At 45.7% G+C, this 60,948-nt stretch overlaps 1 protein-coding gene and 1 non-coding gene across 2 annotated transcripts; both read left to right on the top strand.

Moving 5' to 3' along the window:
* The first annotated feature begins 21,060 nt into the window (after window positions 1-21,060).
* TOMM20 (translocase of outer mitochondrial membrane 20) lies at window positions 21,061-53,810 on the top strand. The gene is made up of 5 exons (XM_066235435.1): window positions 21,061-21,366; window positions 29,702-29,748; window positions 32,480-32,561; window positions 48,928-49,070; window positions 50,719-53,810. The coding sequence occupies exons 1-5, from the start codon at window positions 21,246-21,248 to the stop codon at window positions 50,761-50,763; spliced, it is 438 nt and encodes a 145-aa protein (XP_066091532.1). The 5' UTR covers window positions 21,061-21,245; the 3' UTR covers window positions 50,764-53,810.
* Window positions 22,111-22,240, top strand: LOC136321193 (small nucleolar RNA SNORA14). Its single transcript, XR_010728476.1, has one exon. It is a non-coding gene; the product is annotated as a small nucleolar RNA SNORA14 (small nucleolar RNA).
* Window positions 53,811-60,948: the final 7,138 nt, after the last annotated feature.

Below are 60,948 nucleotides of genomic sequence, written 5' to 3'. Positions count from 1 at the left end.
GACTTTGTATTAGAGACTTCCCTATTTTGTATATTGGAATAAAGGTTTTGAATTCTGCACTATAAAGTGGAGCAGACCGGGAGCTTGCTCTCTCGGTTCCTGGGAATAGCACTAGAGAGGAGAGCAGAGAAAGACCATGTGGAGGACACCAGAAGAAGCAGCCAAGATGGCAGAGTACTAAGTGAGAAGCCAGTTTGTGCAGAGTTTGTGCAGGGAGAAGGAAGGAGATGGGGAACAGAGATGAATAAGTCTGGTGAGCTAGAAACCTTTGATTCTAGGAAGCTCAGATAAGTCAGTAGCTTTGTGAGCACTGAATGAGTAGGTTTTGGAGCCCAGTGTGTGTTTTACATGCCCAGCAGGTGTAAGCTAGGATTAAAGATGATGGCCACCAGTTTTTGGCTCCATTGTTTCTTCACCGACTGTATGAATCCAATGTGAACCTGTATGGGCCAGGCAGCTGTGATGGTGGCCTTGGATACTGGTTTGTTTGTTTTTTTAATTTTTTTATTTATTCATTTTAGAGAGGAGAGAGAGAGACAGAGGGGGGGGGGGAGGAGCTGGAAGCATCAATTCCCATATGTGCCTTGACCAGGCAAGCCCAGGGTTTCGAACCGGCGACCTCAGCATTTCCAGGTTGACGTTTTATCCACTGCGCCACCACAGGTCAGGCGGATACTGGTTTTACAGTCGTCCCAATAAGTGGGGAGAGTAAAGGTTTGATAGTTAGGGTGAATAATTAAACAGTCTTTGAAAAACTGTTTTCTGATTATTCAAATTCTTTTTTCTTGGTACAAACCTCCTACAACCTGCACAAACCTTCTACAACTTACATCTTATCCAGTCTATTATCAAAACCATACAATTCTTTTCTAGTCAGAACTCTTGATTTAAAAATCTTTAATCTTCAGTGGTAGAGCGTCGGCCTGGCATGCAGGAGTCCTGGGTTCGATTCCTGGCCAGGGCACACAGGAGAAGTGCCCATCTGCTTCTCTACCCCTCCCCCTTTCCTTCCTCTCTGTCTTTCTCTTCCCTTCCTGCAGCCAAGGCTCCATTGGAGCAAAGTTGGCTCTGGCGCTGGGGATGGCTCTAATACCTCTGCCTCAGGCGCTAGAATAGCCCTGGTTGCAACAGAGCAACGCCCCAGATGGGCAGAGCATCGCCCCCTGGTAGGCATGCCAGGTGGATCCCGGTCGGGCGCATGCGGGAGTCTTTCTGACTGCCTCCCCGTTTTGAACTTCAGAAAAAAAAAAAAAAAAAGTTCTAAAAAAAAATCTTTAACCTTTAGTGACAGTTAAGTTGACTTTTTTTTCCCTAGTTTCCCTTTTTTTTTTTAATGATTTTTCTGAATCCCTTTTCTTTCTTTTTTTAACATTTTTTTTAATTTATTCATTTTTAGAGAGGAGAGAGAGGAGAGAGAGTCAGAGAGAGAGAAGGGGAGAGGAGCTGGAAGCATCAACTCCCATATGTGCCTTGACCAGGCAAGCCCAAGGTTTTGAACCAGTGACCTCAGCATTTCCAGGTCGATGCTTTATGCACTGCGCCACCACAGGTCAAGCTCCCTTTTTTTGTTTGAAATTTCTTTTGAGAGCCAAAAATTTTTTTTTTTTGTATTTTTCTGAAGCTGGAAACGGGGAGAGACAGTCAGACAGACTCCCACATGTGCCCGACCGAGATCCACCCGGCACGCCCACCAGGGGGCGATGCTCTGCCCTCTGGGGCATCGCTCTGTTGCGACCAGAGCCACTCTAATGCCTGGGGCAGAGGCCGAGGAGCCATCCCCAGCGCCCAGGCCATCTTTGCTCCAGTGGAGCCTCGGCTGCGGGAGGGGAAGAGAGAGACAGAGAAAAAAGAGAGGGGGAGGGGTGGAAAAACAGATGGGCGCTTCTCCTGTGTGCCCTGGCCGGGAATCTAACCTGGGACTTCTGCACACCAGGCCGACGCTCTACCACTGAGCCAACCGGCCAGGGCCACCTACTTTCCCTTTTTCCAAGGACTGATTAAAAGATTCCTTAACCTGACCTGTAGTGGCGCAGTGGATAAAGTGTCGACCTGGAATGCTGAGGTCACCAGTTCAAAACCCTGGGCTTGCCTGGTCAAGGCACATATGGGATTTGATACTTTCTGCTCCTTCCCTCTTCTCTCTCTCCTCTCTCTCTAAAATTGAATAAGTTAAAAAATTAAAAAAGAAAAAGAGTCCTTAGTTTTTCATATATTCACCATATGTAGACCAACCAGCTTCTGGTTTGTGGTTGGAGTAAGGCATGCCGTTTTTCTACTTTAGCAGCAATGGGAGTTGTCAGGATCATGGTGTGTGTGGATCTGTCCACGAGAAAGTCAGTCCTTCAGTGATCTAATGCTGGAAGCGCCTCTTGGACAGTATTTGAATGGTTTGCTGAGTAACCTGTAAATCCTGCAAGCACTTAGGGAAAAGGTGATTACATTTCTACACTTTGCAGTTAGAGGGGTTTTTTTGTTTTTTTTCCAGATTTTTTTTATTTTATTTTATTTATTCATTTTAGAGAGGAGAGAGAGAGACAGAGAGAGAGAGAGGAGAGAGAGAGAAGGGGGGGAGGAGCTGGAAGCATCAACTCCCATATGTGCCTTGACCAGGCAAGCCCAGGGTTTCGAACTGGCGACCTCAGCATTTCCAGGTCGATGCTTTATCCACTGTGCCACCACAGGTCAGGCTGCAGTTAGAGTTTAAGTCCTAATGACCATTGCTTCTTGCTGGAATTAGCAGCAGGTTCCAGCCTACAATAGGCATGGGGCATTGAGACAAGAGGAATAAAGGAGATACTAGACATTAAATAAAGTAACAAAGTCAGATTGTCAACACCCACAGTAGAGATTTTTGAGAAATAAATAAAACTCAAGTATTCAAGCGAGGCATAGTAGATGGCCCTTGTTTTTACAAGAAATGAGATTAGCTTATCTGCTACTTGGAAGAAATACCTTAGGCTCGTGAACAATGTCCTTGGGCCTTCAGTGGCAGTTCCCAGCATGCTGGGCAAGGTCAGGTCACAGGTAGCTGGAGCAGGGCTAAAAGAGACTGAACCCATCCTCCCTCCATGGAGCAAGGGGGAAGCTTACTTTCTCGTGTCCCTCATTCCACAGCAATGACATGTCCCTTGATGGGGCCAGGAAGCTTGGCAGGCTTCAGTTCAGTAACCTTTCTTTCCACTCTGGAGCAGGGCCCTGATGGAATCCTATGAAGCCCTTTAGGGCATCGGACCCTTTAAGAGGTTATTCCAAAATCTGGTATTTCCTGACTTCTTTTGGGCCTTATTTGCCTTTTCTGTTACTTCCTTGGCCATTATAGACCTTAAAAACCATGCTCAGAAGATCTAACTGAGGGGCTTGACTAAGAGAGTAAAATTGGAAATTCAGTATCTAAAGAAGTCTATTAGATTGAGGAAAGAAAGGATTTGATTTGCGGTGGTATGTGGTTGGAGACTGCGGAGGGTCTGAGTTTGATTCAGGGTGAGACCTCAGGTGGTGGGGGTTAAGGTGATGCCCAGATAGGGAGTGACTAGAAGTGAAATTGAGCCTTAGCAGAGAAGACATGATATCCCTTCATGGCGAGGAAGTTAAGAAGGGTGGCTGTGTGTCTCCTTGAGGCAGGCAGGGAGGGGCTGCAGAGGAGTAGGTCATCTACATATTGTAAGAGAGTACTAGTTTTGAGATTGCATGCTGCTAAATCCTGAGCTAGTGCCTGCCCAAACAGGTGTGGGCTGTTTTTGATCCCCTGGGGTAAGGCAGTCCATGTAAGTTGCTGGGCTTCATTAGTGTCTGAGTCAGTTTAAATAAAGGTAAACAGAAAGTAAGAGTCAGGGTGTAGAGGAATGGTAAGAAAGGCATTCTTTTCTTTCTTTCTTTCTTTTCTTTTTTTTAATAACAGGGACAGAGAGAGAGTCAGAGAGAGGGATAGATAGGGACAGACAGACAGGAACGAAGAGAGGTGAGAAGCATCAATCATCAGTTTTTCGTTGCGACATCTTAGTTGTTCATTGATTGCTTTCTCATATATGCCTTGACCGTGGGCCCTCAGCAGACCAAGCAACCCCTTGCTCGACCCAGCAACCTTGGGTCCAAGCTGGCGAGCTTTTTGCTCAAAACAGATGAGCTTAAAAAAAAAAAAAAAAAAGATGAGCTTACACTCAAGCTGGCGACCTCGGGTCTCGAACCTGGGTCCTTCCACATCCCAGTTCAATGCTCTATCCACTGCGCCACCACCCGGTCATGCAGGAAGGCATTCTTGAGGTCTAGGACCGTGAAGTGAGGGGTGTTTGAGGGAATGTGTGACAGTAACTTGTAGAGATTAGGGACTACTGAGTGAAGGGGAATTACTGTCTCATTTCTTAGATGTAAGGCTTGTAGGAGGTGATAAGCCCCTGAAGGTTTTTAAACAGGAAAGGTGGGGGTATTGCAGGGAGAATCTGTGGGGATAAGTAAGCCCCCCTTTTTTTTTTCATTTCTCCGAAGATGGAAATGGGGAGGCAGCCAGACAGACTCCCACATGCGCCCGACCGGGATCCACCCGGCATGCCCACCAGGGGGTGATGCTCTGCCCCTCTGGGGCATTGCTCTGTTGCGTCCAGAGCCACTCTAGTGCCTGAGGCAGAGGCCATGGAGCCATCCTCAGCGCCCAGGCCAACTTCACTCCAATGGAGCCTTGGCTGTGGGAGGGGAAGAGAGAGACAGAGAGGAAGGAGAGGGGGAAGGGTGAAGAAGCAGATGGGCGCTTCTCCTGTGTGCCCTGGCCGGGAATTGAACCCGGGACTCCTACATGCCAGGCCAACGCTCTACTGCTGAGCCAACCAGCCAGGGCCAAGTAAGCCTTGATTTAAGAGGTGAGTAATTATTGGTTTAAGGCCTTGGAAACAGACACAGTTACACAGTAAACAAATATTTTATATATAAATTATGATTTAAGGAATTTAAATGACCGCACTTTACTTGTTTCAATTAAAATTATACTAAAGGTATTTTCTTTTTTTTTTTTTTTCTGTATTTTTCTGAAGCTGGAAATGGGGAGAGACAGTCAGACAGACTCCCGCATGCGCCCGACCGGGATCCACCCGGCACACCCACCAGGGGCAACGCTCTGCCCGCCAGGGGGTGATGCTCTGCCCCTCCGGGGCATCGCTCTGCTGCAACCAGAGCCACTCTAGCGCCTGGGGTAGAGGCCAAGGAGCCATCCCCAGCGCCCGGGCCATCTTTGCTCCAATGGATCCTTGGCTGCGGGAGGGGAAGAGAGAGACAGAGAGGAAGGAGGGGGGGTGGAAAAGCCAATGGGCGCTTCTCCTATGTGCCCTGGCCAGGAATCGAACCCAGGTCCTCCGCACACCAGGCCGATGCTCTACCGCTGAGCCAACCGGCCAGGGCCCTAAAGGTATTTTCTGACAAACAAAGAGACAACACAGATTACTTACTCACATAGCTTAATATACAATTCTGCTTTTTTAAGCTTTTTGAGATTGCAGGGAGTTGCCAGCATAAAGGGAAGGAAGAGAGAATGCAGACAGATGGACAGTGTGAACAGCTGGATGGAAAGGAGAGTCAGAATCTGCAGGAGGAGGAGGTTAAAGTGCTAGAACTCTGAAGAGAGGGGAGAGGATGAGGGGGAGAAGAGAATAGCTGTAGTGGAAGCTGGTGGGGAGAGGGAAATGGGTAAAATACAGTCGAAGCCAGTGGGGAGAGGTCGAAGAAGAGAGACAGGCACTGCAGCTGGAGCCACAGCTTTTTTTTTTTTTTTTTTTTTTTTTTTTTTTTTGAGCCACAGCTTCTAAGGAGGGAGGAGGGATTTAAGAACACAGTGGAGAAGGGAGGGGCCCCTGGCCAGCAGGGGAGGAGAAAGAGAGACTGGTATTTGCAAGTGAATAAGAAAGAAGATTCAGCAAAAAGAGGGGAGGGGGTTTTCTGGAAGGAAGGTACTGGAGTGAAAGAGATTTGCAGAGGGACTAAAGAGGGGTCCCGAGAAAGGGGTTCCCCAGGGGTCAGGCAGGAGGGAGAGAGAGTTGGGAGTCTGCGGAGAAGGAAGGATTAGGAGCAGAGGTTTTAGGTGAGGGTTCTCTGGCCAAAAACAGCCTGTGTGTAGAAGAAGCAGTACAGAAATTAAGGACAGGAGCAAAGGGAGAAGAAAAACCTGCATATAAGGAATTTCTGATGCCCTCCCCGTCTGGTGGCCAATGTTGTCAAGATCTCTTAGGATATTGTAATGGTAGTAGAAAGCAACCTAGCTAAGTGCGTAGACTCTCGAGGAAGTCCAAAGAAGCTAGCCGCTCAGAGTAGAAACGTCCCAAACTGTGAACCCCAGAGAGTTGAGTGGAGGAGTCCCAAAGGAGTAGAGGAGTAGTCTCTGAAGCCTTAGACTGGGAGGAGCCCATGTTCCGAGGGGAGCCTGGCTGGACGGTTTGGACTGAGAGGAGCCCACAGTAGAGGAGACTGGTGAGAGAAGGAGCATCCCTGCCTTCAGTCACAGTTCCGAGAGGAGAAAATCTCCGTAGAAAGAGAGTCTCAGACAAGAGGTTGTGACCCCAAGGCTGAGATCCCAGGACGTAGGAGAGTGTCCTGGCGAGGCGCCCCTAGACTTTCGTAGAAGTCCATAAAGGAGTAGAGGCAGACCACCTGTAGATATGGGGTCCGAAGTCAAAACTGTCCAACCAGGAAGGGGTGTTTTTGTAGAGAAATTTGGAGGCCAACCGATGAAGGGGAATGGAGAAACTCCTTACCTTTCTGGTCCAGCAGAGTTCAGGGCAGGGTCGGACTGCCAGTTGCTCAACCATGTTCACACAGCTGAACAGAATCAAGGAGTTAGCCCAGATGAGCTGCCACTGTCCACAGCTTCCCTGGTTGTAAGTTCGGCCGGCAAGGGGATCGTCCAGGCAGCCAGTACCTGGTCCCAGGTTTTGGCACCAGATGTAAGAATGAAACGGCACTCGAACTCCAGGTGTGCAGGCTTTATTAGAGGAGAAAGACCTGCCAGGACACTTCTCCAAAAGAAGGGCCCCCAAAACAGACTGAGGCAAAATTATACAGGGTTTGGAATAACCTTGAGCAAGGGTGTGCTGGTTGTAGCATGCACCGGGTACAATAACAGACGTCAGAGACTTTCAGAAATATAGATGTTTCTTTATTGGCCAGTTTAACCTGCACAGGGGCGAATTCCCAGGTGTCCGGAGACACCTTACTCACAAGGAGCTACAAACGGGAATCGCGCCTGGTGCTTATAGCTAGTTCCTTATATATCTTAAGTAAGCAAGCATAATACAGAAGCAGATGTGGCGGTTACCTATTCGCTAAGGGGGCTGCACATAGCATAGCAACAGGGGCTGGGTCTAGCTCATTGGTGAATTCCAAACATAAATTTCTGATAAGGGTCTTTAACCAATGGAATGCAAATGTTTGTCTTTCTTTATTCTCAGCATCACAGGGTCCCTATCGGCTTCTTGAACTACCTTGGGCATGGCATTCCTAACAGAACAGGAGCAGGATCTGCCTGTAACCCTTAAGGTCCCTGTTCCATCAGTGCCCTGCCTATATCCTATTATTTTAGATATTCTGATCTTCTCTTGGTCCTTACACTGGTATGTTAGGCTTTCTGGAATACTCTTTCTTGGGGCGATTCACCAGCTTCCACGAACCCCTCTGTCCCAGGGGCGATTGTCTGGTAATTAAGGGTGGGGTCAGGCAGCCAAGTGGAACAGAAAAAGGGCAGTTGTAATTCCTGGTCAATTCATGTATCTATATACTGTATAATTTTACTGAATATATTTTATAGTGTACATTATATATGCTAGATAGTACATTTCTATGAATTTACATAAGTTTAGCATCCTTAACATAGTGTTCCTTTTGATTTAAAAAAAGAGAAACTCATGAGCCTGACCTGTGGTGGCTCAGTGGGATAAAGCATCAACCTGGAACGCTGAGGTCGCTGGTTTGAAACCCTGCACTTGCCCAGTCAAGGCACATATGGCAGTTGATGTTTCCTGCTCCTCCCCCTTCTCTCTTTCATTCTCTCTCCTCTCTAAAGTGAATAAATAAATAAATAAAAACTTTAAAAAAAAGATTTAAAAAAATAGCAACTCATGTTTTTTATTTTTTCCGTTCACTCTTTTATCAGCTATATTTTTCTAGCAATTGCTCCATTTACAGTACTTCTCTTCCACTCACAATACCATACTGTAACATTCTTTTTATTTTATTTTATTTTTTTGTATTTTTCTGAAGCTGGAAACGGGGAGAGACAGTCAGACAGACTCCCGCATGCACCCGACCGGGATCCACCCGGCACGCCCACCAGGGGCGACGCTCTGCCCACCAGGGGGCGATGCTCTGCCCATCCTGGGGGTCGCCATGTTGCAACCAGAGCCACTCTAGCGCCTGAGGCAGAGGCCACAGAGCCATCCCCAGCGCCGGGGCCATCTTTGCTCCAATGGAGCCTTGGCTGCGGGAGGGGAAGAGAGAGACAGAGAGGAAGGAGGGGGGGTGGAGAAGCAAATGGGCGCTTCTCCTATGTGCCCTGGCCGGGAATCGAACCCGGGTCCCCCTCACGCCAGGCCGACGCTCTACTGCTGAGCCAACTGGCCAGGGCCTGTAACATTCATTTTTTAAAAACTTTATTACTGCCTGACCAGGCGGTGGCACAGTGGATAGAGCGTTGGACTGGGATGTGGAAGGACCCAGGTTCGAGACCCCGAGGTCACCAGTTTGAGCGCGGGCTCATCTGGTTTGAGCAAAAGCTCACCAGCTTGGACCCAAGGTCGCTGGCTTGAGCAAGGGGTTACTCGGTCTGCTAAAGGCCCGTGGTCAAGGCACATATGAGAAAGCAATCAATGAACAACTAAGGTGCCACAATGAAAAACTGATTATTGATGCTTCTGATCTCTCTCCCTTCCTGTCTGTCTGTCCCTATCTAGCCCTCTCTCTGACTCTCTCTGTCTCTTTAAAAAATAAACAAAAAACTTTATTACTTCTTCTCTTTTTTACTATTTTTTAAAAAAGATTTTAGTCATTGATTTTAGTGAGAGGAGGTGGGGCGAGAGAGAGAGAGAGAGAGAGACAGAGACAGAGACAGAGAGAGACAGAGAGAGAGAGGAGGGGAGGAGCAGGAAGCATCAACTCATAGTTGTCTCTTGTATGTGCCTGGACCTGGCAAACCCAGGGTTTCAAACCTGTGACCTCAACATTCCAGGTCAACACATTTGTTGGGCAAAGTTGTGTATAGTAAGTGTGTTACATTCAATTGCTTGTATTTTGCCTGATTGGTGCTGTGGTTGCTTGCCCTCAGGGCAGCAGATTGCAAATTGTGGATTTCCTGCCTGCTTTGGAGGGTTATTGTTTGCTATTGTTTGCTGGGGAAGGGGTGCCCCTGCCCACTGTTTTTGGCTTGAGATCTGGGAGTCTTTAGAGAGAGGAAAGCAGTTTTTCCTGCCTGCTTGCTCATCTGGCGTTGCAAAACTTTAATAAACAGAATGACCCACCATCCTCTGGCTCCACAATTTCTTTACATTCTGCCCAAATCCAATGGGAACCTGCATGGCCATGGTGGCCACCAGCCTTACACACATTCTTTTCAAATTAAACTGAGACTGGCTATTGTCAATGTAAGAAAGTCCAAAACTGTAAAGACTTTTTTATGAGTTTATTTGAGCCAAACTGTTGAAAATTGCCTAGAAGCAAAATCTCAATGGATTGAGAAAATACTCTGGAGCAGGGCAGTTTCATTGTTTACTGTATACGTTAGAATCAAAAGGGAAGATGTAGGCCCCGGCCAGTTGGCTCAATGGTAGAGTGTCGGCCTGGCGTGCAGGAGTCCTGGGTTCGATTTTCAGCCAGGGCACACAGGAGAAGCGCCCATCTGCTTCTCCAGCCCTCCCCCTCTCCTTCCTCTCTGTCTCTCTCTTCCCCTCCTGCAGCCAAGGCTCCATTGGAACAAAGATGGCCCGGGCGCTGAGGATGGCTCTGTGGCCTCTCCCTCAGGCACTAGAATGGCTCTGGATGCAACAGAGCGACGCCCCAGATGGGCAGAGCATCGCCCCCTGGTGGGCATGCCAGGTGGATCCCAGTCGGGCACATGCGGGAGTCTGTCTGACTGCCTCCCCGTTTCCAGCTTCAGAAAAATACATACATACACACACACACACACAGAACTGCTTTTAGTTAGAAAGTTTTAATTTCAGACCATCCTATGTGGTCTCTGAGTTTGTAAGACCACCATGCAGGTCTCCCCTAAGCTTGTTAGGTTCAGCATGTCATCTACACTAGTAAGCCAGGACAAATGGAATAGGTAGAGATAAATGGCCAAGCAGTTCACAGCCATCTAGTATATCACACAAGCCTATCTTCCATAACCAAGGACACCCAAGAGTAAATGGTTTACACTTCTACCCAGCCAGAGGGTATATCTTCCTACCCAGGGAACTAACATAAATACAAGTACATATTGTGCCAACCACACCCAAGGACAGATGAAGCCAGGGGAATAAACCTCATTTTGGTGTATCATTATAAAGCTGATGAATATTCTATTGAGATCCTTGTACGGTGGTGGGCAATGGGGGATGGTCATGTGGGGAACCTAGGCCCGGGAACTTTAGCTAGGACTGCCCACATCCAGGCACGCCAAAAGAAACTTCCCAGGAGCCCTTTGGAAAAAAAAAGGCGACTTCCCTGGCCTCTCTGTCCCCGGGACCAGGGAACCTCGTTGGGCGGGAAGCACGCTTTACTCAATAAAGCCTTTTATTATTCCACACTTTGTGGCTCTGGACCCTACTTCTTCCTCGGCAGGGAAAAATACCTTACAAAAGTCCCAACCTTTATTTATTTATTTTTGACAGAGACAGAGAGAGTCAGAGGAGAGAGGGATAGATAGGAACAGACAGGAAGGGAGAGAGATGAGAAGCATCAATTCTTCATTGCAGCACCTTAGTTGTTCATTGATTGCTTTTTCATATGTGCCTTGACTGGGGCGGGGTGCAGGGGTTATAGCAGGCTGAGTGACCCCTTGCTCAAGCCAGCAACCTCAGGCTCAAGCTAGTGAGCCTTTGCTCAAACCAGATGAGCCCACACTCAAGCTGACGACCTTGAGGTTTTGAACCTGGGTCCTCCAGGTCCCAGCCCAATGCTCTGTCCACTGGGCCACCACCTAATCAGGCTAAACTCCCAACCTTTAAAACCATCAAGAGGAAGCCCCATTTGGCAATCTCCTCTCACAAGCACACCCACACCCTTCTTCCCTCTTAGTGTGCATCTGCTATACTCTAAAGGTCCTCATTGTAAGGTTGGCCAAAGGAGGACACCCAGGTTCAGGGAAGAAAGTTTATTAGGAGATGTTGGTCAAATAAGTTTGTAAAATATGATTTTCATGTTTGCTCACTTACAGTTTGCATTGTGGGCTGGGCAGTGCCAGGTATATGTGGTCTGTGAAATGCAAATTACCTTCCTGCTTGGGAGGGGGCATTGTTTTGCTAATGTTTGCTGGAGGAGAGGTTTTAGCACCAGAAAGTTTTGAAAAGGAGAGAGGAAGGAGAAGAAAGAAGAAGCCATGTTTGCAGAGTGATAACAGAGAGAATACAGGATGCTGAAGAAGAAACCATGTTGGCAGAGAAGGGAGAAGGTGTACAGATGGGGAGACAGAGGTGAGGGCTTTGCGAGCTCCGCTGAGACTGGTGGGGCCTTTGATTCTAGGAGAAACTGGAGAAGATTCTCCTGGTTGTGGAACCAAAGAATGTGTCAGGAACTTTGGGAACCCTGAGTGAAAGAGAAGTGTTTTCCCTGTGTGTTGCTCATTGGCCGGTGCCAACAAAACTTTAATAAAGGAATGGCCCACCATTCTTTGGCTCCACTGTTTCTTTACTGTCTGCCCGAATCTCGTGAGAACCCACATGTGCATGACCGTGACTGCTGCAACTACTGGTGTTATAAAGTATTGCACCCCAGATTCTGAAAGGCACCATACCTCACTTCATCGAGTCCAGGTAGAGACACCCAGTCCAGATAAATTTTGAAGAGTTTTATTAAGGGAGGAAATTTTAATATGCCAGCCACATATGGCTGACATGGGGCAACTGCAGGCCCAAATCTTGCAGCCCCAAAAATAGTTTTGGGGCTGCTTATATACCCCTGATCACACGCGTGTGGGGGAGAGCATGATATTATGGCACAATTATTAACAAGATTATAACATTTGCCAAGGGCAAGGGTAGTCAACCTTTTTATACCTACTGCCTACTTTTGTATCTCTGTTAGTAATAAAATTGTCTAACCTCCCACCAGTTCCACAGTAATGGTGATTTATAAAGTAGGGAAGTAACTTTATAAAATTTACAAAGCAGCCTGACCAGGTGGTGGTGCAGTGGATAGAGCATCAGACTGGGATGCAGAGGACCCAGATTCAAGACCCCGAGGTCACCAGCTTGAGTGCGGGCTCATCTGGTTTGAGCAAAGCTCACCAGCTTGGACCCAAGTCGCTGGCTCGAGCAAGGGGTCACTCGGCCTGCTGAGGCCCGCGGTCAAGGCACATATGAGAAAGCAATCAATGAACAACTAAGATGTCGTAAGGAAAAACTAGTGATTGATGCTTCTCATCTCTCTCCGTTCCTGTCTGTCTGTCCCTAGCTATCCCTCTCTCTCTCTCTCTCTCTCTGTCTCTGTGAAAAATAAAATAAAATAAAATTTATAAAGAAGAGTTACAGCAGGTTAAAGCATATAATAATAATTACTGCCTGACCAGGCGGTGTCGCAGTAGATAGAGCATCGGATTGGGATGCGGAGGACCCAGGTTTTAGACCCTGAGGTGGCCAGCTTGAGCGCGGGCTCCTCTGGCTTGAGCAAAAAAAAAAAAAAAAAAAAAAAAAAGCTCACCAGCTTGGACCCAAGGTCGCTGGCTGGAGCAAGGGTTTACTCGGTTTCCTGAAGGCCCGCGGTCAAGGCACATGTGAGAGAGCAGTCAATGAACCACTAAGGTGTCGCAACGAAAAACTGATGATTGATGTTTCTCATCTCTCTCTGTTCCTGTCTGTCTGTCCCTATCTATCCCTCTCTCTGACTCTCTCTTTGTCCCTGTAAAAATAAATAAATAAATAAAAATATGGTTTAAAAAATATAATAATAATAATTACTTACCGAGTACTTTATGTTGGATTTTCACTGTTTGGCAGAATAAATCTTTATAAAACAACTTACTATAGTTAAATCTTTTTATTTATACTTTGGTCGCTCCGCTACTGCCTACCACGAAAGCTGGAATGCCACTAGTGTGTGGTAGGGACCAGGTTGACGACTACCAGTGATCTAGGGCAGTGGTCCCTAACCCCCGCGCCTTGGACCGGTACCGGTCCTTGGGCCATTTGGTACCAGTCTGCAGAGAAAGAATAAATAACTTACATTATTTACGTTTTATTTATATTTAAGTTTGAACAGTGTTTTATTTTTAAAAAATGACCAGATTCCCTCTGTTACCTTCGTCTAAGACTCACTCTTGACACTTGTCTTGGTCACGTGATACATTTATCCGTCCCACCCTAAAGGCCGGTCCGTGAAAATATTTTCTGACATTGAACCGGTCCATGGCCCCAAAAAGGTTGGGGACCACTGGTCTAAGGGATATACAGAAACATTAAGACTGTCAAGGTAATACAATCAAAGACATTTACAAATCTTTTAGGGTTCCTCTTCCCTCACTAGCCTAGAGGTATTTTACTCTCAAGGTTCCAGGAAAGGGAGAAACTACAATCAATGCAAGGTGGTATGTAAATTCTGCCTCCTATTGAAAGAGAAGAAGTTTCTCAGTTAACGTTGATCCTTTCAGAGAACTTAAAACCAATGACCCTACTCGTCCTTGTAAGTCAGGAGACTTCTACATTCCTTTTCCTCCATTTTCCAAGGAAAGGACAGGAAAGCCTAGAATATCATATTAATTTGCAGCCTTTTTTTTTTTTTTTTTTTTTTTTGCATTTTTCTGAAGCTGGAAACAGGGAGAGACAGTCAGACAGACTCCCGCATGCGCCCAACCGGGATCCACCGGCACGCCCACCATGGGGCGATGCTCTGCCCATCCTGGGAGTCACCATGTTGCGACCAGAGCCACTCTAGCGCCTGGGGCAGAGGCCACAGAGCCATCCCCAGCGCCCAGGCCATCTTTGCTCCAATGGAGCCTTGGCTGCAGGAGGGGAAGAGAGAGACAGAGAGGAAGGCGCGGCGGAGGGGTGGAGAAGCAAATGGGCGCTTCTCCTGTGTGCCCTGGCCGGGAATCGAACCTGGATCCTCCGCACGCTAGGCCGACGCTCTACCGCTGAGCCAAACGGCCAGGGCCTAATTTGCAGCCTTTTGGTACTTTACAACACTGGCCATACAGAGTGTCAGTGTTGGGCTGACTCCTAAGGCAGAGGTCAGCAACTGGTTCTCTAACAGGTACCGTTAAATAGAGGATTCAAGGGTGGGGGGAAAAAGGATTAACCATGTTGGGCAGATAAAATATATTATGCTCTCTTTGTTTAAGATGGCACTGCCCACATGGAAGCTCGTCGCCCAGGTGATGGTATTGGTTACCCTTCTTCTTTGGGATGGGCATGATTATATTAATGTGTTGGGGATGGGCTGTGGGTGGGCAGGATCCTTGTAGCCTGCTGGGGCTTGGTTTTAGGACTAAGCCTTTCCCACCTTTTTTTTTTTTTTTTTTTTTTTTTACAGAGACAGAGAGAGTCAGAGAGAGGGATAGACAGGAACGGAGAGATGAGAAGCATCAATCATTAGTTTTTCGTTGTGCATTGTGACACCTTAGTTGTTCATTGATTGCTTTCTCATATGTGCCTTGACCGCGGGCCTTCAGCCGACTAAGTAACCCCTTGCTCGAGCCAGTGACCTTGGGTCCACACTGGTGAGCTTTTTGCTCAAGCCCTGCTCAAGCTCGCGACCTCAGGGTCTCGAACCTGGGTTCTCAGCATCCCAGTCCGATGCTCTATCCACTGTGCCACCGCCTGGTCAGGCCTTTCCTACCCTTTTTTTTTTTTTTTTTTTTTTTTTTTTTTTTTTGGCAGAGACAGAGAGAGGGACAGATAGGGCCAGACAGACAGGAAGGGAGAGAGATGAGAAACATCAATTCTTCGTTGCGGTTCTTAGTTGTTCATTGATTGATTTCTCATATGTGCCTTGACGGGGGTGGGAGGGCGACAGCAGACCGAGTGACCCCTTGCTCGAGCCAGCGACCTTGGGCTTAAGCTGGTGAGCTTTTGCTCAAACCAGATGAGCCCACACTCAAGCTGGCGACCTCAGGGTCTCGAACCTGGGCCCTTCCGCATCCTAGTTTGATACTCCATCCACTGTGCCAGAGCCTGGTCAGGCTCCTACCCTTTTTGATGTGAGGTGGTACAATCCCATCATGCCTCAGATAAGTGACTTTGTATTAGAGCAGGGGTCCCCAAACTTTTTACACAGGGGGCCAGTTCACTGTTTCTCAGAACATTGGAGGGCCGGAGTATAAAAAAAACTATGAACAAATCCCTATGCACACTGCACATATCTTATTTTAAAGTAAAAATTCAAAATGAGAACAAATACAACATTTAAAATAAAGAACAAGTAAATTTAAATCAACAAACTGACCAGTATTTCAATGGGAACTATGGGCCTGCTTTTGGCTGAGATGGTGTAAAGCCAGTATCCATGGCCACCATCACAGCCGCCTGGCCCATGGAGGTTCGCATTGGATTCGGACAGTCGGTAAAGAAACAACAGAGCCAAAAACTGATGGGCCATCATCTTTAATCCTAGCTTGCACCCGGCAGGCAAGTAAAAACACACACTGGGTGTTGGGCAGATAAAATAAAATATATTATGCTCACTTTGTTAAACATGGCGCTGCCCACGTGGAAGTTGGCGCCCAGATGATATATATATATATTTTTTGCATTTTTCTGAAGCTGGAAACAGGGAGAGACAGTCAGACAGACTCCCGCATGCGCCCGACCGGGATCCACCTGGCACGCCCACCATGGGGCGATGCTCTGCCCATCCTGGGCGTCGCCATGTTGCGACCAGAGCCACTCTAGCGCCTGAGGCAGAGGCCACAGAGCCATCCCCAGCACCCGGGCCATCTTTGCTCCAATGGAGCCTTGGCTGCGGGAGGGGAAGAGAGAGACAGAGAGGAAGGCGCGGCGGAGGGGTGGAGAAGCAAATGGGCGCTTCTCCTGTGTGCCCTGGCCGGGAATCGAACCCGGGTCCTCTGCATGCTAGGCCGACGCTCTACCGCTGAGCCAACCGGCCAGGGCCGGCGCCCAGATGATATTAATGTGTGTTGGGGGCTGGCTGTGGGCAGGCAGGATCCTTGTAGCCTGGGGCTTGGTTTTAGGACTAAGCCTTTCCCACCCTTTTTGATGTGGGGTGGTACAATCCCATCATGCCCCAGATAACTTTGTATGATATTAGACACTTCCCTATTTTGTATATTGGATTAAAGGTTTGGATTTCTACACTATAAAATGGGGGCAGAGTGGGAGCTTGCACTCTCGGTTCCTGGGATTATTAGCATTAGAGGAGAGAGCAGAGAGGAGAGCAGAGAAAGGCCACATGGAGGAGGCCAGGAGAAGCAGCCAAGATGGCGGAGTGTTAAGTGAGAAGCCAGTTTGTGCAGAGTTTGTGCGGGGAGAAGGAAGGTGTAAAGCCAGCAGCCCGAGCCACCATCACAGCAGCCTGGCCCGTGCAGGTTCGCATTGGATTCACAGTCGGTAAAGAAACAACGGAGCCAAAAACTGGTGGGCCATTACCTTTAATCCTAGCTTGCACCCGGCGGGCAAGTAAAAACACACACTGGGCTCCAAAACCCACTCACATTCAGTGCTCACAAAGCTACTGACTTATCCAAGTTTCCTAGAATCAAAGGTTTCTAGCTCACCAGACTTATTCACCTCTGTTCCCCATCTCCTTCCTTCTCCCTGCACAAACTCTGCACAAACTGGATTCTCACTCAACACTCTGCCATCTTGGCTGCTTCTCCTGGCCTCCTCCACGTGGCCCTTCTATGCTCTGCTCTCTAATGCTAATCTCAGGAACCAACAGAGCAAGCTCCCGTTCTGCCCCCATTTTATAGTGTAGAAATCAAAACCTTTTAATCCAATATACAAAATAGGGAAGTCTCTAATACAAAGTCACTTATCTGATTCATGATGGGATTGTACCACCCCACATCAAAAAGGATGGGAAAGGCTTAGTCCTAAAACCAAGCCCCAGGCTACAAGGATCCTGCCTGCCTACAGCCTGCCCCCAACACACATTAATATCATCTGGGCGCCAACTTCCACGTGGGCAGCGCCATGTTTAACAAAGTGAGCATAATATATATTATCTGCCCAACAGACGGTCAATGTCAGTTCCATATTTGTCACTGCTAGCCGTAACAAGTGATATGACATGCTTCTGGAGCTGTGACACATGCATCCCGCGTCACCAGAAGTAGTACTGTACGTGACTGATGCCGTGCTTTGCGGCACCGCCACATACAGTAGTCCAAGAGCACAGGATGTGGATGCATCTTTTGCTCCTTTCATTGACCACCAATGAAAGAGATGCCCCTTCTGGAAGTGCAGCGGGGGCCGGATAAATGGCCTCAGGGGGCTGCATGCGGCTCGTGGGCTGTAGTTTGGGGACCCCTGTATTAGAGACTTCCCTATTTTGTGTATTGGATTAAAAGTTTTGATTTCTGCACTATAAAGTGGGGCTGGCCAGGAGCTTGCTCTCTTGGTTCCCGAGATTAGCACTAGAGAAGAGAGCAGAGAAGGCCACGTGGAGGAGGCCAGGAGAACCAGCCAAGATGGTGGTGTGCTGAGTGAGAAGCCAGTTTGTGCAGTTTGTGCAGGGAGAAGGAAGAAGATGGGGAACAGAGGTGAATAAGTCTGGTGAGCTAAAACCTTTGATGCTAGGAAACTTGGATAAGTCAGTAGCTTTGTGAGCACTGAATGAGTGGGTTTTGGAACCCAGTGTGTGTTTTACTTGCCTGCGGTGCAAGCTAGGATTAAAGATGATGGGCTACCAGCTTTGGGCTCCATTGTTTCATTACCGTCTGTCCAAGTCTAATGCGAACCTTCATGGGTGAGGTGGCTGTGATGGTGGCCTTGTCCACTGGCTTAACAAACTGTAAGTTAGCTAGGGGACCTTCCATACCTGGTGAATCAATCTGGATGTCTGGGGGGTGATCTGAAATGTCCAATTTTTTTAATGACCCTTAATCTACTTAAGGGTGGAGGGCTTCATGGCCCCAGACTGCAACCCTATCACCCATGAGACTTAGAAGCTGGGGAGCAGTGGCAGTTCATCCCAGGCTAACCCCCTGATCCTGTCTCCAAGTGCCTCTTTTCTCTGACTCTCCAGTGGGCAAAACTGCCTCACCTAGGCTCTCCTGTTGCTTCTGTCCTAAGCCCCTCATTTCACTGTCCAGAGGCTGTGGCTGTGATCATACAGGTTTAGGTTGGATTTGGGCAGATGGTAAAGGAACTGAAGGGCTGGAAAATAGCAGGCCATTCCTTTTATAAAGTCTCATGCAAACAGGCAGGTAAGACCACTTCCCTTTCTCTCTCTGGATTCTCCTGGACTCATAGGCTCTCTACTAGACTCATTGTTGTAAAGTGACCAGCGAATTCCACCAAGATGCTAAGTCCAGATGAATTTTTGAGGAGTTTATTGGCCGGTGACTAGAGGGGGCTAGGGGAAACCCAAATGCTGTAGCTGTGTTGCCTCTAACATAGCTCTGAGGCCCCCCCCTTTTTTTAAACAGAGACAGAGAGTCAGAGAAAGGGATAGACAGGGACAGCCAGACAGGAACGGAGAGATGAGAAGCATCAATCGTTAGTTTTTGGTTGCACATTGCGACACCCTAGTTGTTCATTGATTGCTTTCTCATATGTGCCTTGACTGCAGGCCTTCAGCGGACTGAATAACCCCTTGCTCGAGCTAGAGACCTTGGGTCTAAGCTGGTGAGCTTTTTGCTCAAACCAGATGAGCCTGCACTCAAGCTGGCGACCTCAGGGTCTCGAACCTGTGTCCTTCCGCATCCCAGTCCGACGCTCCATCCACTGCGCCACCACTGCGCCACCGCCTGTTCAGGCCTGAGACTGAGCCCCCCCCCCCCCTTAAAGACCAAATTACATACTGGCTGGGCTTGGTTGGAGGGGGAGTATTATGCAAATCTCCAAACGGATCTATCAAACGGAGAACACTGCTTACACCCTAAAGGCTTATAAGAAAAGCGAAGAGATTCTCACATAAGTTCCATCTTCCTTGTTCTGTAGTTAGACTTAGCTGACCCAGTTGCCCTTGCAAGCCCTTCCTCCTGCATTCTTCTTTCCTTTCTTCACAGAAAGGAGGAGGTAAGAGGCCTGACTTTTCCTCATGGCGTTGCTAATGCTGTTTTATTATTTTATTTTTTTGTATTTTTTCTGAAACTGGAAACGGGGAGGCAGTCAGACAGACTCCCACATGTGCCCGACCGGGATCCACCCGGCATGCCCACCAGGGGGCGGTGCTCTGCCCATCTGGGCCGTTGCTCTGCTGCAACCAGAGCCATTCTAGAGCCTGAGGCAGAGGCCACAGAGCCATCCTCAGTGCCCGGGGAAACTTTGCTCCAATGGAGCCTTGGCTGCTGGAGGGAAAGAGAGAGACAGAGAGGAAGGAGAGGGGGAGGGATGGAGAAGCAGATGGGTGCTTCTCCTGCGTGCCCTGGCTGGGAATCGAACCCGGGACTCTTGCACGCCAGGCTGACGCTCTACCACTGAGCCAAGCGGCCAGGGCGCTAATGCTGTTTTATAGTTTCTTGGCACCTTATTGTAAGGTATTTTTCCCCGCCGAGAAGGAAGGAAGAGGGCCGGAGCCGCAAAGTGTGGAATAAGTAAACGGCTTTATTGAGTACAGAGCGCGCATCCCGCCCGGCAAGGTTCCCTGGCCCTGAGGAAAGAAAGAGAGATGGAGGTAAAAAATGGAGGCTAGGGAAGTTGCATGGATTAAACCGCGTGGGAGATATTTAAAGGGTCCCTCTAGGGAAGTGGAGTTACTATGACGTGGTGAAACTTCACTGGCTGGCAGAGGATCGCTTCTTTCTAAATGGTTCCTGGGAAGCTTCCTTTGGCGGGCTTGATTGTGGGCGGTCCTAGCGAAAGTGGGCGGGTCTGAGTTCCCCACATGACTATCCCTCTATCCACCGACCTTACACTTATCACATCATCACACCCCAAACAGGCCAGGCCAAAATCTCAGGGCTCCCAGCCCCCTCAGTCTTCTCTCTTGCCTCTCTGGACTCACTAGCAAAATGGCTGGTTGAAAAAAGCCCTTTTCCAGCAAATAATGGCCCCTCCCAAGCAGGAAGGTAATTTGTACCTTACAATCTGCTTCCCAGAGTGCAAGCAGCAGCAGCTTTTCACAGACCACACACACATGGCGCTGCCATGTGCCAATGCAAAATACAAGCGAGCAAACATAATTCACTTGTTTCACCCTTGAAACACATTGGTTTGCCGAACACTAAGAAACATACTCTCAAAATCGCATGGACTTCTGTTGTGAAATCTTTTCTGCACTAAGTCAAGGACCCACATGCTGCCCACCCCAGGTTGCTGTCAGATAATAGTCACTAGGCTATTAAACGACAGGCTGCCTGCATTATACAAGAATGAAAGTTTCGCCGGTTCGAAACCCAGGGCTTGCCTGGTCAAGGCACATAAGGGAGTTGATGCTTCCAGCTCCTCCCCTCTTTCTCTCTCTTTGTCTCTCTATCTCCCTCTCTCTCTCCTCTCTAAAATGAATTAAAAAAAAAAAATTAAAAAAAAAAAAAAGAATGAAAGAAAGCATTAGTCATCAGCAACTTCCTGCTTCTGTGCATGGTGCACGGCAGCTATGCCCGCCATTTGCCCCGCGCTGTCTGAGAAAGTTCTTGGCGCAGTACTCGCGAACTCCCCACAAAAGCTTGTACACCACCCACGGAACCTCACAGACTTCGCCTAAGCCCCCTGCGCAGGCGCAGAAACAGCGCGGGCGCTTCCGCTCAGGAGCTGCGGCGGACAACCCGCGGCTCCTGCTCAGGCACTGCCACGGCCGGCCTTGGGGGCCTTGGGTGACGGGCCGGAAATGGCGCTCTTCGTCTTTCCCGGTCTCTCGCGGCGTGCGTCTGTGTGAGCAGTGCTGTCGCTCTTAGGTTTCGACGCCAACGGCTTCTTTCCTGGCCCTTTCGGCCGCCAGCTCGTCTCTGTGGTCGAGAGAAGATGGTGGGCCGGAACAGCGCCATCGCCGCCGGCGTGTGCGGGGCCCTCTTCATCGGGTACTGCATTTACTTCGACCGCAAGAGACGGAGTGACCCCAACTTCAAGAACAGGCTGCGAGAACGTGAGTGGGTCCCCACGCCAGGCGGCTGACTCCCGCCTCTCCGCCGCCACCTCCTCGCGCCGGACCCGGAAAGAGGCGGTCCCCCGCCGCCCTGGCGCGGTCCCTCCATTTTGGAGCGGCGGAGACGATTCTCCCATGTGTCCTCACTTGGGTTGTATAAAATACATTCTTTTTCTATTTTAACTTAGAGTATGTGTGTGTTGGGGGTAGGGGCTTGAGTTTCTTTCTATGTTTGTATTTGCGTTCGCCTTCTAAAACCTACATGCTTATTACCCGGAAAGTCTTATTTTTTCTATTTTACCAATTTTTGCGTGAGATCCAGTCGGCAGGCCCGACCCTGCAGCGTCTTTGCATTCTTTTTTTTTTTTTTTTCTTCTTTTGTATTTTTCTGAAGCTGGAAACGGGGAGGCAGTCAGACAGACTCCCGCATCCGCCCGACCGGGATCCACCCGGCACGCCCACCAGGGGCAACGCTCTGCCCATCCGGGGCGTCGCTCTGTCGCGACCAGAGCCACTCTAGTGCCTGGGGCAGAGGCCTAGAAGCCATCCCCAGCGCCCGGGCCATCCTTTGCTCCAGTGGAGCCTTGGCTGCGAGAGGGGAAGAGAAAGACAGAGAGGAAGGAGAGGGGGAGGGATGGAGAAGCAGATGGGCGCCTCTCTTGTGTGCCCTGGCCGGGAATCCAACCCGGGAGTTCCGCACGCCAGGCCGACGCTCTACCGCTGAGCCAACCGGCCAGGGCGTCTTTGCATTCTTAAACTCTCCTGGCGGCTGCGCCCCGTGCTGCCAGGATATGAACGGATGCTACAGAATTGCAGGGCGTCCAAGGGCTGCGCCTTCCATCTGGCGCGGCCCCATTTCAGACCTGCGACATCACCCCGACTTGCGCGAGAGCGGATCGCGCCCCCAGAGCCACGGCGTTCTGGATTTCCGAGGCAGACTCATTTGCAGCAATAGAAGAGCAAATTTGTTGGATTAGGAAATATTTTGTAATTTACCTACGTTGCTCAGTTTCCGAAGTTAAAATTGAATCGCAATTGAAGCCCAGAAAGAATAAAGAAGTGATGTTCTGTTTCCTATTCTTTAAATTCTATAAGGCATTTTCTGTGCTCAGTACGCACGTGTGGCCAGTGCCTGCCACAGTTGACCGCCCTGGCCTCACAACATCCCAAATAGGACGTGGAATCCTCGCTTATGTTTTAGGAGGGCGAAGATAGAGGTAATTTACTTAATGTTACGTAGACTGACGGAAAGAATACTAATTTGGGTTTGACACTGAGTTTCCACGTCCAGGTTAGTCACAGATTAGCAGCATAATTTTGAGATTTCTGAATCTTATTTTTCTCAGTAAGATCAGGTAACACCACCGGCCACTGGTTGGTTTTTTGAACATTAAGTAAGACGTTTGCAGTGTCCATCACCACTCTTGGCATGAGGAAGGTTCCTCCATTAATGCTGGCCTTAAGTGTAACCACTGGAATTTAGATAAATTTCCTATAGTTTTAAAAGTAGTTGCAAATACATAGCTCTGTTAGGAATGTTTTAACCTTTTCTTCCTTTGGAAACGCTGTAATTCTGTTATAAGACCTTGAGAAAAATAATTTTTAGTTGAATAAATAAAAGCTGTCTTTCTAGATACATTAAGACTTTTTTTCTCGCCTGACCTGTGGTGGCACAGTGGATAAAGCATCGACCTGGAATGCTGAGGTTGCTGGTTCAAAACCCTGGGCCTGCCCGGTCAAGGCACATATGGGAGTTGATGCTTCCTGCTCCTCCCCCCCTTTCTTTCTCTCTCTCTCTCTCCTCTAAAATGAATAAATAAAAATTAAAAAAAAAAAAAGAAAAGATTTTTTTTCTTGAAAATTTCTTTTCATCTTTAATTCGTTAATTTACCTTTCTGGCTTGAGTGTTTGTGTAATGATTTAAGTGGTCTGGTTTGAATTATTAACTGATTAACCTTGGGCAACCTACTTCAAGTTTTAGTTTCACTTTTGTAAAATATATTATACCAGAGTTACTATAGTCTCTGGCACATAGTAATTGATGAATGCCAAGGATTTTTATGAACATAATTTACTTGATATTTTTAGCAATTAGAACTAATTCAGTCATTTTGCACTCTGATTATAGATTGTGTATGATTGGCTGATTTTAACAACTTGAGGAGTCTAGCATTTGTGGAATTAAATTTACTTCAGTTTAGCTAGTGAATTTTTCTAGTCTAATTTCCAATAGAATATTTACATCTGCAGGATTTCTCAATTTAATTGTTTTGGCTTGTTAACTTTTCTAATTTTTTTTAGGCTTAAGTTATTTAAGGTTTGAAGTAGTATCTGAGATTCTGAAGCCTTTTAAAAAGCATAATTTTTGTTAATCATTAATAAGTGAAAATTGACTTCCAAATTATAGTGCTTACTACAGGTGTGTTTTACTTACCCAGTACTATATAAAATGATTCAGCATTTAAAAATATATATATTAAATAATCTTGTTTAAATGGATGCTATATAAATGACTTAAATTTGGAACTTTTTGTAAGCTTGTGTAGAGTTTTAACTTGTTAGGTTTACACAATAGCCCATGGAACCTCTAGCAAATTCTGAGTCAAAGCCTGATTTTGCTGATTGGTTTGCCAGTCTGTTTCCATCTGTCCCTTTATCATAGAGGTACTGTCTGATACTATAGCTGCAAATAAGGTAATGTAACAAGTTGTCTTAGGAAACTAAAGCCAGAATGTTTAAAGTTGGTAACTGTAATCTTTAAAGTTGGTAACTGTATCCAACATTCAGCAGCAGCATACTCCTCTCCACCCTATAAACTAGAAAATTAGATAGTAATGGAAACTTAAGTTTCTCTATACCAGATTTTATTACCATTTTTGTCATTTTACATAAATTCTGGTTTAGCAAATTGTATTTGTTTATTCCACAAACTTGCCGTGTTCATTTCTTTCTTTTTTTCTTTTTTATTTATTTTTTTAAATTTTTTTCTTTATTCATTTTAGAGAGGAGAGGGAGAGATAGAGAGAGAGAAGGGGGGGAGGAGCTGGAAGCATCTACTCCCATATGTGCCTTGACCAGGCAAGCCCAGGGTTTCGAACCGGTGACCTCAGCATTTCCAGGTCGACTCTTTATCCACTGCGCCACCACAGGTCAGGCCTTCTTTTTCTTTTTTAAATTAAGGGAGAGGCAGGAGGCAGAGACAGACTCCTGCAGGCACCCAGACCAAGATCCACCCGCAAGCTCCCTCCTGGGCAAGATGCTCTGCCCATCTGGGCTGCTGCTTGGCAACCAAGCTACTTTAGTGCCTCAGGCCATGTAACCATCCACAGTGCCCAGGGCTAGCTTTGCTCCAACCCTTCCAGCCTTGACTATGGGAGGGGAAGTGAGAGAGAGAGGGAGAGGGGGAGCAATCAGTTGCTTCTCCTGTGTGCCCTGACTGGGAATCTAACCCAGGACTTTCACACACTGAGCCAGGTGGCTGAGGCAACCTGTCAGGGCTACCATGTTTATTTCTGAAATGCCTTTTATTTTGATGGGAATGTCTTCACTTCTACAGCATTTAGAGCAGGAGTCGGGAACCTTTTTGGCTGAGAGAGCCATGAACACCACACATATATATATATTTTTTGTATTTTCCTTAAGTTGGAAACGGGGAGGCAGACAGACTCCCGCATGCTCCCGGCATGCCCACCAGGGGGCGATGCTCTGTTACAACCAGAGCCATTCTAGTGCCTGAGACAGAGGCCATAGAGCCATCCTCAGTTCCCTGGCCAGCTTTGCTCCAGTGGAGTCTTGGCTGCGGAAAGGGAAGAGAGAGACAGAGAGGAAGGAGAGGGGGAGGGGTGGAGAAGCAGATGGACGCTTCTCCTGTGTTCCTTGGCCGGGAATCGAACCCGGGACTCCTGCACACCAGGCTGATGCTCTACCACTGAGCCAACCGGCCAGGGCCCGAACACCACATATTTTAAAATGTAATTCCGTGAGAGCCATACAACGGCCTGTGTACATTATGCATTATCCAATAAAAATTTGGTGTTATCCCGGAGGACAGCTTTGATTGGCTCCAGCTACCCGCAATCATGAACATGAGTGGTAGGAAATGAATGGATTGTAATACATGAGAATGTTTTATTTTTTATTTATTTACTTTTTTTTTTTTTAATTTTTTTTACAGAGACAGAGAGAAAGTCAGAGAGAGGGATAGATAGGGACAGACAGACAGTAACGGAGAGAGATGAGAAGCGTCAATCATCAGTTTTTTGTTGAGACACCTTAGTTGTTCATTGATTGCTTTCTCACACGTGCCTTGACCTTGGGGTTATAGCAGACCGAGTAACCCCTTGCTTGAGCCAGCGACCTTGGGTCCAAGCTGGTGAGCTTTGCTCAAACCAGATGAGCCCACACTCAAGCTGGCAACCTCGGAGTCTCGAACTTGGGTCTTCCGCATCCCAGTCCGACGCTCTATCCACTTCTCTCTCTCTCCCCTCTCTATAATGAATAAATAAAATCTTTAAAAAAATTTGCAGAGTTCTTACCTTTTTTTTTTTTATTTATAAGGTTTTATTTATTCATTTTAGAGAAGGGGGAGAGGGGGGAGGAGCAGGAAGCATCAACTCCCATATGTGCCTTGACTGGGCAAGCCCAGGGATTTGAACTGGTGACCTCAGCATTCCAGGTCGACGCTTTGTCCACTGCGCCACCAAAGGTCAGGCGTGGAGTTCTTACTTAACATCCAAGTGTTCTTTGTCTTCGTGGCAGTTTTTCTCTGTGAAGTCTTCTATTTCTCTTCTAGTCTTAGTATTCCCCTTACTGCACTAGTCTGTGCCATGATATTTAGGAATTAGTTAATGTAAGTTTGGTATTGTTTGTTATTTTCTGCCAAAAGAGGGCCAAACAAAACCCTTAAGAAACTTGAGGATAGAATGTGAAAAAGAAATGTGTTCTTTTTCCCCAAATAGTTGCCCAGTGATGAACACTTAGCAAAGTAGTTTATTAGGAAAACATAGGCAGTCCTCAATTAATATGTAAGATCAACTTTAACCTATATTTTTCTTTTGAAACTGCTAAATTGTATTAAGCTTTAGAATTGTGGCACTTTGTTTAATGGGGCTAAAGTTGGCAAGAGATACTGGTGTGGTTAAAGCCAGTTTGTAAGGTTAGATAAGAAAAGAAGACTCCTTGATCATAGTAAATTAACAGGCAAACAGGTCACTGCCTTTTTATTTTTTATTTATTTATTTTAATGTATTGATTTTAGCAAGAGAGGAAGAGGGAGAGAGACAGGATGTTCTTGTATGTGCCCTGACTGGGAATTGAACCAACAACTTCTGAGCTTTGGGGTGACATTCCAACCAACCTAGCCACCCAGCCAGGGCAGGTCACTGCCTCTTTAGTATTGGGACTTGGATTTGTGGAGGACATTTGTTTCATTCCAGCTTTGTTTCTGACAGTGGTAAAGTTAACCGTGCTTTATCTTTGGAGAGTTGAGATTTGCTGTGAACCAGCGCGGCTAATAACTCCAGCTCCTGAGTGGGAACAGTATGAAATTAAGAAAATAGGCTTAAAGAGAAATAGAATGGGCTTAGAAGGACTCTCTGCAACGCAGAAGATAGCTTGCAAAAAATGAGTCTTCACCACCCTACCTACTTTTATTTTTTTTCTCTCTTTTTTTTTTTATACTACAGAGACAGAGTCATAGAGGGATAGACAGGGACAGACAGGAATGGAGAGATGAGAAGCATCAATCATTAGTTTTTCATTGCGCATTGCGACACCTTAGTTGTTCATTGATTGCTTTCTCATATGTGCCTTGACCATGGGCCTTCAGCAGACCAAGTAACCCTTTGCTCAGGCCAGTGACGTTGGGTCCAAGCTGGTGAGCTTTTGCTCAAACCAGATGAGCCTGCGCTCAAGCTGGCGACCTTGGGGTCTCGAACCTGGGTCCTCGGCATCCCAGTCTGACGCTCTATCCACTGTGCCACTGCCTGATCAGGCTACCCTACCTACTTTTATAGGGCAAAGTGAAGTCATTAGCAAATCAAAGAGATAATTAAAACAAAGTCACATTTCCAAGGTAACCCAAGAATTCTCCCAAATGCAGAAAACCTCCACCGTACATACATCTTAACTTCACAAAACAAAGAATAAAAGGAAATTGCCTTCGGTCTCTCCGAAGGACATGGGGGATAGGACTGGAGGATAGAATGAGTAGAAACAATCCAGCAACACAACTAACATGGAGGTGTGGAGAAAAACAGCCGTTAGCAACTTAACCAAGCAAGTGAGGTGGTGGTTGGGGTGAGTGCAAATACTCAGCTTCATTGCCAATATGGAGGAAATGGGGGGGAGAACTAAGCCTTTTGCTTAAGCCTCGAACTACAAGAGCTTTGCTACTGGTAGTCTCCCACAGAGATTTATTTACCTGAGGTCATCCAAGTAATAAGTATTAGAACCTTGCCTTTCCTAGCTAGCTATGCCATGTGGTTATTCTCCATGTCACTGCTAGATTTTAGTGATTAGGTATTTTATCATAGCACAGCTCCTTAGCTGAAGAGTTGGTATTGAACTATATATATAATAAAAGCGCTTGTATGGCATGTTATAAACTAGCCACAATTTAAAAATACTTCACATACATTAACTCATTTAATCCTCACATCTCTAACGCAGGCACTGTTTTTGGACGAATTTTACATAAGAAGAAAGTGAAGCAAAGGTTACTGTAGCTTGCCCAAGGTGGCACTGTAAGTGGAAGAGCTGGTATATAGACAAAGCCTGTGCCTTCTTTGTGCCAGCACCTTCACATTGGGGTGTACAGTGAATTGCCAATTTAAGTACACATCTCTTGCTCCTGGAGATGTAGTATTGCTGTTTCACAGCAAAAACAAGCCCCCCCCCAATAAAAACCCACATCTTTGACTGTAGGCAGAGGTTTTTTTTTCCCCTTAACCAGCCAGCAGTAGTGAGTTAATTTAACAATGCATTTCTGAGCACTGTTCCCTATCCCTGATTTTTTTATCAAATGCATGAACACTACATTTTAATTTTTTTTAAAATTGATTTTAGCAAAGGAGGGAGAGACAGGAACACCCATCTATTCCTTTATGCCCTGACCAGGGATCGAACCAGCAACCTCTGTGCTTCAGGATGATCCAGCCAACTGAGCCATCAGGCCAGGACTTTTTAGAAAAAAAAATTTAGAGAGAGAGAGAAACACTGATTTGTTTTCTTTATGCATTCATTGGTTGATTGCTATATGTGCTCTGACTGGGGATTGAACCCACAACCTTGGCATATTGGGATAACGCTCTAACCAACTGAGGTAACCAGCCAGGGCCTACATTTATTTATTTACTTACATTCACTGCTCAGTCGTAGCTGTGCTATGATAAAATACCTAATTACATACAAAAATTAGGGGATATTTTATCATTTCATATTCATTTTGAAATATCTCCTAATTTTTGTGAGCAGTATAATTTGAGATTTTAGAGAGAGTGGAAGTGTGAGGGGGAGACATCTTCTTGTTTTCACTTATTTATGCATTCAGTGAATGACTTATATGTGCCCTGACGGGTTTGAACCCACAACCTTGGTATATTGGGACAGTTCTCCAACCAACTGAGCTATGTGGCCAGGGCTATGTTTATTATCATTTTTTTGTTTTTAAAGAAAACTTTCTCTGCCTGACCTGTGTTGTGCAGTGGGTAAAGCATTCAAACTGGAAGGCTGAGGTAACTGGTTCAAAACCCTGGGCTTGCCTGGTCACTGCACATATGGGAAACAACTATATACTACAAGTTGATGCTTATTGCTCCTCCCCACCCCTGTTTCTCTCTCTCTCTCAGAATCAAGAAATAAAATCTTAAAAAATGTAAAATAACTTTCTTAAATGCTAATTCTCCCCCCCTCTTTAAGAACGCCAGTCCGTGTTCAACATTTAGTAAATAGAATCTACTGTATTTTAGTAATGAAACTCCTTAGCAATGGTGGTTTAATTCTAGCTCATTTTCATATTCCTTGTAAGTTGGGAGGGAGGGCTTGCTCTGCTGTAATTACTCATGAGACCTAGCTGTTATAGCTAACTCCATCTTGTAAATGGCTGATCTTGGTGCCTAGGAGGAAGGAAAAAACTCCTGACCAGAAATGTCATATTGCCCAAAGCTCCTTGACCAGAACTATTCATATGACCCTGACAAATCACAAGGAGACCTCAGAAGCAGAAAGCCCAAGGAATTGGTAATATTTTGGAAATAGAATGAATGACTGCCACAGCATTTAGACTTCTTTTGATTATCATTTTAATGATAAAATGAAAATATTTCATTTCTTATAGGAAGAAAGAAACAAAAGCTTGCCAAGGAGAGAGCTGGACTTTCCAAGGTAATACCTAATCTACTTCTTTGTTTAGATTGTATAGGGGTGTGCAAAGTAGCTTTATAGTTGTGAGTACACGAAACACTTGAATTTGTATTTATTAATTATTGTATTTTACATATGAACAACGGCAAGCCTACTTTTGCTCACCCCTCTACTGTATACTTTATAGAAATAATTATTTAAAACTCTATTTTATGGCCTGACCTGTGGTGCTGCAGTAATTAAAGATTTGACCTGGAATGCTGAGGTTGCTGGTTTGAAACCCCGGGCTTATCTGATTAAGGCACATATGGGAGTTGATGCTTCTTGCTCTTCCCCCCTTCTCTCTCTCTCTCTCTCTCTCTCTCTAATAAAAAAAATGAATAAGAAAAAACAAAAACACCCCAAAAAACTCTATTTCATGTATATATTTTGAAGAAAGCTACCTTGATGTTCTATTTGAAAATATAATTTGCTGTTTTTAGGAATAGTTAACTGAAATCAGTTGTAGATTAATCCATCTCTTCATTGTTTCTCATTTTTTTGGCTGTAAAAAACAGACAACTGTTTGCCCAGTATTTAAGAGGTAGTAAAATGGTAGACTCCAGTCTTACACCAAAAGGCTCAAACCTATTCACTCAGCTGCTTCAAAATAATAAAATAAAACATTAATTTTTCTTTCCTTTAGAACCACATGTTTATTTCAGAAGTTACGTATTCATAGCCACTGATCCAGAATCCTATCACCTGAAAATTTTTTACCTAGTTGTAGTATATAAAGGTAGATATAAATCTTTCTATTCACTTTTTTCTTTTCCATAGATCCTGTGTTCATGATTATTTTAAATGACTACATAGGTTTATCTGCCTGATAAAAAAATGTTCTGTGACATGTGTAAGTAAAGTAAGTAAATGTTAATCATTGTGCATATAGTTTTATTTTTTTAACTTTATTGATTTTTAGAGAGAGAGGAAGGGAAAGAGACACTGATTTATTGTTTCACTTATATTTATTCATTCTTTGGATGATTCTTGTATGTGCTCTGACAGGGGATTGAACCTGCAACCTTGGCGTATTGGGATGTTGCTCTAACCAATTGAGCTACCTGGCCAGGGTGCTTTTCTTCTTTTGTAAAGATTTTGTTTATTCATTTTAGAGGGGAGAGAGAGAGAGAGAAGGGGGGAAGAGCAGGAAGCATCAACTCCCTTATGTGCCTTGACCGGGCAAGCCCTGGGTTTTGAATTGACGATATCAGCGCTCCAGGTCGACACATTATCCTGTGCCATCACAGGCCAGGCGAGCTTTTCTTTTTTATTGAAATAAATTCCATTGTCTGGATTCCCAGCACTTGGACTACTGGATCAATAGTGGTTCTTTTTGAAGCAAGTTGAGGCAAGAAAAAAAAATTGATAAATGTTACATTTTGTTACTTTGAAACAATCAAGTAAGGCAGTAGACTGATTGGACTTGATAATAGTGAAGTAAAAATGAGAGACAAGCACACAGTTCTATTGTGTCCAAAACTACCTTTCTGAAATGTGTTTGTTGTGTTTCAGTTGGGTTTTTTTTCTTCTTTTTTTTGTATTTTTCTGAAGTTGGAAACGGGGAGGCAGTCAGACTCCTACATGCGCCCGACCGGGATCCACCCAGCATGCCCACCAGGGGGTGATGCTCTGTTACAACCAGAGCCATTCTAGCGCCTGAGGCAGAGGCCATAGAGCCATCTGCAGCGCCCGGGGCCAACTTTGCTCCAATGGAGCCCTGGCTGTGGGAGGGGAAGAGAGAGACAGAGAGGAAGGAGAGGGGGAGGGGTGGAGAAGCAGATGGGTACTTCTCGTCTGTGTGCCCTGGCCGGGAATTGAACCCGAGACTCCTGCACGCCAGGTTGATGCTCTACCACTGAGCCAACTGGCCAGGGCTTGTTTCAGTTTTTTAAGGCTATAGGAACATTGATATATTAAAGGCTTGGATTCAGGTCTCATCATATTCTTGCTGTATCCTGGGGTAGTCTGTGAGAGATGCCTTCACTTTCAGAAACTTAAATTTTTTCACCCATGTTGGATTATAGGAGTGTATTTAATATAATTCAAGAACCAAAGATTTACATTAATAGAATCCAGGTCTTTAAATAAAAAGGAATTTTTTAATAGTGGGTTTGCATTTTTAAAAAGAGACAAGCAAAATAGCTGGTGGCATTGTTAATCATTTGGTCCTGTAATAGGTAACAAACTGGAAAACAGAAACACAAAACTGCAAACTTACTTCATCAAAGCTGCTTGTAATTATAATAGCAAATGTTTGTGAAGTACCTCAACTGCTCAACAAATATGTAATTATTATGCAATTATATAGTGTTTAATGGTATATTCTATTGCCATTTAAGAGTAACTATAATCTTTTAGATGCATGTAAAATCATTACAAGATAATGTTGGACTAGAAAAAACAAGGTGATAACACATAAAATTCTAAAATAATGGTAATCAAAAAATAGTACTGTGCGTATTTTATGGTAGAGGTATTTGTATTCCTCTTTAGGTTTGACTCAACTTTCTAAGAACTGTTCAAATACCAGTTTGAGCAATAAATACTTTTTTCTTAATTTATTTCAATGTAGATAACTAATTTTTGTGATTGCTTTTGAAGAGTAAATTGTAATTTGGGTGTTTTTTTTTAAGTGGTATGATTTTTTGGGTATTGGTTATGTCCCCTGACATAATTTTGTTAACTTATTAAATATTCTATTTTTAAACAGTTACCTGACCTTAAAGATGCTGAAGCTGTTCAGAAATTTTTCCTTGAAGAAATACAGCTTGGTGAAGAGTTACTCGCCCAAGGTAATAGTCATGAAAAAACAAAATAACTTCAACGAAGTAAATGTGGAGATTCTTAAGTGGTTTTATTTTAGTTTTTTATTATTCTTTAATGTTTGTTTATTTTTTAGAGAGAGGGAGGAAGGGGGAAACACACACACACACACACACACACACACACACACACAGGACCATTGAGCTGTTTCTGTATGTGCCCTGACTGGGTATCAAAAGGACAACCTCTGTGCTTCCTAATGATGCTCTAACCAGCTGAGCTATTTACCAGGGCCCTTATATGGTTTTATTAAATTATTCATGAGTGGAACATCTAGCAACTAGAAGATTGCTCCCACCAATGGGTTGTACAAAATGGAAGGTTTTTAAAAATTTTTTTTATTCCTTTTTATTAGAGAGAGGAGAGAGAGAGGAAGAGATAGCGAGAACAGGGCGAAGGAGCAGGAAGCATCAACTCCCATATGTGCCTTGACCATGCAAGCCCAGGGTTTTGAACTGGCGACCTCAGTGTTCCAGGTCGATGTGTTTTATCCACTGCACCACCACAGGTCAGGCCCAAAATGGAAGATTTTTATAGGAAGCGGGTGGGGGAAGGGAACTATTAGTGAAAGAAATCAGAAATGATTATTTAGGGACATCTTTTCTTTGGGGGCAGAGAAGGGGAAGGGTTTTATGTAGATTTTCTTTTCTTGGGGCAGGGATGAGGAAGGGTCTTTGCAGTGAATTACCTTATTTCTTGACCAGAGAATTCTTTTTTTTTTTTTTTTAAGAGACAGAGAGTCAGAGAGAGGGGTAGATAGGGACAGACAGACAGGAACGGAGAGAGATGAGAAGCATCAATCACCAGTGTTTTTTTTTTTCATTGCAACACCTTAGTTGTTCATTGATTGCTTTCTCATATGTGCCATGACCGCGGGCCTTCAGCAGACCAAGTAACCCCTTGCTTGGACCAGCGACCCTGGGTCCAAGCTGGTGAGCTTTTTTATTTTGCTCAAACCAGATGAGCCCGCGCTCAAGCTGGCGACCTCGGGGTCTCAAACCTGGGTCCTCCGCATCCCAGTCCAACGCTCTATCCACTGCGCCACTGCATGATCAGGCTTGACCAGAGAATTCTTGATTGGTTCATTAAGATTATGTTTCTGGGAGAAGTTGAAACTGCAGTTAGATCAGGTGTTAGAAAATCTAAGTTTGGTGTCATGGACTTTTAGCATAGTGATGTCTTATGGGCTGATTTTTTATTTTTATTTTTTAATTTTATTTATTTATTTATTCATTTTTAGAGAGGAGAGAGAGACAGAGAGAGAGAAGGGGGAGGAGCTGGAAGCATCAACTCCCATATATGCTTTGACCAGGCAAGCCCAGGGCTTTGAACCGGCAACCTCAGCGTTTCCAGGTTGACGCTTTACCCACTGCTCCACCACAGGTCAGGCAGATGATTTTTTAAAAAGACCCAGAAAACTGGGTAGAATTCTTCACACTGATATAAATTTATGGTTGATAAGGAGCTTTTTCAGTGTAATATGGTTAACAAAGTCAGTGGGTCTGTTTCCTGTCACAAACAGAGAAGATGTTGCTTTGAGGCAACAGGTTCTCCACAGAGAAAAAGGTTTATCCACCAGGCAGCCAAACAAGACTCGGGATAAAGCTCAGATCAGTCCCCCTGAATAAACACTTGAAGTGAATTTAGAGGGTGTAGAGCCAGTATCCACGGCCACTATCATAGCAGCCTGGCCCATGCAGGTTTGCATTGGATTCGTATAGTCGGTAAAGAAACAATGGAGCCAAAAACTGGTGGTCCATCATCTTTAATCCTAGCTTGCACCTGGCGGGCAAATGAAATAAACACTGGGCTCCAAAACCCACTCACATTCAGTGCTCACAAAGCTACTGACTTATCCGAGTTTCCTAGAATCAAAGGTTTCTAGCTCACCAGACTTTTACACCTCTGTTCCCCATCTCCTTCCTTCTCTCTGCACAAACTGGTTTCTCACTCAGCACTCTGCCATCTTGGCTGCTTCTGGCCTCCTCCACGTGGTTTCTCTCTCCTTTCCCCTCTGCTCTCTCTCCTCTAATGCTAATCTCAGGAACCAAGAGAGCAAGCTACCGTTCTGCTCCCATTTTATAGTGTAGAAATCAAAACCTTCAATCCAATATACAAAATAGGGAAGTCTCTGATACAAAGTCACTTATCAAAGACATGATGGGATTGTACCACCCCACATCAAAAAGGGTAGGAAAGGCTTAGTCCTAAAACCAACCCCAGGCTACAAGGATCCTGCCTGCCCACAGCCCGCCCCCCAACACACATTAACGTCACCTGGGCAATGGCTTCCACGTGGGCAGCGCCATCTTTAACAAAATATATTTTATCTGCCCAACAGAGGGTAAAGAGACACTGTACATGTTTATGTATTCTAATTCAAGAGTTGTGATTGGACAATCTTGGAACCAAACCATCTAAGGTAGGAATGGGGAAGGTGAGAGAGAGCACAAGGAAACTCTAGGTTGGGTAAGATCTAGGAGCCCAGCATCCCTTGCTTCTGACTACTGTCCACGAGGATGAGTCAGCACACAGATGTTGGACAGAGACAAATTTTTGGTTCTGGCCACCCGTCCCAGTCAGTTGTTGGCTATCTGTGCCTGGGTGAACCCCCGGGACTAGTCTGATCCAGCTTTCTCAGTGCTCTCTGGGGCAGTCTAAGGAGGCCTACTGTTATCTCCTAAAAGACACTATAAACTTGAAAAAAAACTAAAGATTTGGTTTCAGTACAGCTGTTTCTTTTTCTTTTCTTTTTTTAATTTATTGATTTTATTTTATTTTTTTTACTGAGAGAGGTATAGATAAGGACAGACAGGAATGGAGGGAGATGAGAAGCATCAACCATTAGTTTTTCGTGTGGCACCTTAGTTGTTCATGGATTGCTTTCTCATATGTGCCTTGACTGGGGGGCTACAGCAGACCAAGTAACCCCTTGCTCAAGCCAGCAACCTTGGGTCCAAGCTGGTGAGCTTTTGCTCAAACCAGATGAGCCCGCGCTCAAGCTGGCGACCTCAGGGTCTCGAACCTGGGTCCTCCGCATCCCAGTCTGATGCTCTATCCACTGCGCCACTGCCTAGTCAGGCGATATATTGATTTCAGAGAGGGAAGACAGGAAAGAAGACAGAAACATTGATTGTTCCTGTATGTGCCCTCACTGGAGATCAAACACACAACATTGCTATATTGGGACTATGCGCCAATGAACTGATCTCTCCAGCCAGGGCTCAGTAGGAAAATAGAGCTTTTTCTTAAAAAGTTTTTGTAACTTCTATCTAAATAAAGTCATGAGTTGTCATCAAATAATGATGTTCTGGTCAAGGATGGACTGCATATACAAACTGGTCCCTAAAGATTGTAATGGAGCTGAAAAGTTCCTGCTGCCTAGTGACTTTGTAGCTGTTGTAATGTCATTATGTAGGGCAATTCATTACTCACATGTTTGTTGTCATGCCTGGTGTACTATGTGGGGAATAGGATTTATCAGCAAATCTCTCTTTGTTGTAGGATTATTTTAGGCTAGATAATTTTTTTTTTTTAAGGCTAGATAATTTTTAAGAACCGCAAACATGGGAGAAACTGAAAAGCTAGAAGTTGCTCTTTATAGAAAACATTGACATTTGTGAGGGAAATCTCTTTGTAAAGGTGTCTTCCTCGTACTGGGAGGAGGGGTGATTTTATTTCTAGAAACCCTTATCAATGCAGAAGACAATGACTTCAGTTTATAACAATCTTACCCTTGTTTGCTGTGCTTTTCCTGGTCACCTCCCATAACTGACTCCCCCACCATCATCTTCTGACTTCTGCTGAAAAGGGTATTTAATGTTTAAAGTGGTGGCTTTAGCCTGACCTGTGGTGGCGCAGTGGATAAAGCGTCGACCTGGAAATGCTGAGGTCGCTGGTTCAAAACCCTGGCTTGCCTGGTCAAGGCACATATGGGAGTTGATGCTTCCAGCTCCTCCCCCCTGTCTCTCTCTCTCCTCTCTAAAATGAATAAATAAAAGTAAAAAATAAAAAAAAAGAACTTAAAGTGGTGGCTTTAGCCATTTCGATGAGGTTCTCAGTTTTTCTTGGTCTCTCAGGTATACAGGAGGTATACTGGTAATTAAATTTTTGTTTTTCTCCCTTATGAAATCTCCACTGCCAGTCGTATAAAATAACAGTAACTTTTTATGTTTACACAAATTCTTACCCCTGTGTTACAGTTGCCTGCAGTGTATAGTACATAACATACTGCACAGGTCTGTAGCCCAGGAGGTGTGTATAACAGGCTGTACCAGCTAAGTGTGCTTGTCCTGTGGTGGCGCAGTGGGTAAAGCATCAACCTGGAATGCTGGGGTCACTGGTTTGAAACCCTGGGCTTGCCTGGTCAAGGCACATATGGGAGTTGATGCTTCCTGCTCCTCCCCCTTCTCTCTCTCCTCTGTCTCTCTCCTTTCTTTTTTTTTTAAAAAAAAATTTTTTTTAATTTATTTATTCATTTTAGAGAGGAGAGAGAGAGACAGAGAAAGAGAGAGAGAGAGGAGGGGGGGAGGAGCTGGAAGCATCAACTCCCATATTTGCCTTGACCAGGCAAGCCCAGGGTTTCGAACCGGCGACCTCAGCATTCCAGGTCGATGCTTTATCCCACTGCACCACCACAGGTCAGGCATCTCTCTCCTTTCTCTCTTTATCTCTCCTTTCTCTCTCTCCTCTTTCCCCTCTTTCTTTCCTTTTTTTTTTTTAAATTATTTATTTATTTATTTTATTTATTCATTTTAGAGAGAAGAGAGGGAGGGGGAGAGAGAGAGGAGAGAGAGAGAGACAGGGGGGAGGAGCTGAAAGCATCAACTCCCATATGTGCCTTGACCAGGCAAGCCCAGGGTTTTGAACCGGCGACCCCAGCATTTCCAGGTCGACGCTTTATCCACTGCGCCACCACAGGTCAGGCTCCTTTTTTTTTTTTAAATTTATTTTTCTGAAGCTGGAAACGGGGAGGCAATCAGACTCCCGCATGCGCCCAACCGGGATCCACCCGGCACGCCCACCAGGGGCCGATGCTCTGCCCATCCGGGGGGTTGCTCTGTGGAGACCAGAGCCACTCTAGCGCCTGGGGCAGAGGCCAAGGAGCCATCCCCAGCGCCTGGGCCATCTTTTGCTCCAATGGAGCCTCGGCTGCGGGAGGGGAAGAGAGAGACAGAGAGGAAGGAGAGGGGGAGGGGTGGAGAAGCAGATGGGTGCTTCTCCTGTGAAATCTCCACTGCCAGTTGTATAAAATAACAACTGGCCGGGAATTGAACCCGGCACTCCTCCACGCCAGGGCCTCTTTTTTTTTTTTTTTAATTTTAGAAAGGAGAGAGAGAGAGGAGAGAAAGACCGAGAGAGAGAGAGAAGAGGGGAGGAGCAGGAAGCATCAACTCCCATATGTGCCTTGACCAGGCAAGCCCAGGGTTTCGAACCGGCGACCTCAGCATTTCCAGGTCGACGCTTTATCCACTGCGCCACCACAGGACAGGCTCTTTCTTTCCTTTTTTTTTTTTTTTTTTTTTACAGAGGAGAGGGAGAGACAGAGAGAGGAGAGACAGGGAGAGAGAAGGGGGGAGGAGCTGGAAGCATCAACTCCCATATGTGTCTTGACCAGGCAAGCCCAGGGTTTCGAACCGGCGACCTCAGCATTTCCAGGTCGATGCTTTATCCACTGCGCCACCACAGGTCAGGCCTCTTTCTTTCCTTTTTAAAATGAATAAATCTAAAACCACCTTGGTGTGTGTAAGTAATGCACTCTGGTATTTATACAACACTGGAATTGCTTCTTTTTATTTGAAAGGAGGGGAGGCAATGAGTCACTCAGCAAGCCCCCTACTAGACAATGCTCTGCCTGTGTGCGCAGCTGCTCCATTGCTTGGCAACTGAGCTATTCCAGTGCCTGAGGCAGAGGCCATGGAGTCATCCTCAGTGTCTGGGGCCAACTTGACTTGAACCACTTGAGCCATGGCTGCAGGAGGAAAAAAGAAGGGCAGGGGTGGAAAAAAAGATGGTCCCCTCTCCTATGTGCCCTGACCAGAAATTGAACCCAGGACTGCCACATTTTGGGTTGATGCTCTACCACAGAGCCAACTGGCCAGAGCTCAACTGAGCAATTTTTAGCTCATGAGGTTGAAGCTACAGCAAGCTATCCTCAGTGTCTGGGGCCAATGCTCAAACCAATGGTGCCATTGGATGTGGGGAGGGGAAGAGGGAGAGAAGGGAGAGGAGGAGAGAAACAAATGTTCACCTCTCCTGTGTGCCTTGTCTGGGAATTGAATGTCAGATGTCCATACTATCCACTGAGCCAACTGGCCAGGGCCAAATTGTAGTACAGTGGTACCTTGACACATGAGCACTTGAAATCACGAGCAGTTTGAGAGATGAGCAGTCACTCACGGGATTTTTTGCTGTAAGTGACACGAGCAGATATTTGAATCATGAGCTTCTGCTACCCTCCAATAGATGGCCTGCTGAACGTTCTAAAAGGGAGAAAGAAACAAACTTCCATGGGAAGGTTTTTGTTGAAATGAAAATGGCCTCTAAGTGAAAGCAAGGCAAGTGTGGTGAAAAAACCAAAGTCAGTGTAGAAAATGATGATTAAACAAAGTAAAAATAAGCCTGACCTGTGGTGGTGCAGTGTATAAAGCGTCGACCTGGAAATGCTGAGGTCGCCGGTTCAAAACCCTGGACTTGCCTGGTCAAGGCACATATGGGAGTTGATGCTTCCAGCTCCTCTCCCCTGTCTCTCTCTCCTCTCTGTCTCTCTCTCTCTTCCTCTTTCCTCTCTAAAAATGAATAAATAAAATAAAATAAAATAAAATAAAATAAAAAAATTTAAAAAACAGTAAAAAAATAGCAATTAAATTTAGCAATAAAGTTACATATCATACATGGTAAGTTAAACTTTGCAATTAAATGTAGTGTTAAGTGTGTAGAGAGTAAGTTATGTTAAGTGGTAGCGCACGAGCCTGACCAGGCGATGGCGCAGTGGATAGAGCATTGGACTGGGATGCAGAGGATCCAGGTTCAAGACCCCAAGGTCGCCAACTTGAGCACGGGCTCATCTGGTTTGAGCAAAAGCTCACCAGCTTGGACTGAAGGTCGCTGGCTCGAGCAAGAGGTTACTCAGTCTGCTGAAGGCCCACGGTCAAGGCACATATGAGAAAGCAATCAATAAACAACTAAGGTGTTGCAATGTGCAATGAAAAACTAAGGAATGATGCTTCTCATCTCTTCTTTCCTGTCTGTCTGTCCCTGTCTATCCCTCTTTCTGACTCTCTCTGTCTCTAAAAAAAAAAAAAAAAGTGGTAGCGCAGGAAATGAAAACCTCCTTCACCAATCTCCTTCCTCTTGGCCAGCGTCTTTGCCTGACCTTGAAGGTAAATATACTTCATAAACTAGTTCATTTCTTTACATTCTCTTATTATGCGTAAATATATATTTATTATTTATAAAGTATATATATATATATATTTTTTTTTTTTTTTCATTTTTCCGAAGCTGGAAACAGGGAGAGACAGTCAGACAGACTCCCGCATGCGCCCGACCGGGATCCACCCGGCACGCCCACCAGGGGTGGTGCTCTGCCCCCCAGGGGGCGATGCTCTGCCCATCCTGGGCGTCGCCATATTGCGACCAGAGCCACTCTAGCGCCTGAGGCAGAGGCCACAGAGCCATGCCCAGCGCCCGGGCCATCTTTGCTCCAATGGAGCCTTGGCTGCAGGAGGGGAAGAGAGAGACAGAGAGGAAGGAGGGGGGTGGGGTGGAGAAGCAAATGGGCGCTTCTCCTATGTGCCCTGGCCGGGAATCGAACCCGGGTCCTCCACACGCTAGGCCGACGCTCTACCGCTGAGCCAACCGGCCAGGGCCAGCATTTTCTTATTTAAAAGCATATGAAACGAAAAATTTCTGTAGGTTTTGGGGGCTGAAACGGATTAATTGCATTCCCATTATTTTTTTTTTTTTTTTTTTTTTTTTTTTTTTTGTATTTTTCTGAAGCTGGAAATGGGGAGAGACAGTCAGACAGACTCCCGCATGCGCCCGACCGGGATCCACCTGGCACGCCCACCAGGGGGCGATGCTCTGCCCCTCCAGGGCGTCGCTCTGTTGCTACCAGAGCCACTCTAGCGCCTGGGGCAGAGGCCAAGGAGCCATCCCCAGCGCCGGGGCCATCCTCGCTCCAATGGAGCCTTGGCTGCGGGAGGGGAAGAGAGAGACAGAGAGGAAGGAGGGGGGTGGGGTGGAGAAGCAAATGGGTGCTTCTCCTATGTGCCTGGCCGGGAATCGAACCCGCGTCCCCTGCACGCCAGGCCGACGCTCTACAGCTGAGCCAACCGGCCAGGGCCCATTCTCATTAATTTAAATGGGGAAATTTGATTCGACACACGAGCAAACTGAGCCACAAGCTTGGCCATGAAACGAATTGAACTTGTGTGTCAAGGCATCACTGTATTTCAATTCATGCAAATATTCTCAGGTAGATGTTCTTCATGCTCATAAAGAGTCTGTATTATCAAAATTTTCTTCTACTAGAACCCCCAAAATAGAAGCATTTTTAGTTAATTTGCTAATTTTAAGGTAGAATATAGGATACTCCTAATTACATACATTTGGATTGTCTTCAAGATTCATGCAGTAGGACTGTCTGTCTATGTGGTTTGAGCTGTTAGATCCAAATTGAGTAGGAAAGTTACCCACAGTGATGGGGACAGGTTAATGAGAGGCAGGGAAATGGAGGTGGCTTTTTTTTTTTTTTGTATTTTTCTGAAGTTAGAAACGGGGAGACAGTTAGACTCCGTCACGTGCCTGACCGGGATCTACCCGGCATGCCCACCAGGGGGCGATGCTCTGCCCATCTGGGGCGTCGCTCTGTTGCAACCAGGGCCATTCTAGCGCCTGAGGCAGAGGCCATGGAGCCATCCTCAGTGCCAGGGCCAACTTTGCTCCAATGGAGCCTTGGCTGCGGAAGGGGAAGAGAGAGACAGAGAGAAAGGAGAGGGGGAGGGATGGAGAAGCAGATGGGTGCTTCTGCTGTGTGTCCTGGCCAGGAATCGGACCCGGGACTCCTGCATGCCAGGCCGACACTGTACCACTGAGCCAACCGGCCAGGGCTTGGAGTTTTTTTTTCAAAGTTTGTATTCTACACTTGACCGCAACATACCCGGAGAATTACTTAATTCAGCTGCCAAGCTTCCTTTCTTATGGAAATTACCATGCCAGCCAGAGGTAAAAAACACAGATGGGCCTCTCCTCGGTGGTCCAGTGGATAGAGCATTGGTCTGAAATGCTGAGGTCACCAGTCGAAACCCTGGGCTTGCCCAGTCAAGGCACATACAATAAGCAATAAACAGCTTAAGTGAAGTAACTGTTAGTCTTTAGGTAAAAGTCTATATCAAAGTAAGCCAGGTGAAAGCATAACCAATTTGGACAGCGAACTTCATTGCTTGACAAGGTTTCCTTTATCCAGGCATCTTCTATTAGCATATTCTTTTACCCCAGTAAGAGCTCATCTCATGTGTGACTGAGATCCAGTTGCAAGTGCAAAGAGGAAGTGGTTTCAACTGCACTGGGTTGCTGTGGTTGTTCACAAACAGTTTGCTGTGTGTATTAGGAGGTATCTTTATTATCTGTGTTTAAAGATATAGGTTGGAATTTTTAAGAAAGATTTTACTGATTTTAGGGAGAGAAATATGCCTTGACCAGGCAAGCCTGGGATTTCAAACTGGCATCCCAGCATTCCAGGTTGACACTTTATCAACTGTGCCAACACAGCCTAGATTGTAGTATTTTATTTTATTTTTAAAATTGATTTTTCACAAGAGACAGCGGGAACATGAATTGGTTCCTATATGTGTCCTGACCACGGATCGAACTGGCAACCTCTGCACTTCGAGATGATGCTCTAACCCAGTGGTCTGCAAACTCATTAGTCAACAGAGCCAAATATCAACAGTACGATTGAAATTTCTTTTGAGAGCCAAATTTTTAAAACTATATAGGTAGATACATTCCTTATTGAGGTAGCGCCCACATGTGTTATTTTATGGAAGAGCCACACTCAAGGGGCCAAAGCAGTGGCCCCCAACCTTTTTTGGGCCACGGACTGGTTTATTATAATATTAATTTTTATTTATTTATTCATTTTAGAGGGGGGAGAGAGAGAGAGAGAGAAGAGGGGAGGAGCAGAAAGCTTCAACTCCCATATGTGCCTTGACCGGGCAAGCCCAGGGTTTTGAACCGGCAACCTCAGTATTCCAGGTCAACGCTTTATCCACTGCGCCACCACAGGTCCGGCCACGGACTGGTTTAATGTCAGAAAATATTTTTACAGTCCGGCCTTTATGGTGGGACGGGTAAATGCATAAAATAAAATTATGTGACTGGCATAAAAACTGTGGGTTTTTTTTTTTTTTTCCTCTCTATATTTTTCTGAAGCCGGAAACAGGGAGAGACAGTCAGACTCCCGCTTGCGCCCAACCAGGATCCACCCGGCACGCCCACCAGGGGGCGACGCTCTGCCCACTAGGACGCGATGCTCTGCCCCTCCGGGGCGTCGCTCTGTTGCGACCAGAGCCACTCTAGCGCCTGGGGCAGAGGCCAAGGAGCCATCTCCAGCTCCCGGGCCATCTTTGCTCCAATGGAGCCTTGGCTGCGGGAGGGGAAGAGAGAGACAGAGAGGAAGGAGAGGGGGAGGGGTGGAGAAGCAGATGGGCACTTCTGTGTGTCCTGGCCGGGAATCGAACCCGGGACTTATGCACGCCAGGCCGACGCTCTACCACTGAGCCAACCGGGCAGGGCCAAAAACTGGTATTTTTAAATATAATTGTCGAACTTACGAGACAAGCGTCAAGAGTGAGTCTTAGCCTGACCTGTGGTGGCGCAGTGGATAAAGCGTCGACCTGGAAATGCTGAGGTCGCCGGTTCGAAACCCTGGGCTTGCCTGGTCAAGGCACATATGGGAGTTGATGCTTCCAGCTCCTCCCCCCTGTCTCTCTCTCCTCTCTCTCTGTCTCTCTCTCTCTCCTCTCTAAAATGAATAAATAAAAATTAAAAAAAACAAACAAAAACAACTTAGCCTGCCTGACCGGTGGTGGCGCAGTGGGATAAAGCGTCAACCTGGAACACTGAGGTTGCCGGTTCGAAACCCTGGGCTTGCCTGGTCAAGGCACATATGGGAGTTGATGCTTCCTGCTCCTCCCCTTTCTCTCTCTCTCTCTCTCTCTCTCTCCCTTCTCTCTAAAAAAAAATCAATAAATAAAATATTAAAAAAAAAAAGAGTGAGTCTTAGACGGATATAACAGGGAATCTGGTCATTTTTAAAAAATAAAACATCGTTCAGACTTAAATATAAATAAAACGGAAATAATGTAAGTTATTTATTCTTTCTCTTCTGACTGATACCAAATGGCCCACGGTCCTGTACCGGTTAATGGCCTGGGGGTTGGGGACCACTGGGCCAAAGACTGCATGTTGCTCGTGAGCCAGTTTGCCGACCAGGGCTCTAACCAGCTGAATTATCTGGCCAAGACTAGATTGTATTTTTTTTTTTTTTTTACAGAGACAGAGTCAGAGAGAGGGATAGACAGGGACAGACAGACAGGAATGGAGAGATGAGAAGCATTTATCATTAGTTTTTTTTTTTGTGCATTGCGACACCTTAGTTGTTCATTGATTGCCTTCTCATATGTGCCTTGACGGGTGTGGGGGGCCTTCAGCTGACCGAGTAACCCCTTGCTCGAGCCAGCGACCTTGGATCTAAGTGGTGAGCTTTGCTCAAGCCAGATGAGCCCGCACTCAAGCTGGCAACCTCAGGGGTCTCGAACCTGGGTCCTTGTCATCCCAGTCTGACGCTCTATCCACTGTGCCACCGCCTAGTCAGGCTAGATTGTAATATTTTAATTCATGCAAATTCTCAAGTGAATTTTATTCTTATGCTTATAAAGATATCTATTTAGACCAGGGGTCTCAAACTCAACTCAGCATATGGGCCGCAGAGCAAGATCACAGCCGTTTGGTGGGCCGCACTAGGTCTACAAACTATAGAAATGATCCCTGAAAGTATAGTCTTCGCACTAGGTCTACAAAAGGCAACTGTTACGCAACACTTTTCTCATTGCAGTTGAAAACAAAAAAAAATCAGTACAACAAGCACAATCGTACATGCAGTTTACTCAGTGTCACAAAACGACTGGAAACTGTAGTTCGCATCACAACTGCTGTTAACTAAGCTAATATCTAGCTAGGATGCTAGAGAAATGAAAAATACAAGTAGGCCCCTAGGCTTACTTAATTTTATCCAAAATATTTTGAACTTCGTGGATTAGTCTGCGGGTCGCACAAAATTGTTCGGCGGGCCACGAGTTTGAGACCCCTGATTTAGACTAACAAAAATTTTAGCCTGACCAGGCACTGAGTTGCGCAGTGGATAGGGTGTCGGCCTCAGATGCTGAAGACCCAGGTTCGAAACCCCGAGGTCACTGGCTTGAGCATAGGCTCATCCAGCTTGAGCAAGGGCTCACCAGCTTGAGTACAGGGTCGCTGGCTTGGTTGGAGGCCCCCACTCCACCACTGCTCATCAAGGTGTATGAGAAAACAGTGAACAACTAAGGTGTCGCAACAAGGAGTTGATGCTTCTCATCTCTCTCCCTTTCTGTCTGTTCTGCCCCCCCCCACTTCTCTCTCTCTCTCTCTCTCTCTGTCTCTCTCACTTAAAAAAAAAATGTCTCTCGGCAACCATGTAATAATCTCCTTGATTGCCTACATGAGTATTTAGTGCCAAGTGGCATCCAGATTTCAAGTCAGTGGAGCCATTGTTGAGTCCCTTGATAGGAATTCAATCCCATTCAGAAGACCAAGTCTTTGATTTAAAATTTTTTTTTTTTTTACTTATTTACTTTTTTAGATTTTTTTTTAATTTATTCATTTTTATTAGAGAGAGAGGGGAGAGAGAGAGAGGGAGAGATAGAGAGAGAACAGGGGGAGGAGCAGGAAGCATCAACTCCCATATGTGCCTTGACCAGGCAAGCCCAGGGTTTTGAACCGACGACCTCAGCGTTCCAGGTCGACACTTTATCCACTGCGCCACCACAGGTCAGGCGCAAGTCTTTGATTTTAGATTTTTCATTTTTAATTCCTCTTTGTAGAGGTTTTTTTTTTTTTTAAGGACTCTGTACTTTCCCCTTAATTCTTTTTTTTTTTTTTTTTTTTGAATTTTTTAAACATCGTTATATATCAGCCAACAAATTAAAATGGTTAACAAGAAAAAATACAAATTCAGAGGTCTGGTATCGATGTTTTAAAAAAGGAACTTGCCTAAGCATGTCTATCGATTCGAACATCAATCTCTTGGCCACTCAGCTTCATCCCATTCATCATCCAGCAGGCTCTCTCCGCCACCTCTGGTGACTCAAACTTAAGCACACCGCACCCCTTGGACTTCCCATTCTCTATCTTGATGTCAGCATATACCATGTGGCCACATTTGTTGAATTTGTCCTTTAGCATCTCCAATGTAAAATCAAATGTTTCCCCCTAACTTTTACTGTGAACTTTTAAACTGCTCTAAAAATGTCTTAAAACAAACAAACAAACTTCAGGCCCTGGCTCAACGGTAGAGGTCGGCCTGGCGTGCGGGGGACCCGGGTTCGATTCCCGGCCAGGGCACATAGGAGAAGCGCCCATTTGCTTCTCCACCCCCCCCTTCCTCTCTGTCTCTCTCTTCCCCCCCCCCCCCCCCCCCCCCCCCCCCCCCGCAGCCAAGGCTCCATTGGAGCAAAGATGGCCCGGGCGCTGGGGATGGCTCCTTGGCCTCTGCCCCAGGTGCTAGAGTGGCTCTGGTCGCGGCAGAGTGACGCCCCGGAGGGGCAGAGCATCGCCCCCTGGTGGGCGTGCCGGGTGGATCCTGGTCGGGCGCATGCGGGAGTCTGTCTGACTGTCTCTCCCCGTTTCCAGCTTCAGAAAAATACAAAAAAACAAAATAAAACTTCAGTACATTTTTAAAAATTTATTTATTTTTTATTTACAGAGTCAGAGATAGGGATAGACAGGGACAGACTGACAAGAATGGAGAGACGTCGGCCTAGCGTGCGGAGGACCCGGGTTCGATTCCCGGCCAGGGCACACAGGAGAAGCGCCCATTTGCTTTTCCACCCCTCCGCCGCGCTTTCCCTCTCTGTCTCTCTCTTCCCCTCCTGCAGCCAAGACTCCATTGGAGCAAAGATGGCCCGGGCGCTGGGGATGGCTCTGTGGCCTCTGCCCCAGGCGCTAGAGTGGCTCTGGTCGCAACATGGCGACGCCCAGGATAGGCAGAGCATCGCCCCCTGGTGGGCAGAGCATCGCCCCTGGTGGGCGTGCCGGGAGGATCCCGGTCGGGCACATGTGGGAGTCTGTCTGACTGTCTCTCCCTGTTTCCAGCTTCAGAAAAATGAAAAAAAAAAAAAAAAAGAATGGAGAGAGATGAGAAGCATCAATCATTAGTTTTTTGTTGCGACACCTTAGTTGTTCATTGATTGCTTTCTCACATGTGCCTTGGCCGTGGGGCTACAGCAGACCGTGTAACCCCTTGCTTGAGCCAGGGACGTGGGTCCAAGCTGGTGAGCTTTGCTCAAACCAGATGAGCCTGCTCTCAAGCTGGCGACCTTGGGGTCTCGAACCTGGGTCCTTTGCATCCCAGTCTGACGTTCTATCCAGTGTACCTCTGCCTAGTTAGGCAGTACATGATTTTTAATAGTGTACATTAAAAAGATTTCCTGCATGGAAAAGTTATCCTGTATAGAACACTTAACTTGAAACCATATATTATTTTTGTGTGTGTATATGATAGAGAGAGAGACAGATAGGGACAGACAGGCAAGAAGAGGGAGAGATGAGAATCATCAATTCTTTGTTGTTGCACCTTAATTGTTCATTGATTGCTTTCTCACATGTGTTTTTTTTTTTTTTTAAAAGCTTTTTTTTTTTTTTTTTTTAATTTTTATTTATTCATTTTAGAGAGGAGAGAGAGAGAGACAGAGAGAGAGAGAGAGGAGAGAGAGACAGGGGGGAGGAGCTGGAAGCATCAACCCCCATATGTGCCTTGACCAGGCAAGCCCAGGGTTTCGAACCGGCCCAGGGTTTCATTTCCAGGTCGACGCTTTATCCACTGCGCCACCACAGGTCAGGCCTCTCACATGTGTTTTGACGGGTGGGGGCGGCTACAGCAGACTGAGTGACCCCCTGCTCAAGCCAGCGACCTTGGCCTCACGCTGGTGAGCCTTGCTCAAACCAGACGAACACACACTCAAGTTGGCGACCTTGGGGTTTCAAATCTGGGTCCTCTATATCCCAGTTTGATGCTCTATCCGCTGCGCCACCACCTGGTCAGGCTCGAAACCATATTTAATAGCGTAACATCGATTTGCTCCCAGAATTTGGGACAATCTCTGGAGTTTGATTTGAGATGGAATTAACTGAAGTACCACCTGACAAGTACTTATTCAGTTAAGTGAACCTTCAAAAACTACTGTATATACCTTAAGTAATATTTTTCTTTCAAAATTAGTACATCTATTGCAGGAAATTTGCAGGTAAATAAAAAAATAAATCCTGCTAGTTAATTACTGTTTTGTTACCTGCTTCTTCCTACCACCTGTATTAGTGTGATCATTTTGCCTATAGGGTCACTTAACATTTTTTTTCTTTTGAACTTGAATATAGTAACATTTAAATAGTACAAGTGATTAGTTTAAAGTGAACCAGGGCTTTGAACCAGTGACCTCAGCATTCCAGGGTGACACCTTATTCACTGCACCACCACAGGTCAGGCAGTTTCTTATCTAATCTTTCAGAAATATTCTGAGTATATAAATAGAAATATATAGTACTTGGACATCTCTGCACCTTTATTTTCCCCTTTTATGTATGTATTGGAGATGCTTATCAGTGAATATAATCTGATTCACCCTTGTTAATGGCTTTATAATATTCAATTATATCAGTGTCCTATAGATTATTTCCAAGTTTTTACTTGCATAATTTTTTTAAATTATTTTTTTTATTTATTTATTTTAGAGGGGAGAGAGAGAGAAAGAGAAAGAGAGAGAGAAAGAGAAAGAAGGGGGGAAGAACAGGAAGCTTCAACTCCCATATATGCCTTGACCGGGCAAGCCCAGGGTTTTGAACCGGCGACCTCAGTATTTCAGGTCGACACTTTTATCCACTGCGCCACCACAGGTCAGGCTTGCATAATGTTTTTGGTCAGTATCACCTAGAGATACAGCGAGGACTTTAGAGTAGAATTTTTGACAAAGGCAGAGACTTTGCAGGTTATGTGTTATTTTTATTTCAACCTTTCAGGTGAATATGAGAAGGGTGTAGACCATCTGACCAATGCAATTGCCGTGTGTGGCCAGCCGCAGCAACTGCTGCAAGTATTACAGCAGACTCTCCCACCACCTGTGTTCCAGATGCTTCTGACTAAGCTTCCAACAATTAGTCAGGTAAGAATAAAATGTTAGAAACAAAAATAGAATCTGAAAATTAAATGTTTAGGGACATTAGCATTTAAAAATGAGCCTAGTGAAATGGTAGAGTCTTGTAGCTCATCCATATAATGACAGTAGTACTTGAGATAACAGTGCTTGAACTTTTCTTCCCTAATGGGAAAACATGAAGAGAACTGGGCATACAAGCTAGTGACGGTGCCCTCGAGGTGGGTCAGTAACTGTGTCTCTGAGAGCTGTCTCAGCAGGAGTATTCAAACCCCCACTCTCAGGCCACTCTCAGCTACTCTCTAAAACTAGCTTTCTGCCTTCTCTTGTGAGAACATGCATTGAGGTCAGTGGCATGGCAGAGAAAAGGGATCCAAGGTGCCCTGCCCTGGAACTACCTGGACCCCTCTGCCCTCACTTGTGTAAAGGGCCCAATACCTCGGTTCTAGCAGTGTACCTTTGAGTTTCTAATTATTTGACTACATCCCTAAATTCCTGTTTAATAGGGTAAATACCATTTGTATACACCAGTGTTTATTGAACCTTGGTCTTAGAATCTTTGTAAAACATCAGGGAGGTTAACTCTTTTGCAGACTGGCACTGTGGTTATATACAGTGATCCATGGTAAGAGTTAATTCAAAATGCATTCTGTTCATTTTTACTCCTTTCCCAAAGACACCAAGTGAACCTCCTTTTTGAAATAGCTTGACTGTAACATGTTAATTTCCACACTTGGTGTAATTAAAAATTAGTAAAGTGACTGGTTAATTCTATAAACTGATCTTTACTTCACTGTATTGGAAAGGAACTAGAGAAAGGGCAGGCCCCTAATTTTTGTTTATTTTTATGGATTATAAAGAGAAAGGAAGGGGGAGAGAGAGACAGAGACAGAAACAGTCTGTTCCTGTATGTGCCCTTACTGAGGTTCAAACCAGCAACCTCTGTGCTCAGGGCTGATGCTCTAAGCAACTGAGATATCCAGCCAGGGCGGCAGATCCCAAGTATTTAGGAACAGGAGTTAAAAAACCAAGGACTTGGTCTTAATCTTTCTTATTTAGACTAATGTGGTTCCCAGTTTATCAGAATCCTCTGTTTAACATTATTTGCACATTGAAAAGCAGCATAGTGTAGACCTTTTGGGAGGTTGACCTGAGGGTGATGTCTTGAAATGTGGATGAATTCAGGGTAAAGCTTGAATTCCTCTCTATAAAGACAACCTTTTTTTACTCAATTAACTTCTCTTATATCTGGAAGTGTCTTCAAAATGCCAATTTGAGAATACTGTATTCCTTCTTCATATAATGATTTTAAGTATTTCCAGGCCATAAGGGAAATGTTTGGAGCATAAAAGGATCAGTATTCTTGGCCCTAATCAGTGTTTTTAGTTTACGTAGGCATGAAAAGAGCTCTTGAATTCATTTTGGTTTTAGTTATGTAATTGGCTAACATGTAGCACAATGTAATGGTATGCTTCCTTCATTCATTTTAATTTTAAAGTGAAACAATAGTTATGATCATTATATTAGATGATAATGTGTTAACATACTTAATATTTAGCAAGATTTGTTTCTTTTTATGCAAAAGGTGTTTTTGTTGAACTTAGAAGCCTGATTAAATGTTTACACTTTGTAAGAGTTAAAAATTTTTTTCTTTCAGAGAATTGTGAGTGCTCAGAGCTTGGCTGAAGATGATGTGGAATAAGAAAGAAATGTCAACATAATCTCAATTAAAAATACTTTAAAAATCTTAACTTGGAAGATGAGCAGCAGCTCTGGGGAAATAAAGGCAGATATGCTTGCTGGTCTGTCCTGCACTCATGTCTACCAAAGTTCATTTTACTTTGTGTAGATCCTTTGTCTTGTATTTATTTTTCCCAGTGAAGAGTGTATTTTAATAGAGAGCTATTCATTTTATAAATACACTATGAATTACCAAAATATAGATTTTGTTTATTCCTAACATGTAATTAAAATGTACATATAACATCATATTGTGTACATCAGAAACATCCAGTGCTCAGTTTTGAAAGGCAGAAAAAGGGGAAGGCTGAGAAATGCACATTTTTTAAGCTAGTACATTTTGCTGCACATCGGGAAATTGGATGGGAACCTGACTTTGTTTATCAAAACTGGGTATTAAAATCTTTGTGATCATTTCCTTGCATTTATTCTCTTAGCTATGTGAGATGTGCTATTGTGCTGTGGTAACTTTATCTGCCCTGTGTATCAGTTTGGAACGTTCCGATTTAATGTGCTCTGGATATTTCTCCCCTGATGTTTTAGATACATGTAGTAAAAATAGCACGGAGAAATGAATCTGTGTACCCCTAACTGGCTGCTGAGCTTTGTCATTAATGCCTGCTGCTTTCCTCATTTACAGAATGAGGGAATTGGTCTGCTGATTCAGACAAGTGTCCCTTTCAGCTTCTCATTTGTTTGGTTGTGTTCAGCATCATGAAATCGAAACGTCTCCTGAGGGGCAATCAGGCCTTGCATTTTTTTTTTCTCTGCATTTTGCATGCTTGCCTGATTTACTTAGTATTTCTGAAAGTACTTTTTTAAAAAAGGGATAACTGTTGATTTTCACTGAAATCATGTGGTTCTGTCACTGCTCTTGTAAATCTGAAACTTAACCTTTAAGTGACTGATGTGATAGATTTGTAAACATGTTTCATTGTTTTTATCCTGATGTACTTTCTCAATCCTTCAGTCTGATTCATGTATCTTGTTATGAGAATAAGGAAGCCTGTGGCTGGAGACTTGTAAAGTCTGGAGATAACAGGACCTCTTATTCTCAGAATAGTGACATTTCTGCAGCCACCCATTCATGGTCAGACCTGAGAGTGAGGATCTTGGTAGCATCTATTAACTGAATCGCATTTCTCATTGTACAGGTCGCCTTCATTCTGTCTGAAAATCTGTGGAGAGAGCCCCAAGTCTTTTGCTGTGTGTGCTAGGCTTTTTATTTTATGTACATACTTTACCTTGACCTCGGGTTTCGTGGTAGCTGTAGTGTAGTGGAAAGGGTTTGAAATACAGTTCTAGTTTCTGTCTTTGGAGAGCACACAGCTTTGAACAAGTCACACTGCATCTCTGCACTTCAGTATTCTCATTTATAAAATTAGGATTAGGTGACTCACATTTAATGACTCCTTGTGATCCTGAACCCTCAAACTGTGCTTTTTTTGGTTATATTCCGCATGCTTTTTGTGGGTAGTGGAGGGGTGACCAATACAAACATGCTGTTTAGTCGGTTTTACTAATAGGATTCCAAATCCAAATGAGGGTGGTGGTGATTGGTCAGTAATTGAAAGCAGTCTTTTGTCTTGCTCCCACCCAGATAAGAGCATTCAGGACAGGGCCATCCAAAGGAAGGGAAGAATGAACACAGGGTAGGAGGGAATATAGGTGGGAAAAGAACAAGAGAATGGGCCCAGAGAGGAGAGGACTGGCTGGAGGACGGAGGGGTCACCTTAGATCCTGGAGGGTATGAAGAATATTCCTTGGAGAACTGCAGTGTGTCTGCGCTGGGTATCACTGGATTTACTGAGAAATAAGGCTTTGATGCCGAGCTTGCTGAGAAGGCTGTGGTATCTCCACTTTAGAGAAAATTCAACCAGCTGCATTTTTGTTGTTGCTTTATTGATTTTAGAGACAGGAAGGTGGTGGTGGGGAACAGGAACATTGATCTGTTCCCGGATGTGCCCTGACCAAGGATTGAACCTCTGTGCTTCAGGACAATGCTCTAACCAGCCGAGCAATCTGGCCTGGGTATTGAGTGCATTTTCTTACGTAAATGACACCTTTGGTGCTCTAAAAGTAGATACTGGACTATTTTTTTTTTTTTTTGTATTTTTCTGAAGCTGGAAACGAGAGACAGACAGACTCCCGCATGTGCCCCGGGATCCGCCCGGCATGCCCACCAGGGGGTGACGCTCTGCCCACCAGGGGGCGATGCTCTGCCCCTCCAGGGCGTCGATCTGTTGCGGCCAGAGCCACTCTAGCACCTGGGGCAGAGGCCAAGGAGCCATCCCCAGCGCCCGGGCCATCTTTGCTCCAATGGAGCCTCGGCTGCGGGAGGGGAAGAGAGAGAGAGGAAGGAGAGGGGGAGGTTGGAGAAGCAGATGAGCGCTTCTCCTGTGTGCCCTGGCTGGGAACTGAACCCGGGACTTCTGCACGCCAGGCTGATGCTCTACCACTGAGCCAACCGGCCAGGGCATTGTACTACTTTTTGAAAGCTAGCTGTCATAGGTAAAATACATTTTTTCCCCCGATGCGTAATTGCCAAACACTTTCCTGGAACATGGCAGTCAGTCACATTGATGCTGACCCAAGACTAGTACTGAGAACTGCAGTGTTCCCATGTTCCTCTGTTGCACATGTGGGCTGGAATCTCTGGAAATGGAAGTCCACGTTGGCGTGCTGCTTGGGCAAAGTAAAAGGGCATTTAAAATAGGCTCACCTGGTGGTAGCATTGCTGTTCCAGTAACAGAACTAGCCCTTTCATTCTCCCTATCACATAAAACCCAGTACACTGTGCTAGTAGGCAAGCAGGCAGTTGGCCTGCCTTGCTAATCCTGTTGACTCAACGTATGGACCAGAGTATGTTAATGTTATTGCAGAAAAGAGACTGAGTTAATTGGTATATCATGCAGATAACATACAAAGTTTTTTTCTTGTAACAAATGCAGTTTTATTATTGCTTGTGCCTCAGCTGTTTTAAATGAATATTAAAGGGCTTAGAGAAAATTTTGGCTTGGTGTTTATTTGCAGAAGTGAATTCTGCTGAATTTGATGACTCAAAGTCGTGGTACCTGTGTTTCTAGGTTCTAGTATCCCTTTTAGGATGCTGACAGCTGTGCAGCTGCTCCCCAGGAATATGTACACTTGCCTTTGACTTCAAGGGGCTCACAGCTTCAGGTTAAGAATGCCTGCTTTAGCCTGACCGGTGGTGGCACAGTGGGTAAGGTGTTGACCTGGAATACTGAGGTCGCCAGTTCAAAACCCTGGGCTTGCCTGGTCAAGGCACATATGGGAGTTGATGCTTCCTGTTCCTTACCCCTTTCTCCCTATCTAAAAATGAATAAATAAAAACTTAAAAAAAAAAAGCCTGCTTGAATGTTGGCGGGTGAGGAGTCTGCAGTAGTGGCTTTCCAGCTTTAGCATGTATCAGAACCACCTGGGAGGCTGGTTAAAGCAGGTTGTGGGGCACCAATCCTGGGCCAGGAGCATGATCATCAGCTCTGCCAAATTCCAGAATTTGGTTCTGTGGCAGGTCTGGGATTATTTTGTGAATGTGGCACAGACAGTGATGCTCAATTGTGATGTGGGAAATTCTTGTTTGAGAAGACCAGCTCTGTTAAGGTCAGGGTGTACTTGAGCAGTCTGTAAGAATGACATTAAATATGATTAAAAAGTCAGCCAGCAGAAACAGCCAGTACTGTACTCTGTCATAATCAGGCTTTATGTTCAGGTTAGTCCAGTCTTTTTTTTTTTTTTTTTTACAGAGAGAAAGAGAGGGATAGATAGAGACAGACAGGAACAGAGATGAGAAGCATCAATCATCAGTTTTTTGTTGTGGCACATTAGTTGTTCATTCATTGCTTTCTCATATGTGCCTTGACTGCAGGCCTTCAGCAGACCGATGTAACCCCTTGCTCGAGCCAGCGACCTTGGGTCCAAGCTGGTGAGCTTTGCTCAAGCCAGATGAGCCTGCGCTTAAGCTGGCGACCTCGGGGTCTCGAACCTGGGCCCTCTACATCCCAGTCTGACGCTCTATCTATTGTGCCACCGCCTGGTCAGGCTAGTCCAGTCCATTTCAATGTTCTTAAGAGTAAAGTTTTTTCCAACATAGCTCATTGTTGGAAAAACAGCTGTGTTAGCTTTGCTCTCAGGTTTGCCAGCTGCAAGCCCTTTGCCTGATTAGTGTGTGAGCACAAGGCAACGCCACGTGTGCATAGTCTGTAAGGCTTCAGGTATTTGCCCTTAGGGTAATGGGTGGCAGATTGTGGAGTGCCTGCCCACCAGTGTGAGGAGTCATTTTTGCTGTTTGATCACTTGTTGCTGTGAGAAGTGGTTTTCCCCTGCCTCTTTGCTAATCCACTGTTACAAGACTTCATTAAACGGTAATGGCCCAACACTTTTTGGCTACTCAGTTTTTCTACCATATGCCTGAATCCAGTGTGAACCTGCCTGGCCTAGGTCACCGGCATTATACAATATTTATCAGCTAGGTATGACCTCACTGAAGCAGAAATTACATGCCCTAAGCATTTAAGTTGTGAGCTTTTACATTTTTACTACTGCGTTTTGGGGCAAAGTGAATGAAATTTTCCCTTTATAGGTCAAGGTTTCTAGGACACTACATACTGTATATTTTTTCTTTTATTAAATTTTTAAATTTATTTTTTATTTTTGAGAAAAGGGAGAATTGGGAAGCATCAACTCATAGTAGTGTCCCAAATGTTCCTTGACAGCAAGCCTGGGTTTTCAGCTGGCAGTCTCCACACAGATCAGGCTAAAATACCTTTTAAAGGATACAACTATTTTAGGATCAGCCCAGGAGGCATTGTAGGGGCACTAAATCTTGTTTAATTTCCACTGATACTGATAAGAGTGTCGGATACTTTGATGTAATACAAGCTTGGGGTTAGGGGCAGGAGTGAGAGAAGTAATCACGAGGCTATGTTTATGGAGCTTGATCTGGAATAAGTAGTGGCACCTGGTGTTGCGCGGTATCTTCCAGTGTGTCTCTTGCCACCCTGTGGTCTGCACGTTCGGGGAAAACGAGCCCACTGGTGCTTGGCTGAGATCGCATTCATGCAGCCCTGCCTTTTCTCTGGACAGACATCTGAGCAGGCTGCAGTGTGCTGCTTGGTAGAGCAGACATCTTTGAAGGTCTACAACCCGGACCTGTCTCAGTTTACTCAGAGCAACACAAAGATAGTGCCCAGAAAGCCTGAACTTGATTGAGTGACCTCTGGAGTGTTCCATCATGCCTGTAATTGCTCACCCTACTTGCTGTTTGAAGAGGATAACTTGGTAATCCTGGCAGAGACATTCTTTTATACACCAGTTGTTTTGGTGTCCTGTTACTGTAGAGCAGGGGTCTCAAACTCAGCTCAGCATGTAGACCGCAGAGCAAGACCACAGCCCTTCGGTGGGCCGCACTAGGTCTACAAAAGGCAACTGTTACGCAACACTTTTCTCACTGCAGTTGAAAACAAAAAAAAAAATCAGTACAACAAGCACAGTCGTACATGCAGTTTACTCAGTGTCACAAAACGACCGGAAACTGTAGTTCGCATCACAACTGCTGTTAACTAAGCTAATATCTAGCTAGGATGCTAGAGAAATGAAAAATACAAGTAGGCCCCTAGGCTTACTTAATTTTATCCAAAATATTTTGAACTTCGTGGATTAGTCTGCGGGCCGCACAAAATTGTTTGGCGGGCCGCATGCGGCCCATGGGCCGCGAGTTTGAGACCCCTGCTGTAGAGCATGCAGTGGTTTCAGAGCATCCACTGCAGTTGCCTATGTGTGGGACACAGCTGTGTTAGACTTGCTCACTGGTTTACTGGCTGCAAGCCCTTTGATCAGTGCATGAGTACATGGCAGCACCACGTGTGTATGGTCTATAAGGCTTATGGGTGGATGCGTGGATTGCCTGTCCACCACTGTGAGGGGCCATTTTGCTGTTTGTTTGCTTGAGAGGCAGTTGCCCCTGCCTATGTACTTGTCCGGCAGTGAGACTTGACTAAATAGAATGGCCCACTGACCTGTGGTGGTGCAGTGGATAAAGCGTCGACCTGGAAATGCTGAGGTCGGTGGTTCGAAACCCTGGGCCTGCCTGGTCAAGGCACATATGGGAGTTGATGCTTCCTGCTCCTCCCCCCTTCTCTTTCTGTCTCTCCCCCCCCTCTCCTCCCCCCCCCGTCTCTCTCTCCTTTCTAAAATGAATAAATAAAATTTTAAAAATAATAATTCCAATGCTAATAAATAGAATGGCCCAACCCTTTCCGGGTTAGCAGTTTTCTACCGTTTACCCAAATCCAATGTGAACCTGCCTGGCCTCGGCCACCAGCATTACATCTGGCGTAGTGTGCAGGATTTGGAGCAGATGGGTATGGAGCCACAGCCACCCTTGAGGGTAGAGAACTGGTTGTTATTATGGCTTCCCATGGCTGTCCTTTTAGGGACCTTGGGCTGGCTGCTTTTTACAACCCTATAAGAGGAAAGCGAGAGCTCTGCGAGAAGCAGCCCGAGGTCGAGTTACAGACCCAGCAGCAGCGACCACTTGAATTGGAGCAAGTGCTGGAGAAGGAGGTCAAATGGGTGGGAAAGTTGCATTGTGAGGTGCAGACTAGTGTAATGGCTCCTGGAACTGGAGCAGTCTCTGGATAAAGAGTTATGGGTTCGCGAGTTGCAGTTTGTCCTGGAAGCTGAATGTTGGCAGTGATGGCTGTTGGAGAAACAACTGTGGGTTCAGGAGCTTGAGAGTCAGCTTCAGGATGGGAGCCGGCAGCCACAGGAGCCAAAGCGGGTACAGAAAATGGAGCTGCATTCCTGCCAGTGGAGTAGCTTTGAGTTGGCAGGAGCAGGCATTTTTGAGACTTCTGGAGGGAGGCTCAGGCTGCAATTGCTACCCACAGACTCAGAGCCCAGTTGGTGGTAGCCAAGAAGGTAAAGACCCAGTAGCCAAGAGTCCCTCAGGGGCAGCCACAGCCTCCTCCCCAGGTAGTGGAGCACTCTGTGGTCTGGCCCTACACCTGGACAGAGTTGATGGAGTTGGGGGTGAAACTCAGGCAGAAAGCCACTGAGCCCCTGGCAGCCTGCTTGGTGTGGCTGCAGGACATAGGGGGTGGATGGCATCATGGTATCCGGAACAGAGATGGACCATAAGGCTGTGAAGGCTGCTGCCCATGCTGCCTCCCTGCCCCTCTGCCCCACAATTAACAAGATTAACAGGTCAGTGAAAGTTATCTGAACACAGATGTGGGTAGATTTGATTACACCCGGGGCAGATAGAAATTATTCTAGAATTATTTTATTCATTTTAGAGAGGAGATAGAGAGGGAGGGAGGGAGGGGGAGAGAGAGAGAGAGAGAGAGAGAGAGAGAGAGAGAGAAGAGGAGCAGGAAGCATCAACTCTCATGTGCCTTGACCAGGCAAGCCCAGGGTTTCGAACCAGCAACCTCAGCATTTCCAGGTCGACGCTTTATCCACTGCGCCACCACAGGTCAGGCCAGATAGAAATTAGACAGCAAGTCTAATAAAGTCTTGTTGGAACTTGCCGGTAGCTTGAGTCAGAACAGAAGTTCCAGCCGCTGAAAAAGGGGAAGCGGGTGGTCCTGGCGTCTGCCAGGAAAATGGCTGGTGTTCAGGTTACAGGATTCCTAAGACCCACTGTCCCAGTTTGAACAGGGTGAAGGGCAAGGGACCCATCCGATCCGGACAGGTTGGGGCCAAAGGCCCCATGTGAAATTGGCAATCCACTGGTCCCCTTGTAATGTGCAGCAAGTATTGGCATTAGAAGGCAATAGGTGTTTTTTTTTTTGTTTTTTTTTTTGTTTTTTACAGCAGCAGCTAAGAGAACTGTTAAGGGACACAGGCCTTGAATGTGTTTTGACCCGTGTGAGCTTGCTAAGGGGTTTGGATGGGGCTTGTGATGACAAACAGCACACTATGGAAAGGCACTGAGGTCCATTAAATAAAGAGCTGTATGGCCTGACCTGTGGTGGCGCAGTGTATAAAGCGTCGACCTGGAAATGCTGAGGTCGCTGGTTCAAAACCCTGGGCTTGCCTGGTCAAGGCACATATGGGAGTTGATGCTTCCAGCTCCTCTCCCCTGTCTCTCTCTCCTCTCTCTGTCTCTCTCTCTCCTCTCTAAAATGAATAAATAAAATAAAAAATTAAAAGGAAAAAAATGCAAAAATAAATAAATAAATAAAGAGCTCTATGGGTAGTTGTCTGTAATGGACCTTTACCTTGGTGATTTGCACAGACAGCTGGGCAATAGTGGACTGACTCTTGGACTGCGACCAGAGGGGGCCACTGACTCCCTTGATGGATGGACACGTCACTCATGGACAGTACTATGAGAGACCCTGGGGAGGGGTGTGTGTGCAGCACCTGTGGAGGCCCTCCTGCACTGGTTCTCATCCAGTTGCAGAGATGCACCATGGACACAGCCCTGGATTATACAGGCCCTCCTACCTACTGTGGAGCAGGGAGTTAGAGTTAGGCCTCCAGGTGACACCATGGGCAAAGTGCTCAGGGAGACATTGTAAAGGGCACCACCTTTCTAATTGTAATTAATTGTGTAACTTTAGCTGTTGCTGTAGTCTCTGTAGTCTTTGTTTTCTGTCATGTAGATTGAAGCGAGCAACCCTAAAAGGGTGAAATGTGGGGCAGCTGTGTTAGGCTTGCTCACTGGTTTACTGGCTGCAAGCCCTTTGCCTGATTAGTCCGTGAGTGCACGTATGTGTGGCCTGTATGGGTGTGTGCACTCAGGGGGATTGTGGATGCCTGGATTGCTGGCCTGCCACTGTGAGGGGCCATTTTGTGGTTTGTTTGCCCGGGTTTCCCCTGTCTGTGCTTGTCCACAGTTGTGAGACTTTATTAAATGGAAAGGCCCAACCCTTTCCAGCTCTGCAGTTTTTCTATCGTCTGCTCAAATCTAGTGTGAACCTGCCTGGCCTTGGCCACTGGCATTACACTGTGTAAGTAGGAGTACAGTAGTGAGTACAAAAAGCCAGTTAGAAGATACTGGAGCTGAAGCCATAGGCAGCCCCAACCCATGTGAATGATGACAGTAACTTCCTGAGCTTCATTCAGCATGTGTTAACTCACTGACTCCTTACACTCTTACACAGCATAAGAAACCTGCCCAGTGTGGCATGGTGCATGGAAAAATCAGGATTCCGCTCACCTCCTAGCTTTATTGAGGTTTTTACAAATAAAAATTGTATGTAATATGTACAGTGTGGAGTACATATACGTTCTGAAATGATTACCACCTTTGAGCTAATATGTGTCACCTCACAGTGGCCATCTGTGTGTGGTGAGAATACGTAATATCTACTCTACACATTTCAAGTGTTCAATACATTAACTATAATCACCCTGTTGTGCATTAGATCTCCATAACAAAGTTCATACCCTGCTCCCTCCACCCCACCCCTACCCCCAACTCTTGCTAACCACCATTCTGTTTCTGTAATTTGTTTTTTTTAAGATTCATCATGTGAGATACAGTATTTGACTTCCTGTGTCTGGCTTATTTCAGTTAGCATGTCCTACAGGTTCATTTATGTTGTCGGATATGGCAGGGTTTCCTTTGTAAGGCTGAATATTCTACTGCATGTGTTTGTGTGTCACATTTTATATATGCATTCATCCAGACAGACTCTTAGGATGTTCCCAGATCTTGGCTATTGTGAATCCTTTCATTTCCTTCAGACAGTCCCAGAAGTGGAATTGCTGAGTCATAAGGTAGATCTATTTTTATTTATTGTTTTTATTTTTATACTTTACAGAGACACAGAGAGAGTCAGAGAGAGGGACAGATGGGGACAGACAGGAACAGAGAAAGATGAGAAGCATCAATCATTTTTCAGTTTGATGATCAGTTTCTTGTTGTGACACCTTAGTTCATTGATTGCTTTCTCATATGTGCCTTGACCGAGTAACCCCTTGCATAAGCCAGTGACCTTGGGTCCAAGCTGGTGAGCTTTTGCTCAAGCCAGATGAGCCTGCACTCAAGCTGGTGACCTTGGGGTCTCGAACCTGGGTCCTCTGCATCTCAGTCCAACGCTCTATCCACTGCACCACCGCCTGGTCAGGCTATTTTTAATTTTTTGAGGCTCCTTCATACTGCTTTCCATAG

Source organism: Saccopteryx bilineata, chromosome 1 (genome assembly GCF_036850765.1).
Source record: "Saccopteryx bilineata isolate mSacBil1 chromosome 1, mSacBil1_pri_phased_curated, whole genome shotgun sequence".
Lineage (NCBI taxonomy): Eukaryota > Metazoa > Chordata > Mammalia > Chiroptera > Emballonuridae > Saccopteryx > Saccopteryx bilineata.
The sequence above is the reverse complement of the archived record's forward strand: the minus strand, read 5'-3'. Positions and strand labels throughout refer to the sequence as shown.

Bases quoted from the DNA above. Each gene is read 5' to 3' on its own strand.
- TOMM20 (XM_066235435.1), top strand. From the start codon at position 21,246: ATGGTGGGCCGGAACAGCGCCATCGCCGCCGGCGTGTGCGGGGCCCTC. The intron at 21,367-29,701 runs GTGAGTGGGTCC...CATTTCTTATAG, and splicing joins CAAGAACAGGCTGCGAGAAC to GAAGAAAGAAACAAAAGCTT. The intron at 49,071-50,718 runs GTAAGAATAAAA...TTTTTCTTTCAG, and splicing joins AGCTTCCAACAATTAGTCAG to AGAATTGTGAGTGCTCAGAG.